This window comes from Heloderma suspectum, chromosome 2 (assembly GCF_057233095.1).
Source record: "Heloderma suspectum isolate Gila_16-S chromosome 2, 16-S_ref, whole genome shotgun sequence".
Lineage (NCBI taxonomy): Eukaryota > Metazoa > Chordata > Lepidosauria > Squamata > Helodermatidae > Heloderma > Heloderma suspectum.
The window spans coordinates 129,317,863-129,378,810 of NC_139459.1; the positions used below are offsets into that span (position 1 = coordinate 129,317,863).

Consider the following 60,948-nt stretch of genomic DNA (forward strand, 5'->3'; position numbering starts at 1 on the left):
GAGACAATTAACATACATCATTTTTAATTTCTTAATTAAAAACAATAATTCACATGTAATAATTTTACATGCATAACAAATTCACTTATCCCCAAAACAATAAAACAGAGCTCAGCCCTCCCAAAGTTCTGTCTTTTAGCTTGAGTCCACAACAAAAATATAAATAAAGCTTCTCTCTGAAGCTTGATTTTTCCACTGGCTGAAGAAAGAACAAACAGTCTCTACTTAGTTCACTCCAGCTCCACAGCAATCTTCTCAAAACAGACCAGGATCTAGCAACACAGGAACAACTTTGTAAACAGCCCTTTATACAATATAAAACAACATAAACATACAAGGAACTCAAAGTGTTTGTAAATATATATATATATATATATATATATATATATATATCTCAAGACTCCTGTAAAAAAAATTCAAAAGGAAACATCCCTGCTAACCTGTCTCAAGAGTTCAGGGCCTTACAGAGAGGAGAAAGCAAGCTTCTACCACACTGCATTCTGGCAACTGCCTAAAATGGTGGCCGCTCCCTATCTCACTCCTTTACTGAGCATGCGCAAGAATATTCCCACTCAGAATTCTTAAAGAAAAATATACCAGTGGGTTACATCAGCAGTATCAAGTTGGTTGCAGCTGAAGGAAGTGCTAATAGCAGCAACCCAGCCCAACCATAGTCAGATGTACACTATGGGGGCCTCAAGACAGGGCTGACAGGCACTAGCGTGGTCACAGAGACCTACTGGAGAGCCCTTCATTGGAGGGGCCCCCAAATGAACATTCTGTTCCTGGCCTCCCAGTGTCTACCTCTTCTCTTCTCTTTTCTGTATCCTCTTATTCAGATTGCAGACCTTTGGGTAGGGACGTGTCTGTTTTAATTTACTACAAAGCACTTGGTAAATGTTCAGTGCCATACAAATGGTCATAATGATGTGCAGGTGGTAGTGTGTGTGTATAATCTGACTTTTCTTCCAAGATCCTCATGGCTGCATAAATAATGTTCCCTACCCAACTATTATCCTCACATCAACCCTGTGAGGTAGGTTAGGCTGTGAGATGGTGCTTGACCCAAGGGCATCCAGGGAGCTTATGGCTAAGCAAAGAACTGAAGCCAGGTCTCCCTGGCCTAAGTCCAACACTGTCCAGTACATCACACTGGCTCTCAACACCTCTTCTTGCTGCCATAGAGCAGTGAGGATGTGAGATTCCACTCAGAAAGATTTGAAGCAAATCTTTCTGACTGAGCTGTACTATAACACTACTGTGACTTCAAGTCCACTATAGGGCTTCCAGAGGGCATGGCTAAAGCCAGCTCTTCTCAAATGGGGTGGGGTAGGGAGAAGCATATAAACAGTGATATGTCTTATTAGTAACAGGCCTCTAAACAACTAAAGCTCACCATTTCTGAAGGGTGGGCCATAAGGGTGGCCCATCATGAAGGTCATAAGTCACAATGTTCTGCATTCCCAGGAACTCAGGATTCTGGGGTGGGGGTGGTAGCAAAGTATTTCACTACAAGCTACAATAGCAGAACCATATCCTAGAACTGGGGCCCCAACGTGGCGCCCGTGGGGACCTCCAGTGTCACCCAAGGGGCTCTCCCCTCCCTGCCCCCTCTCAAAAAAATGTTTTAAGAAAAACCTTGGATAATGTTAAGGCGGCCTTCTTTCTCTCCTTTTCTAGCCTTCCTCTTTCTCTCCCCTCCACCCCTTTGCCTTGCTATTTCCTCATCCCTCACAGCCTCTAGCCATGCTATTTCTCTTCCCCACCACCACCTCTTTAGCTCACTTTTGAACAGCCAGCCCCCCACAGCAGCCATTATGTGACTAGCCATACCCACCATGGGAGCCATTTTGTGCTGGCACCCACAGCATCATCTCAAATTCCCAAATGTGCCCTGGGGTCCAAAAAAAGTTGGGGATCCCTGTCTTAAAATGTGGTCTATGCTTATGCCAAATGCTGTATAGCAAGCAAGGAGCAATTTCATCTCCTCCCTCAGCTGCTTTCCTCCTAGCCTGGCTTTGAGACCAGAAATAAGTGTGGCTGGGAGAAAAAGGGAGAAACAGTGGATGGGTTCAATACCCACCTCTCTGCTTGAAATCAATGCTGCCGCCACCACTTTGCAGCATTTCAGCATGACCCGAATTCTAAGATAGGAGTCTGCTGCCATAATGTATAATTGGGCCATGGCCAGTTCTACATGGAAACGCATGCAGAAGTGTTTTCAGCTTTTATCCAGATTATCATGGAACAGGCTTTGGTCCATCAGTGGCACACGATGCAAGAAAAGCAGAGTACACCTGCTAAAAAAACTGCTTTTGCAAGTCACACAAGAGCACTTTAAACCACCTTACTCTGGGGTTGGGTGGAGTCCCACCAGTTGAAGTGAACGTCATCAACTGAAGAGATACTGCTCAGCAAATGAGAGAGGCTTGTTTTCTGCCCTGTCCATGCTCCTGCTACTGGCCACCCCCTCTTCTTCCCCTCTGTGTATTCTTTAGTTTTCAGTGTATTGCAGTAACGATACTGCAAAATACCGCTGCTACTGCCTCCCGCTACTGGCCACCCCCTCTCCTTCCCCTCTGTGAATGAAACTGACATATTGTGAATACAGTCCATGCAGCAGTGTCCTTATCTGTGAGCCACTAAACGCAATTGTTTGCCTCCCACACATGGGGGTGAGTTTGGGAGAATCTAATTCCAATATATTTGACAACATTACCATAATAGTTCTATGTTTTGCTTTCCAGTGAGGCATTGTGGTTATGTGCTATTTACACGTTTTGTTCCCAAGGTTTTATTGCTTTTCTTTTATTGTTTTGGGTGAAGTCAGAGCCCTCACACTATATGTGCAATTGTCTCCTTCAATTTAAATGGAATAAAATTGCTATTCAAGAGACAGACATCTGGGAAAAAGCCCATGCATGCATAGCAATGAACCGTGTAGCATTGCTCCCTTCCACAAGCCCCATTAATTGCTGTACAGAAACTCCAACAAAATACAGGCACGTCCAGTCAATGTTTCCTGTACCCACCTTTTCTTAAAGAAGTTTGTAATCTGGGTTTTTTTTTAATAATTACAGGGAGAAGCAGGATTAGGTTTTCAACTGTCCTAAGATTTTTCTTTCTTTCTTTTTAATACAGAGAGCTCTGTGGGTTTTTTGTGTGTGGGTTTTTAAAACAAGCTCTGTTGTTTTAAAAGAAACATTGTGGATCTGTTTTGACTGGGAATGTGGAATACCAACCTATAGTTATCCAAAGGAATGAAACATGAAACTATGCAAGAAAGCTGGAAGAAAGTAGGCAATGTGAATGTTTTTATGAGGAGTGGTGTATGATGGAAACATTCATTCGCTTTAACAATCATTTTTATTATTGATGTAGGTGTAAACCTTTACCTGCTTGAAATACAGTACAGCGATTGGTCCATCAAACTGGCCATTACTCAATCCTATGGGGGATGTAGTAACGAGAGGGATGTTTGCTTAGAGCACAAAGGAAGATTGCCGTAATGCTGCAACAACACTATTTAAATCCCAAGAGAAGGCAAGACTTGAAGAAATGGACGGTAGAACCTGTTTAAGGAACTGGGTCACTATAAGGCAAGCAAGCATGAAGAGTGCCCAGGGTGCTCCAGTGACGATGTGATCCCTCACACCCTTGTGTGTTTGGAACACAAGGTGTCTTTCTTTTCTGCTCAAGCTTTTTATCAAATGGGGTTAGTGTTGATTTGCATAATATCAATATAGGCCACCTGCACTTTGCACAATTAGTTGTTGTGTTACACCCACTCAAAAGCCACATAGAAAATGACTGAACACTTTGTCCTGTCTCATGTTTGTGGATAGGCATTGCAACGCTTAGACACTGGCTGCTGCCTAGAGCAACAGAGCCCATCATGTCCTTATCACCTCCACAATTAGAGCTGTGCACCGCTTCAAGCCCGAATCCTGAAGCAGATCGGGGTGATTTTGACCAAAGCAGTCCAGTTCCGGAGCAGGTTAGGAATGGTCCAAAGCAGGCTGGACTGCTCTCAAAGCGCTTCAGGTTGCTTCAGCTCGATCCGGGCAGCCACCTGACCAGCCGCATGAGCCCCCTGCTCTTAACCTAGACCCATAAGGAGCACCCACAGCTGTCACTGTCTTGGAGGGAGTCGCCATGGCGACTCTTCTTCTTCCAGTACGTAAATGATGTGTAGATTACAGCCATAAAGGGGCCATCTATGAATGTGACAGTCATAAGTGGGCCATGTACGCCTGTAATATTGCATAGATGACCCCTTTACAGCTGCTATCTATGCACTATTTACTTACTGGAAGAAGAAGAGTCACCATTTTAAAAGAAAATGGCGATTTCCTCCAAGATGGCGGCAGCTGCGGGCACTCCCCATGGGTCCAGGTAAGGAGGAGCAGGGAGCTCGCATGGCTGGGTGGGGGGTGAGTGCAGGGCTCGCATGACTGGGAGAAGGTGCAGGCAGGAGGCTCATGCAGCTGGGGGGGGCTTCAGCTGTGTGGATGTGCTTCAGATCAGGCTGAAGTGGGTTGGTCGGGGCCAATTTGGAAGCTCCAAATTGGCCTCTGGAGCAGGTCGGGGGGTCCCTGCACAGCCCTAGCCACAATTTTCCTCCCATTTCCTTTTCCACTTCCCCATTTCAATAAGCAAGTGCCCAGCTCTCTTTTCCTTATTTAAACTCTGAATATTCACACAACCCCATAAATTAATTTGGTGAGTTCAGATATGCTCTATAATTAGAACGAACAAAAGCATGAGGAAAAGAGTTATTTAGGAGGTGTGAACTTGGTGTGGAGACCATGCATGATAAGAGAGACCTATAAAAGAATGAAAAGTGAAAGGAGCATAATGGAAGTTCACATATCTGTAAGATAGGCAATTTGCTCCCAGTGACCCAGAGCATACAGATGAGTGATACGTTTTATGGGGCCACACAAGTGGTGTCTGCAGGCATGGACCAGCCCTTTGTATCACTGGAAGTTGTTACCGGATCTGAATCCTGCAAAAGATTCCGTAATGTATGCATCTGACCCTAAGTCTTAATCCATATGGGCAGTGCCATATAAAAAGGCACTGCCCACAACAAAGAACCATCATTTATAGAACCAGCACTTTTATATCATCTAAGTGGGAGGTGAAGGCTATCACGTGGCGTGAACTGAGAACTGTTCTAAAACAGCAAACAATGCTGGAAAAAAATCAGGATCCAACAGGTCATTTCTTAGGGTCAATCCAGACAATGTGGTTCTCTTCAGAGAAGTTCAGAGCTAGGACTGAATCAGACAAATGTAAGCACTTCAGCAAAAGCTCACATCATAGGGCTATCCCTGTTTCCTGGCATTCCATTCTCCAGAGCGGGACCTTCATGACAACGGAATGAGAAGCACATTGGAGGATTACCCAGATTTTCATGGAATCGGCTTTGGTCCATCAAGGACACACAAAGCAAGAAAAGCCGAGTGTACCATATCTTTAAAATCCAGTTTTTAGGGGTCACACAGCACTTGAAAGGAACATACTTCCATGTGGGGTAGGGGGAGTAGAACTGAACAACATCAGACTGTGAGGGGCTGCTCAACCAATGAGAGAGGCAAGTTTGCCCCTGCCCTGTCCAGGCTCCCCCCTGTTACTACGTTATCTCTCTCCCTCCCTTTTCCCCAATGTGTGCACTTTTGCCTTGAGAAGCCAAAATTCCCGATTAGAGAGTACAGCATCTGAAGGCTTCCCATAAAAACAGCCCAGCCCCCAGCACCCATTTCAGCACTCTGCCATAGAATTATTGCTTCCAACCCCTCTTTCTACCCCCCTTCTCCTTCTCCCTGCTCGCAATGAGATGAGAAGCTCCTATGATCTGGAATTATTGCTACTGCAACTTTACATAACAACAGAGAAACTACAGAATATCAAAGAAGTGCAGCATTGAGATAGAGATTTCAGGGAGAAGTGAAAGAGTGCTTTAGGGCAAGTTACTAAAGTTAGCATTTAACCCTTTAAATGCTTTAATGCTTTAGTGATGTACTGTGGCACTGTACGCATTGAGATCTGTTAAAACCCACTGCAGAGGAGCGAGGTTTATTTCTTACTTCCAAGTAAACATGCACAGAAAGGGGGGATATGGGAAAAACTACTTCAATTGGGGAAACAAGAGGGAATGTGGCATCCCACCCCCTTGACCACATCACTGCCAGGTCACAGAGGCATGCCCAAGATATAATGCGCAGGGGACATGGCTGACTGGCAAAACCACCAGGGTGCCGCTTTAAGAAAAAAAGTCAGAGTAAAAGGAGTTTCAGACAATGCAGCTTTTCAAGAGGGAGGTGACTGGTTGGCAGTGGATTGGTGGTGACGTTATCTGTTGCAAATGCCCTCAGACTGCTATAACTTCACACCAAATCGCTCGTGAAGACAGCTCCCAGGAAACAGGACTATTGCACCTGTTTTCCTATGGCAGGGTTGCAGAAGGTCTTGCAGCCCAAGAGCCAAATTCCGTTTTGGAGAAGCTCTTGGGAGCCACATTCCCATGGCGATCAAGGCCTATGGCTAAAGGGGGAGGGGTGAAAAATACCAGCATACTGTAGCTTAAAGTTCTTCGTGGCAATAACTGAGCCTTAAGACAGGCATTTCAACCTTTTGGAATGGGGAAAAAACCTGTACAATGTAATGTTTTGATATTTTTACAATTTTAATATTGATGATTTAATTATATTTTAAACTTTTGTACACTTGTATTTATATTTCTATGTATAGGTTTTAACAGTATAAGTTTTAACATTGTAAAGCCGCCTTGAGTCCCAGTATTGGGAAAAAGGCGGGATATAAATATAATGATAATGATAATACAAAAGATGGGAAACCACTTCAGTTGTTGGGGGAAGGGCGTGGGATCTTTTGAGGTCCTCTTGGAGGGCAGGATGTCACACACACACACACACACACACACACCCCGAGGCCCAGATTTGGCCCCTGGGCATGTGGTTCTGCACCCCTGTTCTATGGGACTAGCCCATGTGTTAGCATCATGGACACCTATTCGGTGTGGTGCCTCTGACAACACTGCACAGCACTCCAATGTGGCACTCTCCACTCCCTTGATTTATGCCTCGTCTTTGCCTTTGTATTATCTGCACAAATATTCCAAGGGGAACTGATGCACGCTTTATATGATGAGTGCATTTAATAATAGTATCAAGATTAGTTAACAGATGCCTTAACAAATGGCTATTTTTTTTTTAATCTTATCAGTGAGATATTTATAGGCCTTTATTTCATATGTTGTTGAAACAAATTATGCTTTGGTGATTAGCTAATAAATAAAAGATGTTCTATAGAAGTAGTCCCAATCATATAAATCAAGCCTGTAATCATTTCATATTCCCTGTGGAACACGTCGTTAACCTCAGACTACCATTCCTTTTGGTTAACTGCATTTTCCCATAATACATGTAGAGAAATAGGCACAAAATTGTAGTAATTTTCATTATTCAGTTGACTAAAACAGTAATTCATAAACTGTGATCTTCAAAACACTAGTGGTGTCAAGTGCATTTCCAGACAGTCAATAAGGTAACAAAGACTATCACTGAGGAAAAATCATGCTTTTTCAGAGCAAACACTGACAAGAACTGATGAAATAGGCTATATGTTTATGCCAGTATAAATGTGTTAGCCTTTAAGGCGCTGTGAGAATATTTTGTCATTTTTGAAGCAACAGATTAATGTGACTATCCTCTGGAAAGAACTGACCTCAAAACTCAGCTGCTTCTGCATGTATACAGTGAAGGGAATAGGGAAGCTTTACTAGGTAGCAAATTAAGTTTATGTGAACCACTGAAGGGTTTTTATTATATTTAGTGGTATATAAATATCACAAATAAATGAATAAATTTATGCAGGCTTAATATCACTGCAGTGTTAGCCAATATCTTACCTCTTACCTAATAGCCACCATATCAAGAGCACTTGGATGGCTTCTATGAGGTGATTGCTTCATGTGAGAGCCACAGGGTCAAAACACCACTTAGTGCAGACAGCCTCCAATCCACTACCAGTGTCTGGCAGTGGCACGGGGATTCTCCATAAACTGGAGGTGTACATTGCATCTGGTAAAGAAAACATTGCCACGTAAGAGCCTTTCAAACAGCCTCCCACATGATGGACCTTGAGTAAGAAAATGTGGCTGTCTGAAAGAAGGAAACATAAGGAGCCCACCTTACAGCAAAGTGCAAGAACTGCTGCACTAACATTTTCTCTGAGGAAAAGTTTGAGAGTTCTGCCAACCTGTCCCTGTTCTTGAAACAGCACTTTTGTGTGAAGAATATTGAGGCTTTTCTAAATCATATTAAACTGTAATCCCACGCACGTTTCACTGGGAGTAAGTCCCTGTAAACATGCAGAGGATTGGGTTGTTAGAACACACATAGATGTGTTTTCATTGATGAGGTTTAAAGCATTCTTGTTTGTAATGTGAATGTAAAACCTACATTGGCCAGAATACTCATTTTTTCATTAACTATCAGATATTCACAGTGCAAGAGAAGTACAAAGGCAATTTGTCTCACTTATGAAAACACTCAAGATCTTTTGGAATCATAGTTGTTGCCTTAAATTTGTTTCCTCTTCCAGTGTCAGTTGGCTTTTTCTTTATGCAGGTTGTGTACAAGATGTTTTCAAAGAAACTAAGCGACTTTCAGTTTCAAAGAACACTGGCAACCATCTTGCTGTACTCAAAGCTACGAAAGAAAAACAGCATAGCTTTATCTTGGGAGTTAAGACACATTTATTTCGCATTCCCTGGATGGCACAGGTTATTATGAATTAGACTGGCCAAACCCTATTTTGAGGTTTTTACCTCACACAAAAACTCCCACCAAGTTCAGAAGGAGCATTGTGTGCGAAAACTCTACAGGAACAGGCTTGTATTATTTTGCCATATTTTCCTCATGTCTAAAATGACATGCTGTACCTGGCAGCTATTCAAGTTTTGACTTCAGCTCAGAGTCTCTTACAATGCCCAGCAGCAATGAGGTGACTTAAGGACAGAGGAGCAGGCTGTGCTCTTAACAGATACACACATCCTCACTCAGCTAAGCCTAATTATAAGCCAAGCACTATTAAACTAGTGGAGGAAATGGAGGTAAATGAAGCAATATGAAAAACTGTGTGTGCTTCCAGATTACAAAACAAAACCCAATTCTTCTTTTAATACTATACTAGGGATAGACAAATCTACCCATTTCAGTTTCTCATTTTTCCAATCTTAAATTCAGTTTGTCAGGAACTTTGAGAATTTCTCCATGAACTTTGAGAATTTTCCCAGTCTTAAGGTCGGTTCATCCCAAACTTCAAGAATATTTTTTTAAAGTTTTCCTGAAAACTGATATGTAGTTTTGTACGCATCTCTCCTAACACCTTGCCTAATATACAAGGGTTTTTTGCATGCAGTTTGCCTAATATAATGCATTTTTATATTGCATACAATGCATTTTAACTTTATTTTCACAAATATGTGCATTTTTCTGTGTACATTTCCCTAACATGTGCATTTGTGTACACATCTTTTGATAGTAGAACTCCACTGCAAAATTCGGGGATGTATGTAACTGAATTTTGAAGGGTAACTGAGTTTTAGTCTGCATATTAGTTCAAAAGGGCAAAAATAAGTGCTAGCACTGGGCCTTTTCTGTGACAACTGCATGTTGTCTAGTTCCCAAGTGCAACCGCCGCCCCCCAATGCTTCTTGGTGTTGCCCCTGAAGGAAAGCCTGAGGTAGGCCAAGACCAAGAGGCAAGAAGAAACACAACTCATTGTGGGGGCACTGGAAGGCAACTGCTGAGTTCCTTTTACTGTTCCTAAAGCCTCCTTCCTGATTCTTTCCTGTCTTTCCCTCCCTAGGGCTGATTTTACAGTGCTGGTTCAGACTTTTATGCTGGTCTAATGGGGGGTAGCTAGAGTGGGAGGGAAAGTAGATAGGCAGGAGGAGGCTCCAGAGACCAGGTGGTCATGACTGCACCTACCAATTTGGTACAGTCCCACTGCTGTGCTGGGGAGGAGGATAGGACACCCCTCTTTCTTTCTTTCTTTCTTTCTTTCACCCTCCAATTGCACCCATCCACTCCTTTCCTACTCCTGGCATCACTGTTGATGGTACAAGAAGATGGAGGACTTTTAAAGAAAATTCTCAGGGTCATGTATAATGAGCCAGAGAGGGCAGAATTCGTTTCCCCACCACTGCCTTATTAATTTATTTCACGAGAGAGCTGGAGTTGGGGGAGGGGGAGGGCATGTGGGAAGGACAGTGAAGGAAATGGCAGGAGGTGATGCAGGGTTACACAGTATCATCAGCCGCATCAGTGCCGAATTCTCCTTGCCAGCTGAGCGGTGGCCCACTAGTTAGATCACACTCACACTGGAAAGGGTTGCACTGAAATTGTGTTAGACCCTTAAAAAAATTCTTATTAAAAGGGGGGCAGGACTGACAGCAGAGTAAACATGGAAATGCAACAGTCTGGATGGCACATCATCTTAATTCTCTGTAATAAATGAGAGACCATGTAAATATAAATAATGTGGAAAGGGATAATATAAATTCTACATCAGCCTGGTGGTATCCAGATGTGTTGGACTACAATGCCCATAATCCCCCAGCCTACTATGCTATGGGAGTTGTAATACAACAAATCCAGAAGGTAGCAGGTTGGGAAAGGCTGGTGTTCACTGGAGAAGCATCCAGTGTTATATTTTTGCTTCTGTGGAAATAGTTCGCAAAACTTGATAGTATTGCAATTGAAAGTTTAACTAAACATTGTGTGGAGCCCCAATAACTAGACAGTGCTATCAGTTTCTTGTAGAAAAGTATCAGAATCTGAATGCAGCTACAGTCCCCTCCCTGTCCACAAATCTACTGCATTCCTAGAACCATTGTGGTGTAGTAGATAGGTCGAGCTAGGGTGAACTGGATTTATATCCCCATTCAGACACAAAGCTCACTGAGTGACAATGAACTGGTCACTATCTCACAGCCTTTCTTGCATCACAGGAAAAATGTGTACGGTGCCCTGAACTTCTTGGAGGAAAGGGAGGATACAAATGCATGTTTTTATATTGTTCTTACTGTGATCATTTCTTTAACAGGGGGCTTTACACCCACAACATGGATTTTGTTTTGCTTCTCCTGCCTTATAGCCACAAATTACTTTTCTACTATAGTTTATTCCTGGCCGCATTTGAGAATCCTCCACTGGACTACAAGCCACTGTTGAATCTCATCCTCATTTTTTTCAATTTACACATCTATTTTAGTTTGCCAGGAAAATTATATTGTTCTCTAATGCCTAATTAAAAATAAGAACTAAAGATCTTCCTGAGCAAAGGAAAATATTTTGTAATGTCAACCATATGTTAAAATGAAATGAAAACAAGCACTTATTTGCACTGGGCATAGGACTGGTAAGTCATTTTGGTAGGGAGGAATGTTAAGTTTTTAAAGATACAATAAACTCCCACCTCCTTGATAGACAACCATGCACCCTGTGGCTAATAAAATATGTAACACAAATGTGCATTAATTGTCAGCTCTGGCAGCAACCCATCAAGGAAATCGGGTGTCAGGAGAACATCAAGAATGCAGCTTTATCACTAGTTGTCTCTTAAAGTCATACATAGATACAGAATATTTCAAGGGCAGAATGAACAAAATATCATTTTTTCTTGACATATTATCACAGCTGATACCTATTCAAAAGGATGTTCTCAAGTGTGAGTTGGAACTCAGTCTTCTAAGTATGCACAGAGTAGCCACCCAGCAGAAGTGGCATTTGCCTTTTAACTTGATGAGGTGAAGGTTAACCTGCTCTTCCAACCTCACTCACTTAGAAGTTGTTGGTCCTTTTCTCATCCTTCGGAGGAGGACTAGCATTTCTAAGGGTGCAATTCTATGCATGTTTAGACAGAAAAAAAAACCCTAAAACTCCCAGCACTCTGATTGGAGAGAGAGAGAACACCCTGGTAAAGTTATTCCCTGGTTGGAAGTTAGAGCTGGAAGGAGGGGGGATTTATCAGTTTTCACAGACACGTTAGTTATGTCTTCAGCTGAATCTACAAAGCGGGTCTGAAGTTTTGGAAAGAATTGGTTCACGCTGGTGCAGAAAGCACCCACTTCTCTTTGAACAAATCCCAAATCTCTCCAAAGCAGCCCAGTTTTCTCTGCAGTGAGAAAAGCAGTGTAATCTAGTGAACAGGAAAAGGGGTCCCCACCTCTAATTCACCCACTTAGTTACCTTATTACTTTCATCAAGTTATTTCACTTTTACTATTTCCCACTAATTCATCTCAAACCTATAAATATCTACCAGAAGTCTGGCCCATCTGACTTCTACTTACAAGTAAGGGCACAATCCTATGCATGTGTTTTCTATCTAAACATGCATAGGACTGCGCCCTAAATGGCATAAGATTATAGCCTCTTTCTGTTTTATTTGCTAGCTACTAACATTCATATCAAGGTCCAACCATATTAAAGCAGTTCCAGGTTTAGCTAGACTGTCCATCTTTATAGGTGACCACAGAATATCCTAGAAATATTTCTATAGATTTTGAAACATAACCTCACAAACTGAGATCCAAAAACTCCGATCAATCTGAACGCTAGATCTGGGTGGGATCTGTGGGATATGCAAATACTGAAATGGAGTCTTCCTTACCCACTTCTACTGAGAAAGTTAAGGCTTATGTAGACCCAGACTGAGGTTGCCATTCACCAAATTCAATCTAGAATACTGCTTTTCTAAGATACCCCTATAAGGCAACAGAAAAATATTCCCTTGACACAGTATTGGACCAACCAGCCATTGAGAAAGTGGGGCGCATGTCTGAACTGGCCTATTGGTAGCATGCATGAATTATTTAAGAAAGCTGACAAACCTTGACATGGGAGTTCTAACTTTATTAACAACTAATCATGCAAGTGGGAAGTACTTAGATGGGACATTATTTAAAAGCTCCATTGGAAGAATGGCATTGATTTGCTGGATTTGGCAAGTTTTAATGATTTTCAGAGGGGTTTTTTAATCTGTTGCAATGTCACTCAGCTGTGTTCTTTTTCCATTTAATACTTGTTTCTGAACCATGAAAAATTGACAATCTGGCCTTGGTGTCTTAACTACATATCTTTAGGATTTCATCTGTTAAAAAGAAACTCAGCAAACTACCTGTGACAGTTATCGCTATGTCACAATTCCATGTAACCATCAGAAAAGGCCAACAGCCCAAACATCTCCATGGCACACAGGATTAATGTCAATGCACTACTATGCTTTAAGAAGACACAAGTTGTCAATAGCAATCACTTGGCAAAATTGGAGCAAGGGGGATTTGATATTCAGCATTTGTCATGGTCACACAGTAAATGTAAATATACCCCAAAGGCAGAAATTATCCAAGAAATGAGCTAGTTCTATGCCCTTGCTAAGCAATACCTAAATAGGGCTTCCTCACAACACAGTGAGTAAGCAGGTGCTATTATTTATTTGTCAGTATTTATGAATTGCTTACATTAAAAAGACATTTCTAAGTCTTATGCATACAATACAGTATAAAAACTTAATAAAATAATATATAAAACTCAGAAAAGACAATAGCATCACAGGAAGGAAAATGACAAGATCACTGGGAAAGCTTATTGGGAAAAGTACATTTTAGTACATCTTATGTACTTATCTGACATACTCCTTTATCTAACTCTAAGAACAAATAACATTTTTAATTAAACTTGGATCTAATTTAGCAATAAGAAATATTCTGTCCATAGAAACCAGCACCAGGCTGTCTTCTATTTCAGAATTTTATCAGATATTTGGCCTTTTTTCTGCAACCATAAGAAATTTTCTTCCAAAATCCAGGCAGATGCTGCTTTAATTATATTTCTGCTTTCTGACAAACTGCCAGTTATGTCCATCCATCATTTACAAAATCCAGTGTTTTGAAGTTTGTTCATCATTAAGCATTACCTTCCAGCACTGCTTTGTTTCCATCATTAAGCACTGCTTAATTTTAAATGCCAAGAGTCTATAACCTACATAGAGGAAGAGGTAGTAATATGTCTTTGGCAGGTGCCCAGTTAAAGGACTTGGGGTGGGGGGCATTTAGTAAAATGGGTCCCACATGTCTCTGACAAATAGAGCCAGTGTGGTGTAGTGGTTAGAGTGTTGGACTGGGACTCAGGAGACCTGGGTTCTAGTCCCCATTTTGCCATAAAGTTCACTGAGTGGCTTTGGGCCAGTCACTGACTCTCAGCCTAACCATCCTCACATGGTTGTCATGAAGATAAAATGGAGAGGAGGAGGATCATGTATACCACCTCGGGCTTCTTGAAGGAGAAGGTGGGATAGAAATGTAAATAAATAAATAATACAGAATGTTGTCTTCTCTGCCATTGTTCACACAGAGAGATAGAATCTGTTACACAAATACAGCTGAAAACCTATTGTGGATAGAATCTGTCCACTTTTATTTTTTCTCAAAAGATATTTCTCATATGGAGTAAAACAGAATAAGGTTATCACTTCTAAAGGCAGAACTGTTGGTTCGGAAAAGCTTAAGCAATATTTCCTTCAATTTCAAAAAAATATGTGTTGAGGGCAGCTAAAGGTTGCATCAAGTATTAAAGAAATAAGGATATGTTGTTTCATAGTAACATAGTGCATAGTAGAGTTTTGTTTGTGATATCTACTGTGAAAACTGAACCTGCTATGAAGGATAATTAAGGGCTGCCTGTGCATTCCAGACCCAATTCAGAGTGCTGATATTAACTGTAAAGCCCTAAACTGCTTGGGACTGGGTTACCTTAAAGTTTTCTTTCACATGTATGATCTTGTCCATATTCTAAGATCTGCATGAGAGGTCCTGCTCATGTGTGCACTGGTAAAATCAGTTAGGTTGGTGAGCACACAAGACAGGCCTTCTCGGTGGTGACTCCGCAGCTGTCTCCTGTAGTTGTAGTTGTTGTTGTTGTTGTTGTTGTTATTTACATTTATATATCTCCCCATAGCAGTAGCTCTCTGGACAGTTTACAGAGATTAGTTAATATTTACTTGGCCCCTTCAGTAGTGGTATTCAAGAAGACCTTAAAACTTATATTTTTACTACTGTATTTCCTTAAGTGAATTTTGTGATCTAAAGCAGTTTTTTTCATGCCTCTGTTTAGTTGTATCGACCTTATCCTCACATTTTCTGTCTAATTTTCTGCTATTTCGTTCATTTTATGTACATCACTTTGTGAGAACTTAGCCCTGAAAAGCAACTAATGAATAATTGGAATAAATGAATATAATGAACACTAAACATTGCTTACCTGTTTTCTAGGTAATTAAATATTGCTAAGTTAAATGATATGACTAGATAAGTTGGTTAAATTGTGGTCACAATAAGTGAATGCCTGGACTGGCCATAATTTTCCAGGTTAAAAGATGACAACCCCAATCCTGCCCCTAATCTTGCACCATACGGTATTCACTTCTGCAAGCTGGCCAGAGTCTTGGTATTCCTAGGGAATACCCAGCCACTAGTTTCCTATGCCTGGTCATTTCCCAGGACATACACACACACCACTCCCACAATACAACTCAAGGCATACATATTGCAAAATGCATATCTGCCATGTGGACCAGTGGCCGACCAGTGCAGGCTAAAGTTGCCTGCATGTCTTCACTGCAGGGACTGGAAATGCTGAAACACTGTTCCCACCACTGGAAGCTAAAGCTTTCTGAGTCTGTGCTACATTTTCCTGGAATAGGGACTGTTCCCTATTCCAGGAAATCCACTGTTCCCCAACCTTGTTATTATGGAACATCTATGCACTGTTTTTGTGAGATACAAAGAATGCTCAAGGATCCATGAGAAGGGGAAGGAGGAAGTACATTCTCCATTGTTGGAAAACATCTACATTAAGAGCTAAGACTATTTAAGACTGGTACTCCATTGTACCAGTAAATGTTCTCTACAGGTTGCAACCACCACTCTCTAGGTACAACACCATGCACCAGCATCACAAGCCTTTGGAATATCATACTACTATCATGTAGTATGTTATACAGGCACTGCTGCTTTGGGGACAGTCACCGTAAGGAGATGCATCATTGCGCAAAGGCATTATTGGAAACACACATGGAATGAAATGGGGGTATGTCACTGGGAGCCTGAAATACAGGCCATCTAAAAGCATGTTGATTACCACGGAGCTGACTACATTGATAAAAGCTTACACATCTGATACATTCGAGTCAAAGCTGTCTGTTTGCTGCAACTGCATGAAAAAATTGAAGGATACTACGATGATGATGATGATGATGATGCTCAGCCAAAAAAGGCTCCCAGAGCGGCTTACAATCAATGAACAAAGAAGATAGTCCCTGCCCGCAGGCTTACAATCTAAAAAAGACACAACGCACAAGGAAAAGGCAATGAGAAGGGAACAGGGAGAAGAAAGAATTAGGTAGACTGTCAGCAGGACTGGTGGGACGGCTCTGTTCTCCCCTCTCATCTCTCAAAGGAGGGGCAATCCAACTGGAGCAGGCCCTGATGTTCCCTTTGCCTGCTCCCTCACTCCTTCTTCTTCCCCACAGGGCCATGGATGTCAGTTAACCCTGTTTGGGGCGGGGGGGGGGGAGTCCAACTGGAGCAGGCCCTGATGTTCCCTTTGCCTGCTCCCTCGCGCCTTCTTCTTCCCCACAGGGCCATGGATGTCAGTTAGCCCTTTAGGGGGGTGGGGGGAGTCCAGCTGGAGTAGGCCCTGATGTTCCCTTTGCCTGCACCCTCGCTGCTGCTTCTTCCCCACAGGGCCATGGATGTCAGTTAGCCCTTTAGGGGGGTGGGGGGAGTCCAACTGGAGCAGGCCCTGATGTTCCCTTTGCCTGCTCCCTCACTCCTTCTTCTTCCCCACAGGGCCATGGATGTCAGTTAACCCTGTTTGGGGCGGGCGGGCGGGAGTCCAACTGGAGCAGGCCCTGATGTTCCCTTTGCCTTCTCCCTCTTTCTTCTTCCCCACAGGGCCATGGATGTCAGTTAGCCCTGTGAGGGTGGGGGGAGTCCAACTGGAGCAGGCCCTGATGTTCCCTTTGCCTGCTCCCTCGCTCCTTCTTCCCCACAGGGCCATTGATGTCATGGTGACCACAAGGAATCTCACCCTTCATATAATATTTGCCATACTGTGTAAGTGCCCTACCCTGAGCCATAGTGAGCCATGTGGCTCAGGTGGCCGATTGAGAGGTGGTGGATCTCCCCATCACTACTGCCACCACCACTTGACCACCACCAATGTGTTCCCCACACAGATGCAGCTGCTACTGCTGCCCGCCCGCCCACCCACCCACCTTTGAGCCATGCAGCACCAGCACTGCTCAATGGTGACTTTTTAAATTTTAAACAGTATTTGACACTACAGGAAAGCAGCTGGCAGCACTCCAGCAGAGTTATCCAGTGTGCTTAACTTACACTTAAAGTCTAATTTTAATTTTAAATTCAAGTTAAGTTTTTATGCGTTTGCTGCTGTCATGCAGCCCACAGTGCTATAAAACATTACATTAGGAATATCTTCCTCTCTGCAATATTAGTTGTGAAATTGTCCTGAGATTACATAGGTTAGATCTACACTAGTGCTTTTTATCAGCATTGAAGTGCCCTGATAATTGTTGGGGCACATGACGTATGCTGTATACCGCTTTTCTAGCGTTATTTCCCGCTTTTTATTCTGTATTATCCAAAATAATGCAACAGATGTCATTGTGTGTGCTACAAGGTATAAATGCGCAAGGGGAATATAGAGTCGGGGGGATGCGAGCAGGGGCTCTGCTTCGGCGAGTGCTTGGAGAACCCGAACTAGGGTGAGTTCTTACATCCCTAACCAAGCTGGGCGCTCACAACATCCCTATGTATTTGTAACATTTCAAATGCAAATTTTCATGCAGCTTTGTATTTTAAATTGCAGATTAATGTGGTAGCAGGACAGGACAGATGGGAACACATGTGAAAGTGTGAGGGGACATGTGTCAAAGTGATGCAGACCAGAAATAGATTGATTTGACCATCCATAGGAGATATAGATGATATAAGACTCATTCAAATATGTCGCAACAAACACCCACACAAGAAGCTCCACTTTTGCAGGCCTGGCATGTGGAACAGATAACACAACAGAGCATCCACTTGCTAAACAAATTAGACTGATCCTTCTTTGACTGAGAAGGAACCAAGGCAAACTTACCCCTTTCCCTTAGTGAAGCTGTTTCTTGTTACATTAGCATGAATGGCTGACAGGGAAACCAAACACAGGATAAATGGATTCAAAATGGCTCCTGTTGTGCTAATGCCTTGCTTGCTATTTAATTTGTCACCTGCTAGGGAGCATTCAGCTTCATGGGGAGCATTCTTAAACTACAGCTTGGAGGCAATAGTTAGGAAAAGCAAAGTCATTTCATTTGTTCAGGCTTTGGGGCTCTAATGTAAAGTTGCTTAGGTGCAGTCCCGGTGAAGGTTATAACATAAAAATGCTGTTTTATTTTATTTTAAGGCGTTGGGTATTTATGGCTGTTATATTATATTTGGATTATTATTTGGATTATTATATTTGGATTATCACCATGATGGGATTGTATCAATATGACACGAGGTATAGATCTGGCCCTGGAATCTCTTTTTTTTGTTAACTTGAGTTGCTAAACAAATAGTTGTCAACACTAACCTAAGTAATAATTTAAAGCAACCACAAAAGAAGAGCTTATGAGAAATGACTTTGTATAAAAAGCACATTAGTGTTTATATTCTAAAAAGTAAAAACTGACAATAATTATATGTATGATTTATATTAATATTGCAAAAAAGCTAACAGAAAAATAGCTATGCATGTTGCAATAAGGGGCTATTGCAAAACAGGTGAGAAGTTTTTCAAAGCCCCCAAATACTTGCAATTAGGACTAAGATCTTGAACCCAAAATCCTCTACAGCATTCAAGTTGATTGTAATTAAATGATGGAAGATTCCAATCCACTGCAAGCTGAAAAACAGCTTTGGTGGAAACAACAATGCAATTCAATGCCAATCCCAATGGAAGGCCGATCCAATAAACCATCCTAGATTCTCCCCATTCATGTGAAAACTTGCTTCCAATAAACAACTCACTTGCAAAAGTAATAAAAATATATAACAAACATAATTAAGCATAATTTATCCACATACATCAACTTTGGATAGCCATGGCCAACTGTTGACTAGTAGAAACAAGTTTTCCCTTCAATAAGGAGAATCTGAAAGTGGAAGAAAATAATTCAAGGAAAGGAAAGAATCTTTGATCCTTGAAATCCTTGAAACCTCCATCACTAAAGGCATGAAATGGGCAAGATACACATTATATATTTTATAGAAGCATGCATACACACACACATACACACACACACGTATCTGTGAGACATTGCATAAAATTAGGTGTGGTCATTGAGAGACTTAGGGTGCTTCCAGGCAGAGGGCCCCCAGCACTTCCAATCAAAAGGCAATGTGCTATTCTGTCTTTTTATTCTGCTAGAAAAGAGACAGAAGAATAGGTGGACAAATATGAGAAGGTTACAAATTCAAGACGTCGTCTGGACCCCCTGTAGAATTCTGTGAATGAGGCAGGAGGCTGCAAAATAAAAGACTCATCTAGAAACACACACACACCACATCTATCCCTAAGTGAAACATGTAAATAACCATTCTTAAAGGGACACAAAATGTTCACACCAGGTGCTTTGTGTCCAACAGATGAACATAACTTTTAATTAGAGAATAAAAGCTGCTGTTGCTGAGAGGCCTAAAGTAGCTCTTACTGCTGCAGTGACATTTTATAAAGCATTTGATAATCTCCCTTAAGGGGGTAGACTGTAAGAGAGAACTCAAAACAGCAACAAACACTGGATGAATACACATCCAATTTGAAATGTTAATGTCTATCTGCCATAGAACTGTTATCCCCAAAGCCACCTTTTACATAGTCCTTTTACATAGTCCACAGTGTACAAACAGGTGGTCTGCAAGACCATGACAAAAATAATAAAGGAAAACGCTGAAGTGACTGATGTTTCTTCCAAGAATCCAGTACACCCTCTTGCACTGAAAAAAAACATGTCTGTTTAGCAGTGCATGTAGCCATGGTAGAAGTTTCAAAAGACTCTCCCAGCTGTGTGCCAAAATGAACATGAGGGCCAAAGGGAAACTTTTATTTCTTAACTTTGTATCCCGCCTTTCCACCAAATGGTGCTCATTGCTCAGCACTTTCTTCACATGCTCCATGGCACTGAGAAAATAGCCTTATGGAGGCATTTGGCTGCTCACTTGCAGGTTAAAAGTGGGGAGGGAGACATGGGCATGCACATCAGCCCTGCCTCAACGTCCCCACGCACCCAGTTGCCAGCTGACCTTCATGTATTGAGCGCTAAAGTCTAGAAAGGGCTCTATGAGTATGAACCCTGCCTTAGGGTTTATGATCACAGGAGTTCTGTAAGCATGTTCAAAGAAAGAACTTTGAAAATCTGGTGTCAAGATGCACTGAATCCAAGATGCCCTTCTAATTAATTCTGGTATTTCTAAAATGTGTCATTCTTTCACAAGTGACCTTCCTATGACTTGAATGAACCCTAAACAAATTTTCTTAGCCCTTTATGAATGTGTGAATTTAAGCAAGGTTAGCCTACTATTCATCAGGGAGGAACAATTTAACTGTGAGCCATTTGGGGGGAGAACACTGGGAGGAAATGGTAAAGGAAGACAGGATGGTTCAGAAAAATACTAAGCATGGATCTTTGGTAGCTGGAAATCATCCAGTTCCTTGTTTAAATTCAAAGGAACCAAAATTGCTGTTTGTGCCTTTGTCAAGAGACCTCCAACAGTCAAATTGCATGCAATGATGTGAGGTGAAAGCAGCCAGATCGTATGTGATTTCATCAGAAGGAAGTATCCAACCTGTTCCTTTGTTTAAACACATCTAGTAAATTCACCTTGTAGTCTGAAACCTGAGGAAAGCAGAGGGAAGCACAGATATAAGGTCCATCTACAGACTTTCAGCTGAAGGTAACCTATACACAAGCAACTCACAGTACAATATATCCTTGAACTTATTGGAACTGTTCGCAGTGGGCTGCTTGATTGTGCGAACAGGCCCAGTAAGTTCAAGGATATATTATACTATGAGTATAATATATTTAAGCCACAGTGGGCTGTGGGGAATGCAGATGGCCATTTTGAATATTCAACCCTAAAACAGCCCATGGTTTTGAGGTAGTTTATTAACCATGCCAAGATCCCACCCTCACCAGGTTCGCACGACACAACAAGCTGCAGTTGTGGCTTGAATATTCAAAAGCTGCCTGGCACACACCACAACCCACTGTGGTTTCAATAAGCTATGCTAGGCTGTGATGATCATGTGAACCCGGTCAAAGAGTTAACATTTGACAATAGTCAAGAGGTGTAGCAGAAAGAAGTTGAAAGAAGAGACTTGCCCAAGGCCACAGGGTGAGACACATTAATGTTAATCCTGCTTCATGGTATATCATCACTATGGAGCATCTGCATGAGCATACATGTAAGTGATTCTTAAGCTTCTGATTAAATGACAGAATATCCATGGCCTTGCCGTGTTAAATGCCCTTTGAATCATCAATTTTTAAAGAATTACAAATTCATTTTCATATATTTGCATATCTTTGAGTAGGTACAGCCTTGTTGACCTTAATAGTAGAGGATTTCTAGACCATATTTTCAATATTCCGAACAAGCAGCTACAAGTCAGATTGATTCATGCAACTCTTGCATTGTGGATCAGATGCAAATACAGATATCCACATGAAAATGAACAGTAAGAAGTCCCACAGAAAGTGACTATTTTGCCATCTTTATTATAATGTGAATTTGCTATCTACCACATACTAATTGTTTTATTTGTTAATTTACAAATATTTATAAACCACTTACATCTAAAGATGTCAAAGTAGTGTGCACAAATCACACCATACAATAGAAATTGCAATAAAACATGCAATATCAATCCATACATAAAACCAATATAAAATATATACCTTATCTGTGAAAGTAAAAATATATGGTGGGCTAAACTACACAGGGAAGGCTTGCGTAAATAGGTATGTCTTTAACATGTGCCTAAAACTGGAAAAAGTCAGTGTATGTCTAATAACAGGGGGAAGAATATTTCACATAATGGGCACCACCATGCTAAAAGCCGGGCTCCAAACAGCTGCAGAGCAGACCTTAGGTGCATGTGGCACCACCAAGATGACCTCAGTGACTGAATGGGACTATAAGCGAGAAGGCAGTCTTTTGGGTAACCAGGTCCCAAGTTGTTTAGTGCTTTATACACTAACAAGAAAACCTCAGAACTGGCCCAGTAACATATAGGTAGCCAGTACAGCTCTTTCAGCAGAGGTGTTATATGCTGCCAGTAAGTTACCCTAATCAGCAGCCTAGCTGAAGCATTTTGCTCTAGCTGCAGTCTCTGGACCAGTCTTAAGGGCAGCCCCACATAGGACACATTACAGTAGTCCAAAATCGAGGTTACCACCAGTGCCTGGACCACTGTGGCCAAGCTATTCCAGTCTAAGAATGTCTGCAGCTGACATAACAGCCGAAGATGGTAAAAGGGACTTTGAGCCCCTGAGATCACCTGGGACTCCAGCAACAAAAATGGATCCAGGACTACCTCCAGACTGAGCACCTGATCCTTCACAGGGAATGCAGTGCTGTCCAGATCAGGGAGCCTATGTATGTCCTGGTCCTGGAAACCACGCACCCACAAGGCCACCATCTTGCCAGAATTCAGCCTCATGTTATCAGTCATCATCCAGCCCACTGCATGGCAGTACTTGATTCAAAGGTAACAAAGAAATGGAGGTTGGTATCATCAGCATATTGATGACACTTTGGACCAAATCTCCTAATGACCGCTCCCAACTGCATCCTGTAGATGTTGAACAGCATCAAGAATAAAGTAGTGCCCTAAGGTACCCTATAGCACAATTGCCATAGGGCTGAAAACAGACTCACAGTGCCACTGAAGGCAAGAATAGAACCACTGAAGGGCGGCACCCTCAGCCTCCAGCCCACTGAGCCAGTCCAGAAAGATGCCATGTGTGCAAAGTTGCTATTGAGCTAGAGCAACAGGCTGCCCGCCCCCCAACCCTCTCTTTATAAAGGCTACCAAGGCCAATCCATCAAGGTGACCAAGGCTGATTCAATCCCAAATCCAGGCCTGAACCCAGGCTGAAATTGGTCTAGACAATTGGTTTCATCCAAAAGTGCCTGCAGTTGCATAACTCTCTCCAGAGCCTTCTCCCAAAAAAAGTATTTATGACCAGGCAGGAGTTATAAAGAACCATTGGGCTCAAGGCAGCAGGTACCACTCCCTGACATAAGGAAGCATTCAGAACATCCTGGACCCACCCAGTCATATCCCTTCAGCTAGTTTTAATCAGCCATGAGGGGCAAGAATTGAGAAAGTTGTATGCAAGCACGTTGTCCATGTCCTCAGGCTCCATCAACTGAAACTGAGCCCAAAGAACCAGGCTAGACTCAGCATTGGACACCTTAGTTGGCCTGCCACAGTAACAGCATCAATGTTACTGTGGAGGTGAATGACTTTATCCTTGAAGTACTTAGCAAAAAGATCACAGAGGGCTTCTGATGTATCCAAGCTTCCATTCACCAGCATAGCTATTAATAATTATCAGACCACTCTAAAGAGCTCTGCTAGATGGCTGCTTGAGGAAGCAATGGAAGCAGTGAAATAATATCCCAGTTCATATTCCAAGTGGTCCTTCTCAAGTGAGCATAGCAGAACATTCATTTGGTACCTATGCATCTCACACAAACATTTCCTTGTATCCTTCCCATTGATGACATATAGAGTATCTCTACACCAGCCTAAAATCCTGCATTTAAAATGGGGCTTTCTGCTTCCGTTTTAAATGCAGGATCACAGTGACTCGCTTTTTCACCCGCTTCCTTTTCCCCCTCCCCTTTCCCCAGTATCTGAGTCTTCCATTATCTTTCATTGATCTCGCTCCTCTTCTTGCCACTTTTCCTCTTTTCACAGAGGGAACTCAAGCAGAACACAATGGGGTAATTTAATAGCTCATTATCTGTGATCTATTGAAAAACGGAACAAAGGGCATTTAGTGGAGGAGACGCCCTGGAGGGTCACGGCATCATGTAAAGAGCCTGCGAACTGCTGTGAGGGAGCAATCTCAATCACAGGATAAAATCTGTGTGTGAAGAAAGCCAGAATCTCTGGAACTATGACGGAAACTTACAGATCTTAGCTATGTAGTATGAACAAAATTTACCAGGCTGATGAACTTTATAACACTGACTTTGCACAATGGATGACATATTACGTTATGTTTATACAACACAAAGGAGCAATGTTGTAAAAGGGTGATAAATCATCACTCTAGATACTCTCTGTAAGTTGCTGCAAGTTTTTAATGGCATTCATGAGACATACTAATGGAAATCAGGAAGTTGCCCTTCGCTTTGAAAGGTGTCACTAACCTTCATTGACAATCCTCTAGTCAACTGCACAGTGCCCACTTGTATCAGTGTTCTTTGAAAGTAACGTTTAGGGTATAGTGATCCTCCAGGCATCTATACTTTAACAAACTGACAGCACTGATCCGTGGAAGTGTTGGCTTTTATTTTCAACCACTATAAATTTCAGTTAATTTGTTTTATTACCCAAAAAAGTTAGCTTTAAAGACTGATTATCATTATTTTCACTACTAACTGTGGAGTCAGGTAACCAATATCTTCAGCACCCAACAATTTTTCTGAGGACATTAAAAAAAAATTCCAGTGAAAAAATTGGAGACTTGGGCAAACACTGAGGGGAAAAACCTCCTATGAAATATTTTTACTTTTGGAATGAGTGAAATGCTTTTTAAGACAAGGTTTTACTTACTCAAAATGTATAGCATGGACATTTGTATGTTAAACCAATAACAGCATTTGAGAATGGTTTATGTGTATGCTGGTTGTAGAAATATACAATTCTCAAATCCAAGATGCATTTCTGCACCTAGAGGGTCTGCATCTTCATGAGAGGACCATACCAGGCCTTTGTTGCTTGCAAACTGCTGTTGGCCTTATTCTAGTAAACTCTGATCTAATCTGGAGATACTAGAAGCAAGTCTTTTGTTCTTTTGACTTGGTCCCTGTGGTCAGACTCCTTTTACCTCTTTCCTGAAATGACTGTGACACAGATACCCTCCTACAGAGTGGGAAATAAGCAGCTTATTGCCCTGCATTGCTGGAGAATAATACAGTGAGAAGGAGGTGGGGCTGAAGCTGAAAAAAGACCAAAGCCTTAGAGAAAATATCTGTAAATTTGGATGAGAACCAAGCTTTAACCAAAACAGACATAAAGAAGTGGACTACAAACAGCTGGATGTTCTGAGTAAACATGCATAGAGGATTGCTCTCTAAGCTTCATAAATATGGCAAGTAATACAATTCAATATGTTCACTAAGTTACAAATGATGCATTTTATGTTGTTAAAGCAGTAAGATAACTTTAGGTTTTATGAGAAAATAAGTATTGTATACATTTAAAATTTCCCCCACATTTCTATACCCCTACCACCAAAAACTTTAAAAATTTTCCCTCATGTCTTCAAAAATGTCCATAAATTGTACATCTCTACTCCAGAGTTAATTGGATCTCTTCATAAAAAAAAAAAAATCAACAGTATTCTACTATATAGTCAGTTTTGAATCTGTTCTACGATTGTTCCTAATCTAGAGCAAAACTTCCTCCAAAATTCAGGCCCAGTGTCCTTTTGCTGCAACAGTACTTTCTACTCAGAGCTCAGCAGCAATGCATACTATTTGTATCCATCTTAATATTGGCAGGCACATCCTTTCAGGAATTTAAGGTCTTTGGGCTCTTATGACCCCAGCATTGAGACTTTTCCCACACAAAACTACTGGATTACAGAGCCAGCATTAGAAAGCTCTTGGTTCATGTCTCTGGGACCACAGAAGCAACAAGGGCACATCTCAAAGTGACAGTGTTTAATTCTGGAGACAGAGAGCCTCTGTAGTTGAATAGCCATCTTCCCTTCCCTTCCCTTCCCTTCCCTTCCCACTTCTCAGGTGAGAGGTGCTCATCTCTACTCTTGCAGTTGGAAGGGTAAAACTGGAAGTCCCCCCAAACCTAGAGCCAGTCCTGCTGAGTTGCTTTACTTGCTTAAACAAATGTGCTTTGGTACATTAACAATTATAATTATAACCTTAAGCTTCTCCTATAATTAAAGAAACCTTTGATATGCTCAGCTTTTCGACTTTTATTTTTTCTTATTTTTGGTCAGCATAGATGGAAAATTGAGGTGGTGGAGCAGTTTTCCACATGTCCATCCATGGGCCCAACTGCCAATTTAGCACACCACTGCAAATAGAGGCTCTGTTCAGACATCACACTAAGCCATGATGGTTAGGAGTTTTGAGCTAACCATGTTGGGTTAGTGTGATGTCTGAACAAGTGTCTGTCCCAACCCTGGTGGTTTGCTAACGACATTCACTAACCATGTGCTGCAAGATGGTTAGCGAGCTCTACCATGGCTTAGCGTGATGTCTGAACAGCCTTCATGGTTAATTGACAGCTGCCATAGAGCTCCATGGCAAGGGCGGCTAAAGAAAGCCTCTGATTTTCTACTTATTTTGTGGCTTCAATAGCCAAGCTCCAACATCCATACCCTGCAGGAGGAATACTACCTATCAAGTACTCTTCAGACAATCATTTGCACAGATTGTTGTTTAAATGAGCATATCTGGGTAGGTGGATTTTTAATACTGATTGCAGGCCTAAAGAAACTTTAAACCCACAGGCACAATCCACCCAAAATTAAGCATATTTCAGGATTCATTTGACTGAAAAAATTAAGTATGTGTTTAACTCTTCCATTAAATCAATAAAACTTAAAAGTGCTTAGATTTGGATGGATCATGGTCATGGTGTTCTTCTTGATTATTGAGTTACATTCTTTCAAAAGAAAAGAAAAAGATAGTGGTCAGTTATATGCATGCGCTTAACATAACATGTAATTTGGCCCAAAGAGATCTGAAGCTATGTGAACTGGCTGTGTAACAATATTATTTTAAAACACTGCTTTAAAAACAACACTCATTCTGAAAAAGAAAATATTCCATAAGAGAGTGTTTTTTCCTATTTTCCCAGAAGTTTCCATTTCAAGCCAGTGGGGCTGAGGGGAAGAAAACAAAGTGTTCCCATTTTTCCCGCAGACCATTAGTTATTTGTTTGTTCGTTTATTATATTTTTAATCTTCCCAATAACCAGCATTCTCTACCCATAGGAGAACTGCTAGCTGTGCTTTAAAATCTGTCAAATGATAATATAATTTTTAACATGGTATGTAATATAGATATATTTTTCTTTACTTGGTGTTAATAGCATGAACACCAATTCAGAAACTATATGGGCAGCCTGATCCTATGGTCCATTTAAGATGGCCACATCTACATCTTTGCTGGAACCAGTACAAATTAGTAAACACTGTATGCTCAGCCAGCAGCAGAAAATCTAACATTAGGAATGCAGTCTCATGCACACTTACCTAATGATCAGTCCCACTGTTGAGTAAACATGCATAGCATCATGATATGCAGAAAATTCCAAAGAAAACAAATGATTTAGAAAGAATCAATCTTACACAAATCCTACTGGAGCAAGTTCAGTATGGTATTATTTTGTTTGCTAATTAGCTTGGTATTAGCTTGTTTAATGGTTTAATATGTTTTTAGCTGTTTAAATAATTTATTGTTTTATACTGTTTAAATTGAATTTATCTGTACACCACCCTGAGATATTAATGATATAGGACGGGATACAAATGTTTTAAATAAATAAATAACTCCATGGCAAAGCGGTCTTCATTACATTGTGATAATTATTGAGCATTGACAGTACCCACCAAACACTGTTTGCATGTACCAGCATGGTGTACTCGTTAGGCTGTTGAACTAGGACTGGAGAAACCCAGGTACAAATGTCCACTCAGCCATCAAGTTGAGGACATGATTTTTGTTTGGCCAGTCAATATCTCTCCTCCTAATCTAACTTGGGTTGGGGTGAGGAGGGGGAGGGAGTCTGGAGAGGAAGAACCACATGTGCCATCTCAAACTCCTTGGATGAAAGGCTGGATATATAAATGAAATACATTCGTGTAAACCTAATTAATTTCAGTGGACTAGGGGGAAGAGTAGTATTCCACAGGTTGCATTCCATAAGACTATTATATGCAAATAACTACTTCAGGGTATGAAATACTATGGAAGATCTCCTCAGCATAAGTGTACAACTGAAATAACTTCATCTCCAATCAGTGATGACTGAGGATAGACGTCTATCCTCTTCTTTTGATATTCTGTGTGTGTGTGCGCACGCGTGTGCATGTGTGCATGCGTGCATGTGTGTAAATAAATAAATAACCCTATCCAATAGGAAATTTGTTACATTGCACAAAAGTCTCCTAGAAAACATGACAGAAACTCTATACTGATCCAGTTCAGGTACAATGGCAGCAAATTGTGGGTGAATTAACCCATGATTTGTTGGATCATGTGCTGTGCATGAGCCACTGCCGCTTTGCATCATGAACCTCCAATTGACCCAGTCATAGGTTGTTGCATGATGTGCACACTTGGACACTATGGTTGTACATGGGTTAAACAACCAAGAGTTAAGCTATGATTAGTTCTTAAGGGAGCAATCCTATGGCTGCTAGACAGTGGCTAGGAGGCCATAGAATTTTTCAGTTTTCCGGAAATGACCTCGGAGCCCACGCTCCAAGCTCAGTTCACAGAAAACTACCTCTCCGCCCCTCCCCTCATAGGCAGCACGGATCTTCCCAGGCTCCACGCTTGGAAGAGCAGAGCAGGAAGAAAGGGGGTGTTCCCTGGGGCGGGGACAGCAGAAGCATTGTTAAGACGTTTCCTATGCATAATCCCCCCCCAACCGCTCTGGATAGGCAGCGATATTCGGCCATCTTGCCGGTAATTCAGGGCGGCCAGAGTGCAGAGGAAAAGATCCTGCATTGGATAGGTGGTCGCTTCTGAGTTCAGAGGCAGCTGACTATCCCCATAGGATTGCTCCCTCCATTAACTTTGGGTTGTTTAACCCATGAATAATCCATAGTGTCCAGGTTCACAAGTCATGCACAACCTCTGATTGGAGGTTGCTTATGCAAAGTGGAAGCAGCACACAACCCAACTACTGTTACAAGAAAACAGAGTAATTGAGTTTAATTTCAAACAAAGCTGGGGAAACTACAGGAAAATGCACTAATTGCTGCAAATTGACAACCAACTGACTGATTTCACCATTTTCAATGTCCAACGCTTAAAAAAAAAAAAAAGCCAATCCATCAATTCAGGTGCAGTGCACATTGGTGATGCCACTGGACAACAAGAATTAAGGGTATTCTTTTTAAATTAATGTGATACCTACTGCTTGCTAAAGTCACCTAAGACTCATCTGGATTTTCCTTCAATTCAACCTTGTCTTTGCCACAGCAGTACTATTTTTGTGCTATAATGGCATAAAGTTTCCTTCTATTTAATCTTTCCATTGATAGCTTCACTTCTGTACTTTATGAAGTCATTTCATAGCAAAAAATAAAAATAAAAAATAGGCCAAAATCACAGTTTTTCTGGGGAAAATAATTTTAAAAGAAAATAATTAGAGAAAAGGAAGAAAAGACAATGAGTGAACCACAGAAGAGGGAAACTGAAATAATATTACTAAGTAGGAAGGAATAATGAACATAATAACTTTCTTAGGCTTCAGTGTTTAAAACAGATGTAAAAGTGATATTATACAGATGAGCAAGTAATGTACAATAAAGCTTCAGTCCTTTACACAGCGATCTGGGCGTATCTCTTTTGTATCTTACAAATACAAGATATCAAATATAGTTCAACTGAGAACTTTATTAAGAAACAACTCCATCCGGTCTTTTCTTTCTTTCTTCCTTTCCCACTCCATTCTCTCTAGAACCAGGACCAGCCCTCCAATGAAGCAGGGTAAATCCCCCCTCCCTCAAGCAGCGGAGCAGGGGAGGTGGTGAATTGTGCAGTCCTCACTACTACAGGGAGGGCTCCCTGCTACCATGAAGCAGTGCCACTACAGCAGGTGCTCCAGAGCCCCGCCAACCCTGCTGACACCTGTGCCAAATGCCACAGCAGGAGAGCAGCTGGTGGGGCTTTTCAGAGCAGCCAGCTGCCCTCTGTTTCGCTCTGATGTGATCCTCAGAGTGAAGCAGAGGATGGGCCGCAGCTCTGGTGGAGCTGCCTGCCCTTTGGCTGGCTCGAAGCACCCTCTCAGAGCGAACCAAAGGGTGGGAAGACTCTCTGGAAAGCTGCACTGGTGGGTGAAATCAGCCATTGTGGCTCTTCAAAGAGCCGCCCAGACTCAAATACCTGGCTCTGAGGGGGTCCTTCCACAGAGCCAGGCATTGCTTTCAGAGGTGTCCCCGGACACCCTCTGGCTTGCTCTGAGGGGGTCCTCAGAGTGAGCTAGAGGGCAAGTGAATAAAATGTGAATACATTTTTATTCTTACAACCAGTGATTACAACAACCCCACAGAAAAAAAATTAAACAAAGAATACAATAAAAATACAATATGATAAAAAAACACACATTTAAAAACAGATTATAATCAGTAAAAATTTACCAGATAGGTGGTGGCTAGAGGGGGTTGCAGCCATGGTGGGGGTGGCACAGTGGTGGCTGGTCTCTCACCTCAGTGGCAGGAAAGCTTGCACTGCCATAGTCTATAACACATACACTCCTCCCCTTTACTACTTTTCTTCTGGACACATTTCTAGATTACTGAACTAATTAACTGGCAGGATTCAAGAATGTCCCACTGAACTGAATAGGTCATATTTCAGAGTAGATATGCATAGGATTGTACTCCAGTAAACATTTAAAAAGATGCCAAGTAGAAAATGAAGGGTTCTTTCCTTATTATCTGTTATAATCAGCCTGGAAGTCGGTTCATACCACATGGCCACAAGGGCCTAATAATCACTTTTCTATAATGATTCTCCAAGTTGTCTCTAACCAAATCCATCTCATATTATCTAACATGAACAATGTTCAAGATCGGTTTAAAGCTAACTCAGAAATGATCCCTCAGAATGCTGTATAGGCTGAGCTTTCACAGAAATGAATGGGTTTGCACTAGGCAAGAGAGTTTCAAGTATGACATTAAATCATATTCAATGAATATCCAGTTGGATTCTTTTTAGGGTAGTTTATATCAAGATTGGCAGGCAGTAATATCCTTAGCAGTTCTGATAATGAGGAGACCAAAAAAAAATGTTTCCCATTCTACCAGATCAGCATGGGATTAGTTCTTGTCACTAAATGACAGCAGATAACACTTGGAATAAAGCACAGAAAAAATATTTGTGGACATACTAAAGTTGGCATATTGGGTTGATGGATTTACTTTGAAGTTTTCTTTCTTTGCAAACCTGACTCCTTTAGACAATCCTCCTGCTCAAAATACCAGTCTTGACAATTTTGTGACATATTGACAAGATGACATATTTTGTAACACAATCAAAGGTGATTGTCAAATAAAGTGGAAGTATTTACATGTGGCTGGCAGGATTCTTTGGCAATCAAGATTCAATTTGAGTGAAAAGTCACAGATCCAGCGACATAACATTTCGTTGCTTACAGGAGCCCCTCATTTCATTCCTGTAATTATTCACCAAGGTGAATGTTCATATTTCTATTCATCCTTTCCTTGTTACCCTTTTAGCATGTGCCTGATTTATCTTTTTATGCCGAGGTGCAAGACTATTTATCACGAGTAAGTTGAAACTAACATAGTAATAGCACACCAACTTTCTACAGCAGTATGTACAGGAGCATACAAATTGAAAACATTTTTTCCCACTGTCCCTCTAAAATAATAAACTAAATTATTATTTAGTTTATTAGACATATTCATAGGAGATAATTTACCCTGGCAGCCTTGGACTGAAATCCTAAGTGTACTTAACAGGAAGTAAGCACACTGAAACTAGCTGGACTTACTTCTGAGTAAACAAGCATATGGTTAGGCTGTTAAGGGAGCAATCCCATCTGGATCTATGGTCGCCTCTGAGCCTGGGAGCCTATCCAGTGCAGGGCAGGAGGAGTGGTGAGGAGCGGATCTCCTCCTCACTCCCACCACCTGGCTCATCCGATTTCAGCTGTCTAGCCGCAGGACCTCGGAGCACGGGAAGCAGCAGCTGGACGACACATAGGATGTGTTGTACTGGCATTTCTGACCTCCCTGCCCCGCACCGTCCCCAGGAATGCCCCATTTTCGCTGCTCTTACCAGTGTGGTTCGCGCTGCCTGTGAGGCAGTGCGGGAGGGGGTGGGGGTCAGTTCTCCAGGAACCAACCTATCCTGTGGCTGTCTAGCTGCTGACTAGCAGCCATAGGATTGCGCCCCAAATGTCCCTCTTGGACTTATACAGAATTTATGGCCCCTATAACCACAAATCCTAAACTAAGGTAGGGAACCCTTTTCAGTCCAAGGGCCAAATTCCAGTCTGGGAAAGGTATATATATTCCATCTGTGGGCAGGGCCAAAATGTGATTCTTATTGATTTTAAGCCTATTCAGAAGTAAACAGAACAAAATCATTCAGCTGCACTTTCAAATAGCATCCCAAATACCAAGCCTCTATATGTCTACTCAGAAGCAAGCAGGTTACGCCTCTGCATATCTACGCATAAGTAAGCAGAACAATTACTCAGCAGCACTTTCAAATAGCATTCCAAATACCAAGCCCCTAGATGTCTCCTCACAAGTAAGCATGAGCAGCATGCTTACTTCCAAGTAAGCAGGACAAAATTCTGCATGGCTACTAAGAGCTAAGCAGGTGTAAATCACTCAGCAGCACTGGGGAACATGCTGGTCAGCTGGATTGGGAACGCTGCCCTAAGCTCCAGTAGAAGGACAAGCACCAGCTAAGGGGAGATGACTCATCTGTAGAGTATCCTGGAAGCACTGCCAGCTTCAGGAGTTTGGGGGGGGGGCCTCTAAAGTACCTCCACTGGATCTCCTAAAACTGGAAAAAGCAGGGAATGCAAACTGAGAACTCTCATGCATTGTATTTGACCTTTCTGGGTTCTCAAAGAAAAGTGACAATGGCAGTGCTGTTGGCACATTCTGCCCTTTGCTATTCTTAGGGCCCTGGCAAATGCCTTACCTTGCTACCCTGTGTAGCTGCCCCTTCCTGGAAGACTGCCATTCCAGTGGAGGAGAATTTTACATTCCCAAATATTTGTCCTACTGTACCTTACGATGCCAAAAATCTGTCTTTAGTTATAGTATCAATGACTCACTATGCAGTGCCTATGTCACAGATACTAAAGTTGTTTCCATATTGCTCTAATTAAACTATCATGTCTGTGCAAGAGAATGTTATCGTAGGATAATGGTCTCCTGCTGCTACATAAATGCCAAAGCAAAGCTGGAGACATTTAAGGCAAACTCTTGAAGCAAAATATTTATTTTCAGAACAGGAAACATCCATTCACTCCTCCATCTTTTATTATAGAGACCAAGCCCCCACTCGCAAACATACTTACAAGCAAGAATATCCCATTAAAAACAGTGGGACATGCTTGTATTTAAATATAACTTGGCCTGGATTCTTTGTTCCCATTCAATTTATCAATAAATACAGTAAAATATGTGCATGTATCTTGCTCCCTTTCAGCTGAATGTAGATATAATATTGTAATAAATATACACCAACAATTCCATTTTTACTGGCTAACTTCTGATGAGTCCACAAAAATAGTGCCAATAGCAGCTGAGGTGGGGGGACAATGTTGCAGTGTGAAAGAGTTAAACCCCCACTCTCCATGTGGTGTGGTCCAAATTCTGATCAGAGGGGCCCCATCGCTGCTATTTTAAAGAAAATATAGAGAAGTTAAGCTGAATCACACATGCATAGAGTTTGTCCCTAAGAGTACACAAAATGTATCTTTTACTGCCCTAAGTTTGCAGTCATCTTTGACCGTCCTCTTCCATGTCCCATCCACAATCTGAAGTTAGGACAGGAGTGGTGGCGAAAAGGGCCTTCTCAGTCATTGCACCGATCTATGAAATGCCCTCCCCAGGGACACTTGTCTCGTGCCAACTTCAATGGCATTTTATCGCTCAACCGTTTATCATCTACCGTAAGCTCACTGTTTTTATCTATTTTGCTAAAATTTATTATGGCTTTTCAGCTGTTACTCTCTGTTGTTTTATCTTTTTGATTATTGTGAGTTTTATATTTATCACTATGATGTTCCTATTATTTTGCTCTTTTATGTTCCTGTTATTTTTCTGTCAGCAGCCTGTGCGGTTTTACTGAAAGGCAGTATATTTTAGATTGTAAGCCTGGGGCCAGGGACTATCTTATTATTAATCTTTGTAAGCTGTTCTGGGAGCCTTTTTTGGCTGAAGAGCAGGGTAAAAATGCTGTAAATAAATAATAAATAGATTTTAAATTAATAAATTGATTCCATCTTGTCTTGAGACCAGAAGATAATGTTAGATGTCCATCACAAAGCATAAAGTCCTACAGACCTATCCTAGCAATGCAACTCTCATGAATCCCTTGATTTCAATGGAACCTGCTTTTAAGTAGGAAGGCAGCCTTACATCCCAGCTCTACTGACATTTACTCAGAAGTGAGTCCCACTGAGTTTGATGAGACTGTCTTAGCATGCCTAAGACTACAGCCCCTCAAACACAAGAACAGCAGGATTGAGCCTCCAACAATTTCTCATTCTCATCATTACTGAAATATTTATTTATTTATTTATTTCATTTATAAATTTATTTATTATAAATTTATTTATAAATTTATTTATTTCAATTATATCCCACCTTTCAAGATAGAAACCCATCCAAGGTGTTTTACAAGTACAATAAAGTTACATTAATAAAATCACTATACGCAATATTTATATATTTAAAAAAACCTCGTAAGAATCCACAGTTGATGGGGGAAGGCTACACAGACTGAGAACTGAGTCAGCTTCTATGACTCCCATTGAGTTCTGTAGGACAATGTAAGCACACTGCACTTTTAGATACTCACACTGACCGGGTTCAGACCATATAAATTGAATTCTGGTGCGTGTTTAAATATATCCTTAAAGATGGCTTGTGGTGGCCATTTGTGTTTCTGCAAGTTTGTACCATACCATGACTAGGGCAGACAAATGCAGAAGAAGACAAGGCTCCTAATCATTGAATTCTTGCGTAAAACAGAGAATTTCAGTGGTTGCAGATCTACTCATTCCCGTATGACAAATTGCACTAGTCAAAATTACATCTTCTGTACAACTGTGAAAAGCACAAGAACCCTGTCAGCCCCTGGTCACCTTTGCTGCCAGTGCCAGGTTTCAGAGGACCCTTGGGCAAGCTGCTTCCAGTGGGCCTGTCTCCCTGAGTATATCCACCTCCTCACCACTATTGCCACTGCCATTTGCTTGCCTAGCCACCACCCAGAGGGAGACAAGAAGGCATGCAGAATTTGTTATTCCTTCTCCTCATTCCTTTTACTGCTTGCTCAGACTGAGAGGGCAGATAAATAGGCAGTGACAGGAAGGAGGAGGAGAAGCAGGACCAATAAGTTTCAGGGATTGGGAGTGGGTCCTTTCTGGGGTGTGGGCTCAGCAGGTACCCAACAATGCCAATCCCAGAAATCAGCCCTCGTCTATCTGAACATGACACCAAATTTGCCATCCATTGCTACACCAGCTCCTAATCAGCCAGCCTCTCCCAAAGCTCTTTCATCCTCTTTGAACTGAAGAAACCATTCAAAAATCACTTATTTCTTTGTCAAAAAGGTGACTACGTGGCTTTCATGATGCTCTCAAAGGATTTCACCTACGTATTACACAACCTCGAAAGAGATCATAAGCAATTTCTGTGATGATTGTGATATAAATTATATTTTACCTGGTTTACAGTGACCCAGGCAACTTGTTGTTGAGTCACAGGTGCATGACATGCTCTGACTGGAGAGGATGAGTGAATGTTATAGGGCAAGGTTAGGATGGTCCAGTGAGCACATTCATATAAGGACTGGAGTACAGGACTCCAACTTAAATCATGCTGTAATTTGAAAAATCTCATATATATATATATATACACACACACACACACACACTTACTATATATATACATACGCACACACGTGTGTGTGTGTGTGTGTGTATATATATATATATATATATACACACACACATGTATTGTTGTTGTTCAGTCATTGTGTCCGACTCTTTGTGACCCTATGGACCATAGCACGCCAGGCCTTCCTGTCCTCCGCTCTCTCCCAGAGTGTGCTCAAGTTCATATATACATATATATATATACATACGTGTGTGTGTGTGTGTATATATATATATATATGTGTGTGTGTGTGTGTGTGTGTGTGTGTGTGACATAGATAGGGGGTTGGACTCAATGGTCTTATAGGCTCCTTCCAACCCTACTATTCTATGATTCTATGACTTACATTGCAATCCTATGCACATCTACTCAAACGTAAATACCACTGAATTCAATGGTACTTACTCCAGGTAAGTGTGTATAGGATTACAGCCTGAAATTATTTAGTGTAAATGTTACACAGATACTTTACACTATAATTCTACAGTAGTTCTTTGGAGGTAAACTCCACAGAAATCAATGAGATGTATCCCCAAGGAAGTGTGCATAGAATAGTAGCCTTTGTATCTAACACTAATATTTTTTCATTAATGCAAAAGGAAACATGTTCAAGTAATTAACAGAAGTTACACACAAAAGAAATATGAAAAAGTCTATAGCTCTTCCCTGAAGAAATCTGTCATGCTCAACGTTACAGTATGCTCTGTGTCCTAATAAAAGTCTCCTCCCCCAAAGAACTGCATCTATTTAACTAGTGTTACATGCAGCAGACACTGTGAAATTTTAAAAACACAAATCGGTGCGGAGGGGATGAATTCCAACCTCATTTTCACTTGTCTATAGAGCCAGCTTCATTTTTCCCCACATTTGAATAGACTAATATTTAATGCATAAGAATTTTACGGACCAAAAGGGTTGGCACCTGCCTAATTTGTAGTGGTAGGGAGTTCCAGAGAGTGGGTATTATGATGCTAAAGGCCCTATTCCAAGCCATGATGGACTGAATCTTCAAAATCTTGGGTACCACCAGGAGGGTATCTCATGATTTCATTTCATTTATTATTTTTCTATACTGCCCTTTAGCTAAAACTCTCTGATGAGCACAACAACTGAGCAGGTCAGTAGGGAAACAGGTGATCTTCTAAGTATCCTAGTCCTGAGTTGTTTAGGGCTTTGTGAACAAGTACCAAAATCTTAGACCATATATGCAGCCAGTGCAGTTCCCTCTGCATAGGTGTGATGCCGACAATAAGCCACTCCCATTACCAAGCTGGCTGAGGCATTCTGCAATCAACTGAAGCTTCTGGACCAACCTTAAGGGCAGCCCCGCATAAATCAAATTTCAGTAATCCAATTTTGCAATGCATGGACCACAGTGGTCAAGTAAATTCTTACTCTTACACAAACAAAATGGTGGCAACATGTCCAGAGCCCCCTCAAAAAATACTTTCCCTTCTAAAGGGCCAAAACTATCCATAAACCACTGAAAGTGGATCAGGGTGTGTAATTCCAATCTGGACCAAATTACATATATTTGGAAAGCAGTCCCATTAATTTCAATAGCAGCTACTTTTTAAGTTACTTAAGATCACAGTTTATCTCAAATCCTGCAAATCTAAGTACATCAAGTCAAAATTATTTCCCACTGAGTTCAATGAGACTTACTCTAAAGTAAGTGTGAACAGAATTGCAGCCTGCCTTCCCTTCTTATGGATAATAGTTTAAGAGGATGTTCTGACCAGCAGTTTTATTTTAATGTACTTTTCTCATTCACTGTCTTTACTTGCTTCCCACATATACACTTTTACTTCCCCAAATTGTGGAGTCTGTTTCTTTCTAACAAATGCTTAATTTGTACAATTTTGCCTCAATAATTTTTTTGTTTGTTTGTAACAAATAAAAAACCAAACCAAACTAAGAGAGAGTGAACAAAGAATTATGAAGTCTGTTCCAGATCAGGAAGTGGCCAGTTTTAACTTCTACTAAGAAATTAGCAAATGAAATGTGAATAGTGAATGGATTTGATGGTGCAAATTTACTTTAAAAAAAAAAAGGTTTTGTAATGAAGTACAAGGAGTGGTGGTATAATAGTCAGAAAGGGAAATAGTGCAAGATCTCTGCCTAGACAAAACATGCAAAAGTTTGTACCTCTTTAATACAGTACAAGCTTTTCCACAGGGGATGGAGGACAGGAAGTGGAGTATAAAAAGAGGTATATCATGGGATACATTATGATCTCTGTCAGTTCCTTGAAAAATGTTCAGTAGCAGCTCATAAAATGTTACTAGCTGGGATCACCCATAAACAAGTATTGGAAGCAGAAAATGGTATGCACCTCAGGCATGAAGGCAAATCCTTGATAAAAGGAGAAAAATCTCATCTTTGTTTTTATTTCTCATATTTCTTCATTAATCATTTTACATTAAAGGTTCTCAACACATCTTCTGTCAAAAAATAGTCTTTGTACAGAAAAATCTCCATTTGCAAGGGCCAGATACAGTAAAACTTGAAATACCAGATTGTTGGAAGAAAGCTGAGCATTTTATTATTTCATGATTTAATTTAGTCATCAAAGGTTACTCACTCTCTTGTTTATAAATTATATAGAGCAGAACTTAACTCCCCCAGATTAACCTGTTTGGAAATAACAGATTATAAGAAGGGAGGTTCATAACCTTTAAATATCTGACCAACCTCAAAGATAATTTATGAGGCAAACCCTCATTCTTTCCAGAATTTGTAGCTGACAATAACATTTAATTTCACATCATGAAAAGCAAAAAAGTTGGTACATTTTTTATAAAAGCTATATGTTTATCACAGTTATTTCTGTTATCAAATGTCCTCATTCTCATGTGTACACAAATTTGCATGTATACACATATACTCAATGAACCTGAAAATGTAAGGATCTTTTACAGAGGTGTGGTATGCACACAGTAGATGTACATTGTATCTCAGCAAAATGGGGAAAATTAGCTCACTGACAAAAGTCAAGAGTGAACAACAGTTTTGTTTTATCAGACAGTTTTATTGTTCTTGGTTAGAATACCAACCCCATAGCACTGGACAGGCAGACTATTCCTAATAATAATGATAGAAAAAGGAGAAATGGAGGCAGGGATTTATGGTCTGCCAAATAAGGAACAGGGTGCTAGAGAAATGGTGAGGCAGAGCTTGGAGGCTTAAGGGCAACGGGGGATCCTTTGCATTTCAGGAGCAAAGGATGGGCTATGTGAGGAGCAGAATGGATGCATTTTTAAAGCAATTTCAATAGGAGAGGAAGAAAGAGAGCCAAAGTGGATATATTTACCTTGTTTCAGAATACAGGGAAACCAGAGGACCTCACATCCTGGTTGATCAAGGATACGGTATACCTGAAAACGCACAACAGGCACAGGCTGCCCTCTGGCTACAGGATTTGGGGCATGAATTCAAAATGGTGCCTTATTATCCCAGCTGTCTTGTCTAGAAACAGCCAAAAAGGCTTATATCCAATACTGGTTGAAAAAGGTGATCCTAGAGAAACTGAATGGCTGGCTAAGCCATTATTATGGACCTTGGAGCTCTGCAAAAAGGTGCAGAATACAGTTCAAAAATGGCATTTGAAATGTAGAGTCCTAGAGTAAGATATCTCCTTGGATCCTGAGGAAAATGGAGAGAAGCAAGGGAATGTGAGAGAGGAAGCAAAGAAGGGAAGCTAGCTCTGTGTGCATGTATGTGTGTGTGATTTTGCTTGGCTCAAAACCCTGAAAGACTTCAGCATAATGCACTAGCCCATCCACCGAAAATCCCAATGAGCTTAAATTCCACAGCCCCAACTGCCACATCACCCCACTACAAGGCACAGTGGCCCCACAGGTCCAGAAGGTAGGCCACCAAGATCCACAGCCAGATAAATACAGCTATGCATGTCCCTGCTGTGAACAGGGATTCCAGTATGGGTGGGCAAGCCTTGCTGAACTGGCTGTGGGGAAAAATGCAGCACTGGGGCTTCACTGGGAGGGAAGATTTAACTGGGTATATGAGGCAATGGATCAATCCAAGAATACAAGGCAGTGAAGTGGTTCAAACACAATGGGGAGAGAGAAACTCTGACCTTGAAAATGTGAATTAAGAACCAGAGTAGGAGAGGGAGAGTGCTAGGAAGGATCAAAAGGAGTGGACTGTGAACCAAGCAAACCCTTGGACCTGTGCAAGAGGGAGTCTGTGCATGCTGGTTTCCATGATTAAGAAAGCCCTACATTCCTAAACTCAAGGGCAATTATAGACTTCAAGTTGGGAGCATAAAAGGGCAATGAATTTGGGTGGACTCAGAATGCAGTAGAAAAAAACAGGTCAAGAGCGTGACTCTGTAGAATGAAAGGGAACCTCAAGGAGGTTTCTGGCTATTTCACTGAATTAAAACAAGCTAAGTATTACAAAAAGGTGGCTAAGTATTAAAAAATGGCAGTTAAGGAGAAATATACAGAACAAAAGGGTACCGTGAGGGGTGCCCAGTTCGCACTTTAACTTGCTGATCTATTTGAGGCTTCAGGATTGGACCATGTTTCCTGCAAGCCTATAGATTGGCTAAAGTAAATGAACCCACTTGGGTTGCCTGATTAGGCTGGCAACTTGGTAGTTAGGTAGGCATCTGCTTATATCCAGACTTGGCATACTGCAGAGTTTACATACTGCAGAAGGACAAATCCTTTGATTAAGCAACAGTAGAGGACACACAAGTCAATAAACCAATTACAATAAAGGCAGATAGCCTAGCATGGTAACATCAGGATCCTCTTGCTCCTAGCTACCATGAGCCTCTTGCTTTAGAACACAGGTGAACAACTTGTGGCCCTCCAGATGTTTTGGCCTACAACTGCTATCTGCCCTAGTCATCACAGTCAAAGATTAAAGGAGCTGTAGGCCAAAACATCTGAAGGGCCACAAGTTGCTCACTCCTGCTTTAGGGCAACCTTTCTGAAACAAACATGAGTGCTTTGAACAATTTGGTAAGGTAATAAAAACAGAATAGAAACTACAAATTCACCAGTACAAATGCATGTGTAACCCAACATGGCTGAGCTTCTCAGTAACATTCCATACTTCTAAAACAGGGAAGGCAACCTCTGTATTTTTGAAGACTGCCCTATTCTCCATAAAGTTGGCTGGGGATAGAAGTGTATTTTGATGCACAAACTGACCCCCTCATGTACATATTGTCAAGACTCATAATCATCATAAAGTTGATACCATCCAGAAGTAAGGGACTTAGCAGTTATGAAGCACATGCACTCAGGCATAAAACCAAAGAGAGGGGTATGACATTCAAATGTGGGATATCTATATTCCTTACTTAGAATCATAGAATAGTAGGGTTTGAAGGGGCCTACAAGGCCGAGTCCAACCCCATGCTCTCTGCAGGAATCCAAGTCAGAGCATCCCTGACAGATAGCTGTCCAGCCTCATCTAGAATGCCTCCAGTGTGGGAGAGCTCACTACCTCCGTAGGTAATTGGTTCCATTGTCGTATTGCTCTAACAATCAGGAAGTTCCTTCTGATGTTCAGCCGCAATCCGGCTTCCTGTAACTTGAGCCAATTATTCCGTGTCCTGCACTCTGGGATGATCGAGAAGAGATCCTGGCCTTCCTGTCTGTGACAACCTTTCAAGTACTTGAAAAGCGCTATCATATCTCCCCTCAGTCTTCTCTTCTCAAGGCTAAACATGCCCAGTTCTTTCAGTCTCTCTTCATAGGGCTTTGTTTCCAGTCCCCTGATCATCTTTGTTGCTCTCCTCTGAACCCTCTCCAGTTTGCCTGCATCCTTCTTAAAATGTGGTGCCTAAAACTGGACACAGTACTCCAGATGAGGCCTAACCAGTGCTGAGTAGAGGGGAACTAGTACTTCATGGGATTTGGAAGCTATGCTTCTATGAATGCAGCCCAAAAGAGCATTTGCCTTTTTTGCAGCCATTGTTGGCTCATATTCAGCTTGTGATCAATGACAATTCCAAGATCCTTCTCGCTTGTAGTGTTGTTGAGCCACATATCCCCCATCTTGTAACTGTGCATTTGGTTTCTTTTTCCTAGGTGCAGAACTTGGCATTTATCCCTATTACATTTCATTCTATTGTTTTCTGCCCAGTGCTCTAGTCTATCAAGATCACTTTGAATTTTGTTTCTGTCTTCCAAAGTATTAGCTATCCCGCCCAATTTTGTGTCAACTGCAAATTTGATCAGCATTCCCTGCACCTCCTCCTCCAAGTCATTAATAAAAAAGTTGAAGAGCCAGGACTGAGCCATGTGGTACCCCACTCATTTCCTCTCCCCAGTTTGAGAAGATCCCATTGATAAGCACTCTTTGAGTCCGATTCTGTACCAACTGTGGATCCACTGGATTGTTGTTTCATCTAGCCCACTTTGAGCTAGTTTGCTCATCAGGATATCATGGGGCACTTTGTCGAAAGCTTTGCTGAAGTCGAGGTATATTATGTCTACAGCAATCCCACAGTCCACAAGGGAGGTGACTTGATCAAAAAATGAGATCAAATTAATCTGGCAGGATTTGTTCTTGACAAATCCATCTTGGCTTCGAGTCATCAATGCATTATTTTCAAGGTGCTTACAGATGGATTGCTTTATCATCTGCTCCAGAATTTTCCCAGGGATTGACGTCAGACTCACTGTTCTTTTGTTTCCAGCTTCCTCCTTTTTACCCTTTTTGAAGATAGGGACAACATTAGCCCTCCTCCAGTCATCGGGCACTTCACCCGTCCTCCATGATTTCTCAAAGAGAATAGACAGTGGTTCTGAGAATAGTTTTTAATGAGTGATTTTACCAGACGTGATTAAAAGGATCTAAAGAAAATTGCGGGGGGGGGGGGTAATACCAGTTAGCCATTCCTAGTTATAAAAAATATGAATTATAACTATAATTAATAGTTTACTTAGTTCCATTGAATTCAGTGAAATTTACTTTTGAGTAAACTTTTTGAGGTTCATGCAGTGAAGTAGCTTTACATAATGACATATTGTATTAAAAGGGATTAAATTGAAACTGTTCACCATGGTCATGGTGCAAGAAATTCTGGGCGAAAGTGCTTGTGGAAAATACCCATCTCCTATGCAAAATGCCTATCAGCTATCATATATGTGTTCCTCCAGTTCTAGATGACTTATTTTACCTTTCCAATATGGTGTTACTAATCATATATATTAAAGCAGCAAGGTTTTGGTTTGACTTTTAAAACGTTTCTTATAGTGCAATCCTTTGCATGTCGACTCAGAAGGAAATTCCACTGAGTTAAATGGGGCTTACTCTCAGGTAGGTACATATAGGATTGCAGCCTTAAGATTAAAAAAAAATAGTTACTGGCATTTTATGCTAACAAAAGAATTAAGTCCTGTCATTTTGATTTTGTTGTTATTGTTCTTATATGTGGAGCTGCATGGACAGATTGCAGCTGGGTTGGGGGTTTTCTTACTGCATTTTTACACAAATAAAGTATCTATAGTATTATAGCTGACAGCCAAACCAAAGGCAGATTGAAAACATTCTACCTGATGTATGGCTTTATGGACTCAGTTTTGCATTATTTTCCTAGATCTCTCAAAATAATTCCAGTATATATTTATATGGAAAGGCAGCAGAATTTTACATAGAAAGGGAACTTCAGTGCCATTTCCATAAACAGAGATTCAGAGAGAAGCACTAATTCAGCATCTTGATTTACAGTTATGATCTCAAATATTTAGAGGGCACCCATGCCACAACTCAGTTTTGTAATTAATAATTCAAAATTATGACATCCCTCAGGCACTCCAAAATGTAACTCATGAAAAGAATCAGTGCAATCAGGAACAACAAAAAATATTAATACAGCTATATGTCAATATAATTTTCTGAGGTACTTGTTCAGGGCAGGGAACCATTATTTACTTACACATGATGCAAATTGTTGTATTTAATTATGAAGAATCTATACCATCAGTTCCTGCATTCTATAAAGTTACATTATCCAAACAACTTTTCCAGATTTTAATATCGTCCAACCTAACAGGCTTCAACTTAACTTGCAGAGTAATCCTATGCCTGTCTGTTCAGAAGCAAGTTCAATTGGGTTATTCCCAGGTGTGTGTGTGTGTGTGTGTGTGTGTGTAGGATCGCAGCTTAGTTGCATGCTTTGAAACATAAGCATGCTTTGAAGCATGCACACAAGCTATATAAAGAAATGTAATAATTCCAGTACAGTAAGTGAACTTACTAGTTCTGGAAGTTGTGATGTTCTAGTTAGCGCAACCAGATCCCAGTAAGCAATTGTAAATTATAATCGAACCATGTCAATCCAAGCTCTCAAGGGCAAAAAAAGCAGCATACTCCAGCCAAACATATTATTGGAAGAACGCACACTAATCCTGCCAGTTTAGCAAAGAAGAGTAAAGACTCTCCTCATGAAATAACAAAGTGTCTGTCAGCTAGAGAAGAGACAAGATGTTCCTTCTCCCTTTCAACAGTTAAAGCAAGGGCAGGACAATTAGTTGCAATTAAGTGACACATCTGAACTTGTGACACAGATGAATGATCTGAACTATTGTAACTTCACCACAAGAGAAAATTCTCTTATTTCATCCCTTTAACATGGTTTCAGTTTTTCTTCCTTCATTTTACCACTCTTACTTTCCTGCTGTTCCTTCCATCTTTCTCTCACTTCATCACTACCAAAAATCTAGCCTGGATTGATCCTTGCACAGAACTTTAGCTCTACTAGACTGTTGTTACCACAGCAAAATGTGCACACATTAGACAGACTCTTGCCAATGTACAAACGGGACCACTAAAACAGGGATATCTTTTTCCAGTGTTCCTAGTATAGCACAATGCAAGAACAGGTTTTTGTCAAGCCATCTTAAATTGTCTAAGCTGTGCAAAACTATTTAAGTACTGCTAAGGTATCTGAACATGATGGACAATGCATACAGAGCAGAACCACAGTTCTGCCAACTGTCAATTGGTCCAAACACTAACTTTAGCCTGTGGGGTGCCACAAGATTCTATCTTGTCCTCTATGCTTTTTAACATCTACATGAAACCACTGGGGGAAGTCATCAGGAGGTTTGGGCTGAAATGTCATCAGTATGCGGATGATACTCAACTCTACCTCTTGTTTCCATCTGCACTTCCCAGGGAGGCTGTGGAACTCTTGAACCAGTGCCTAGAGGCTGTTTTGGGATGGATGAGGGTGAACAAACTGAAACTTAATCCAGACAAGACAGAGGTACTGTGGGTTGGGAAACCAACTACTTCGGATGGAGGCTTACAACTGGTCTTAGATGGGGTTGCACTCCCCCTAAAAGACCAAGTGCGCAGTCTGGAAGTCCTCCTGGTCTCTGAGCTAACTGGGGAAGCCCAGGTGGCTGCGGTGTCCAGGAGTGTTTTTACCAGCTTAGGCTGGTATGCCAGCTGTGGCCCTATCTGGAAAGGACAGACCTTGCCTCAGTTATCCACGCACTAGTCACATCCAGACTGGACTACTGTAATGCGCTGTACATGGGACTGCCTTTGAAGCTGGTTCAGAAACTTCAGCTGGTGCAGAATGTGGCCGCCCGAGTATTAGTGGAGGTGAGGTGATTTGATCACATAATGCCTACACCGCACCAGCTGCACAGGTTACCAGTGTGTTTCTGAGCTCGATTTAAAGTGCTGGTTTTGACCTTTAAAGGCTTAAATGGTATGGGACCAAGTTACTTGAAGGACTGTCTTCACTCATATCAGCCTGCCTACACTTTAAGATCAGAAAGAGAGGCCCTTCTTATTTGCCCACCCATGAGAGCAGTTAGGTGGGTGACCACACATGAGAGGGCCTTCTCTGCAGTAGCCCCTCATCTTTGGAACATTCAAGGTCTGCCATGCTCCGTCATTGCAGGCTTTTAAGAAGACCTTAAAAATCTATTATTTTACCGTGGCCTTCTTTTGATATGACTGCTGTTGTTGGTGGTTTTGGTGGTGGTTTTATTGTTGGCTTTTATTGTTACTTTTATTTGCTATTTTATTGTGTTTATGTTTTATCGCTTTTAATATTTTAATTTTTAATGTATTTTATTGCTGTGAGCCACCCTGGGAGGGCTTCTGCCCTGAAAGGTGGGCAAGAATTTTTTAAAATAAAATAAACTGCCCCTTATTATTGGAATTGTCCAAGGTTGCTGCCAACACCCTGTTCGCACTATACCAAAGGAGACTGGTTAGCCTGGAAAACTATATTGTGGGTTCCCATACATTTTTTAGAAACTTAAGACTAATATGGTTCCAAACCCTATCCTCGCGGTTCTGTCTGACCACATCATGCATGGATTGCTTTCACCCAAGTGAGAAATACATATAGAAGAGTAAAAGGATGACACTTTATACTGTACTTGTGGGGCAGGTCTAACGATGAAAAAATCCTGAACTAACTGTGGTGGTGGTGGCAGCAGATAGAATGTTTGATCCGGACTAGAGGAACCTGAAGTGAAATCCTCCCTCATTCATCTATGAACTGCTCTGGGTAACCTGGGCAAATGCCTCAGCTGAACATCTTCAGTGTTCTGCTTGGGAGGGTAAAATGGGATAGCCACACATGTGCCACTCTGAACTTTTTGGAGGAATGATGCCAATGTGATCAATAATAAGACACCTACCCTAGTCATTAGCCTTGGGGAATGGGCCGGGGGGGGGGGGCGGTGTCAAGGCTTCTCTGGAAACAATGCCCTTTTGCTATTAGCCATTCCTTCTAATCCCAGATGTGTGGTGTGTAGACTGGGTGGGTCAGTCAGGGCCAAACTAGACTAACTAACGTGCACGCTTTTATTATGTAAATAGCAGCTCAGGGAAAGCCTGAGCAGCCGGGGGGGGGGGCGGGGGGGGAGGTTTCAGTCTCGCTCTCCCTGCGGCGGTCCTGACAAAAAGATGCCTCTCCGAAGGTGCGATTTGCATTTCTGGGGAAGCGCTCATTGCCGTAAACAATAATTATAACAACAACAACAACAACACGACTACAATGAACACGAACGTTAATAGCACGCACGCAATTAACGTCACGTCTATCCAGCTCGGCCCTCAGCGGCGAGGGAAACACATTCTGCGCTTTTCTTGTATCGGTCGCCCTTCCCTGAGCCCCGGTACTGAACGCAGAGGCTCCAGAGCGGAGCCAGCGGGCGAGGGCGCGAAGGAACGCCCCGGGCCGGCGCCCTCCCGTCGTGGCGACTTTCCCCGCAGCTTCTCCAACCGACCGCCCCTCCCCCGTCACCCCACTCGCCCCCCCCTTCTTCACGCGCGGCCTCAACGCTCCCCACCCCTCAGGTGCGCGAGACGGCAGGGCGCTGCCCAGTGGCGCGCAAAGCCCGGAGGGAGAAAAGAGCGGGGGGGGGGAGGAGGGAGCGAGAGAAACGACGACGGCTCGCGGCTGCCTCGCGGGCTCCTCCTCGCTGGCGTCAGCGCAGGGCGCGAGCTGCCAGCCAGCTGCTCTGCTAACGTCACGGCCCATCCCTGCTTGCTTGCTCGCTCTCTCTCTCTCTCTCTCTCTCTCCACCTTCTTCCTCCTCCCCCATCCACCCACCCCCACGTGTTGGAGGGAGAGTGAAGTTTGTTGTTTTCCCGTCGCCACGGCGACGGCATCGCAAGCCCCCGCGAGTGGGCGTGGCTCGCGGGGAGGTGGGGCGGGGCGGGGCGCGATGAAGTTTATAAGTAAGGAGGCGGCGGGCGCGCGGCTTGACAGTTCGGAAACGCTAGGCGCCTCGTCGGAGAGCGCGGGTGAGCGCGCGGGAGAGGCCGAGCGAGCGAGCGAGCGACAGCCCCGCCCGCCCGCCCGCCCGCCAGTCGGCCGGCCGGCCAGCCAGGGACGCGCGGCGGCTGTGGGAGAATCCCGAACTCCCCTCATGGCAGCGGCGCGCGCAGGGAATCCCCAGGAATTGTCTCGCGCCTTCCAGCTGCTGTTGGTGCTGCTGCGGACGCCGCTGCCGACTCGCGAAGCGGCTCTCGCCGCCGCTGCCGCCGCCGCCGCCGCTGCTCCGTGGCGGGGCTGCTCCTCCTAGTAGGAGTAGCTCCAAGCCACCCTCGCGATTCTGCACCCAAAGGACACTTTAACAGCCAGCCGCCCCAAAGTCGATACTCCGCTGCAATATATCTCTGTGTCTCATCTGTATGTTTTCATTGTTATCATTGCCGCCACTGTCGTCGCGATTGCCGTTCCCTCTTCTGCGCCCTCCGACCACGCACCGGCCCTTGACACATTAATGAGGTGGGTGGCGTCCTCCCCCCCCTTTCCCCCCTTCCCGTCCCTCCTCCCCCTCCCCCTCCTCCGCTTCTCCGCTTCGTCCTCGAGGATGCTGGGATCTCACGTTTAAACTCGGACGGATGGGTCATCTGCGGATGATGGACCGGGGGCTTCGTTCCCGCGCCGGGCGTCTCACTCTCCTCCTCTGACACTTTTGCAGGCAGCCGCCCCCCGGCGAGTTCGACATGGCTCTCAGCGGCACGCTGCTCCCCTCCATCTCCACCTTCGCGGCGGCGGGCGCGGCCGGCAGGGAGAAGGTCCTGAGGCCAGCAGGTGCTAGCAACGTGAGTGGCCGTGCGGCGGCGGCGGGCGCGCGGGGGGTGTTGCGGCGAGCGAAGCGCGGGTTGCGGGACTTCGGGCCCTCGAGTCGTGCCGGGGTCCGGCCCCGCCGCGTGCTTTTGAGGGAGCGCAGGAGATAGGAAAGTGTCCCCGAGCAGGTGGCCTTGAGCAGGTACCTTTCACCGATAAGGAACTACGGGGAATCTCTCTCTCTCTCCCCCCCCCCCCAACTTGGGAAAAGGGGGTTTTCGATTACAGGGAGAAGTTTCCAGGCAGACCTGAGTCTCAGTGACACTGTTTGGTGTGTTGTTGTTGTTGTTGTTGTTGTTTTTAGAAATTTAAGGTTTGGTGATACTCAAGGGTGTGGGGAGAGGGAGGGGAGGGTTGAGTGGGGGGGGATGGTTCTCCAGCCCCCGGTGATGGAGGCAGGAGATGCAAGGGAAGGTGGACAGCCCACAATACCATGGAATGTGGGGAAGCGATCAGGTCTGAACAGAGTTCCAGTGAGACATCTCCAAAAAATTATTCTTCTCCCGTTCAGGTATTCGTGTTATAAAATAGGGAGGGGGACTTTAAAAAAATAAAGGGAGCTGTTTCACCACTTGTGATTTGTATATACATTAGCACAGAGGTTTTTTTGTAAGGTAGGTCTTGAATGCAACTGCTGAGGTGTAATCCCCACACTAAAAAAAACAAAAAACCAACCATCTCTCTCTTACTTAAACACCCCCCCCCCACACACACACACACACACACACCCTTACCTTCTCCCTCTTGCTTCTTGGACCCTCAGATTGGGTGGATTATAGATCAAAAACCAGGGAACCCCTCTATTTTCCGCATGGGTATAGCCATTGCCTGAGGTTCAGACAACAATCTTATATGGAATGGGGGGTTGGGGAGAAGCAGAGACAGAAAGATCTGCCAGAAGTGAAGACGATGAAGTAAATAAGCAGCTGAAATATGTGGCATATCACAAACCAAAATCATGGGTGTGGATGCATATGCTTAATACATCGGCAGCCTTTGGAAATACACACACCTACTCATGTGCCTAGGTTAGCTTTTTGCTCTATTATCTCAAGCTGATGGCTTGCACCTTCAACGCTATTGTATAATGCATGCTGCTTTAGAAACACCTATGTGAATCTGCTATCAAATGCACGCAATCTAACGCGTTAATATTGCATGTGCAGTTATTTCAAAACCCATTCATTTGTATTAATCTTCCTGTTGTCTGTGACTACATCAGACAGCCACATGATTTCTTATATTTTTCTATCATGTATATTCATCATGTGTCAGAGGTATCTAGAATATAGCTCTAATAAGTAGGTTAATGTAACTCAGCTATATATATATATATATATATATATATGTGATTATATATATAACGTGTGTAGAAAGGCTACAGAATAACTGGATCTATAACCCAATAGCAGTGTTGTAAACTGACGCCTTCAATTTTATCAAATTTTGCTATTAGTCATGGAGAGGTTTTCGTATCAGACATGAATAATTATGGTTTAACATGAGTTATTTAACGCCCCCAAAGTTAAATTTAAACCACAAAGTTAAAGCTTTGTGGTTTAAATCCTCACAGTCCTTTAAACCTATAAACTAATACTGCAGCACATCCCCCTAAAAATCATATAACACAAAATGGAGGTGGGGGGGATGTACAGTTCACTGTAACATGTCATGGCTTGAAAATTGCTTATTGTTTGCCCTAGAAGCTTGAACACCAAAAGTCAAAGAGATTCCTAATGTATTTTTTTTCTAATCATGCTATTTAATATGTCTTTTAACAACAACAACAACAACCAAACAAAAAAGACTCCTCTCACAATCTTGGGAGTGTATCTTTGTAGTCCTGAAATCCAGCAGCTGATTTTATTGGGCCATGCGATCACTGAATAGATCCAGACATTCATTTCAATTAGTACAATAATGTCCCTATTTGGGGCTGGGGAGGGGGGTATATTGAAATATACCAGTTCAACTATATGTCCCGAAGGGTGGCTACTAAGGACACCTGACTCTGTTTTGGGTGTATGCCTCTTTAACTGTTGCTGAGGTTTCGTTGTGCTTTTCTTGCCTGAGAAAGTGCTTTGTGAAACTTGAAAGCTTGGTACACTTTCTCCAGCCAGCTAATGTTCATCCAGTAAAAGGAACTTTCGTTTTACCAGTGCTGTTCAATCTTTTTACCCACAGAAGTGGCGGGAGGAGCTGTCTCACCTCAGGCGGTTCCCCCCTGTGTTAGCAGGACGGCCTTACGATCTCTCTCCTGAGCTGGAAAACACCACCACAAGTGGCAGTGGTGGAGCGATGACAAGGCGGGAGACGGAGGAGCTGAACGAGCTTCTGGACTTTGATTTCATCTTATCCAACTCCCTGATGCCCCAGGAGCAGCCCACGGCTGCTGCAGCAGTTGTGAGCTCTGCTCCTGGCTCCTCACCTGCTGTCACGAGTAGCAGCTGCCCATCTGTGACCACCTGCGACTTCACCTACCAACTGCAAAGGGAGGATCACACTGCAGGAGGAGCAGGGGGTTTACTGTACAACAGAGAACCGGCCCCAACTGCCCCTTTCAACCTGGCTGACATCAATGATGTGTCCCCTTCTGGTGGATTTGTGGCTGAGCTGATGAGGCCAGATCTGGACCCTGTTTATATGCAGCAACAACAACAGCAGCAGCAGCAGCCACCCCCACTGGGCAGCCTGCATGGGAAATATGTGGTGAAAGCCACAGTGAACATGGGGGAATACAATAACCACATCAGTGTTAGCAGCAAGAACAGCGCAGCTGCTGCAGCTTCCCCTTGCACGGATGGACCCGTGCCAGCTCCTGTTTATAACCACGTGCCCAGGATGTGCCAAAAAATCAAGCAAGAGGCAGCCCCTTCGTGCACCATTGGCCAGTCCCATGGGAATACTCCAAGGGCACAGCAACATGATTTCCCCTTGGGGCGGCCGCTGCCTAGCAGGACTAACCCTCCTTTGACTCCAGAGGAAATGATAAATAGCAGAGACTGCCACCCTTCTCCACAGGGCTTAAGTCATTCAGCCCTGCCGCTTCCTCCGGGCTACCACCCAGGCCCAGGATACCCTCCTTTTCTTCCAGAGCAGCTGCCACCCAACGCACTCCAATATCAAGGTCAGTCTTACTATCTAAATGTTTTTGGAGAGCCTTTAAGTGTGCCTCGCTTGGTACAAGGGATGATGCTGACTCCGCCCTCTTCACCTCTAGAGCTGATGCCTTCTGGGAGCTGCCTTTCTGAAGAGACCAAACCGAAGAGGGGACGGAGGTCATGGCCCAGGAAAAGGACCGCAACACACACGTGTGACTACGCAGGCTGTGGTAAAACATACACAAAGAGCTCACACCTCAAAGCGCATCTTCGGACCCATACAGGTAAGGCCACTTCAGTAATACTACCAGGGTCCCAGGCAGCCGGAACTGCCCTTACCTGAAAGCAAATCTGTATAGTCTCATTTCTGTGTAAAACAAGAGTTGTGCACATCTTTCACCCCCCGTGAGTCAAGTCCTATATGACTGAAGATAGTTTTTCAGAGAGCTGAAAATGGTATAATAGAGGCATCATTGCCTGTAGTGTGTGCATTCATCCCACTGTCAACCCTATGCACCAGTTTTGCAAGCTTGTGTAGTCTTTCAAAAGCATGCAAAACCTGTTTAATGAGAGATGATAGTGAGACAAAAGAAATAGGTCTGTACACCACAGACAGCGATGCCTCTTTCATACCTCTTTTAACTCTGTGCAGGTTTTACTCAGAAATATCCCACTGTGTTTAGTTAGTGAGCTTAGAATTGCAGCCTTAAGCTATTTTACCTCCAGAAAGTGTGTGAGAGAAGCATTCTTTCCTCTGGTGTGTGTATGCACACGCCCCTTTTATCCCATCTGGCTAAATAGGTTTTTGAAATAAACCTACCAAACTTGTTTACCAAAGGCAAGAGTAGAACAAAAGTACACAACCAAAGCAGCCACCTCTCTCTCAGATCATGCCCAATTCCATGAAAAAACAATTGCCAGTGTTCAGCTTGTGTGTATCGTTGTGGTATGGAGTTTAAACACAACTGTATTAGCACTAATCAAAAAGGATAAGAGATAGCTCCATCCCGCCAGTGTGTTAAATAGTGAGTTGTGGCTCTATCCAAGATCAGAGTTTAAATATTACAAGCCCATTAAAATTTGACTTTGCTTACAGATTGGAGGAGTTGGTTAAAATGGCTCTAAGTGACTCAGCCATGGCAGAGGAATTGTTTTGCAGACGTGTGAGCATTGCTTACCTGGCTATAGCCATGTGGCTAGTTAATTACAAGGTAGCTAGAAGTCCAGAGTGAATTAAGTATGTTTATCCTGATAACACCACCAACACGTTTCTGCTGGGGGAATAGATGTTGCAAGTAGTCATAATTCATTTATTTCGTTGTTGCCCTTATCTTTGGTTTAAGATCTTGGTTTCATCTTGATTTTCTCCAAATCAACAAATGTTAGCTAATAATTGGCTACAATCTTGGAAACCAGCTTCTAATTTGGGGCTGTTTTGACTTTGGTGAAAGCAGGACAGCCCTCCCACTAACTGTTGAATTTAATTTCTTCTGAATTCTGCTGTATAAAAGCAGCTGCCAGTCAGCAATAGACTTCGTTAATTACCTTCAGAAAACATCCAGTTCTGGATTTTCCAGCCATCCGTATAAAGTGATAAAAATAACCAGCTGACTTGGTTCTTGCTGCTGAGGTTTATATATTCATCTTGCTATGAAGTAATCATTGGTTTACCCTGACATCAACCCTGTTTACTTGGAAGAAAGTCTGTTTGTTTTCAGTGGGATTTAATTTCAAGTAAATATATTTGGAAGGGCAGTGTTCATATGTTTTCCAATTAACAGTGCGATAAACTTGGTAAAACTGGAACTCCCCCGCTCGGCAAAAAAAATCTAAATAAAACGATAGGGTGCTATAAATAAAAGTATAGTAAGGTGTATATATATGACTAAGTTCCATTGAAGACAGGCTAACCTCTGAGAAACTACAGTTGGGATTGCCTTGTAAAAGTGTCAAAGGGCTAACATCCTAGTTTTAAATGCTGTAAATGATTTTAGTTGCACTTCTACCTATATGCAAGTCTGCCAGCACATCTAAAATAAAGCTGATACTGGTCTTTGAATAGCCTGTCTTGGTACAATTGCACAGTTAAAGGCTAAATGCTTTGGAAAATGAACTCTCAGGGAAACATCTTAATGAGGTTAATCAGCAGAAGTTCTGGCATTGATAAAAAACAGTAAGGAAGATGTCCATTACCTTTGACAAGGAAGGACAGCAATTATCTGTCAATAGCTTTGTTTAGTTCCCTGGAAAGTGCAGCTATAACAATAGCTTGATTACTAAGTTAGCCTGCTAGCTTTCCCTCTAACTGAAAGGAGACGGATTACTTTGTAGTCTGAAATATTTACATGCAGCATAAATTCTGGAAGCAGCAAAGGAACAAATCAGGAAAATGAATGTATAATAATACCTTGCAATCAGTAAAAATGTCTGCTCGGCCTTTACGCTTCTAGGTGTGTTCTGATTTCTGAGTTCATATAGGTGATAGATGACACTTTATGAGAATTAATGGTATAACAGAGGCCTTGTTGCTTAAATCTATGAATAGTACTATAGCCAACAAAGATTTTTCCTAGCATAGTCATTTGTGGCCTGAAAGAGAAAAAAAATCAATTTTTGTAAAGCTTCTTTGCCTGGTCACCCAGAAGCAATTCTTAGTAGTCACAGGTGGCTAGATGAGCGCCTGTAGTATTTACAAGCCTAGTATACAAACTAATTTTCTTTTATCCCACTGTCTCTGGTCAAACAAGTTTAACAAGTTTTTGAAAAAGCCTGCAAAACCAGTGAACAGAGATGATTGTGGGATAGGTGTATGTACACCACGGGTAATTTTGTCTCTTATCATACCACCTTCAGCACTCTAAGAACAATTATCTCAAGTCAAAGAAATCAATGTGAGATATTTTTCTTAACTTTTTCAACTTGTGTGCATCCAAATCTCCTAAAATGTGTACCTATAGCGACAGAAGTGTAATCACTGAAGAAATCTGTCCTTAGTACTGGAATAGAATTTAGCTTACTGGGCATGTGATGCTTGCCCCAATATCTGTCCAAAATACAGAAGTAATTGTAATTGTATAAATGTTAAAATTAAAAAAGTAATTGATGGGGTGCTTTATTTTTGAAGGTGAGAAGCCCTATCACTGTGATTGGGAAGGCTGTGGCTGGAAATTTGCCCGCTCCGATGAACTCACACGTCACTACAGAAAGCATACAGGTCATCGCCCATTCCAGTGCCAGAGATGTGACAGAGCATTTTCCAGGTCTGACCACCTCGCCTTACATATGAAGAGACACTTTTAAATGGGACACAGTGAACTTTTTCTTTTACTGCCATGAGAGATTCAGTATTTGACAGCACAAAAGACTGTCTTCCACAACAGGGGAGAACTCCACTTAAAGCACTACAAAGGATCCCAGTGAAGTCTTCCAAAAAGAAGTGTGGAAATAAATGGACAATGAAAAAAAAAATTGTGGAACTTAAAAAAAAAAAATAGGGGAACAATGACTGGATCTTGTATCATCATTCCATTTTTTAAATCTGACTTGAATCTTTCTGGACTACAGAATGCCAAGGATTGACTGGAAGTCAAGGATATCAGGGTTAAAACAAACTGTTGAGGGTGGGGAGAATGGTAGATTACGTAGGGAGGCTATGGGTGAAGACAGATGCAACAATTGTAGAGCAGTGGGGCTGCTTTGGAAGCTCCTTCGCCACATTCAGTTCAAATGGCTTTTTTCCCTCCAGTGCTAAGGGCTGAAAAACGTGAGTGTGCAAGGTTGCAGCAGCAATGGCTAGTGCTTATTTGGTCTCTACTTCACGTCTTCAAAGACATCTTCTCTCTCCCCTATACCAATTCCCAGAGCAGTTTTGCAACAATTTTAAAACTTTTGTTTTTTTGAGGGAAGAGTGAACAAGCAAATGTAAACGTGCTTTAAAAAAATTAAGGACAAGCAGCACCTTAAGAAATAGGGGAGGGACAAAAGCGATGCTGAACCCACCAGCTTGATGGAAGGCATCTCTGTCATACAAATTCCAAAGCTAGGGGGAAACCTCACTCACACCATGGCTGAAGAATCCACTGTAACTTCTCTTTAAATGCTATATCTGTCTTCACCCTAAATTCCCTTAAGATTTCTTTTCAATGCAATATTTTAAACATGTAGCCTTGCAATTTCTTTTTCCTTTCAAAAAAGCCATTACTAAACTATGTCAAACAAGGAAGAAGAAATGCAGGTACAGAGTTGTGGTTAAAAGTCTATGTTCATGGTGCTGAATGACTTTTGGTTCTTAAGGTACCAAAAAAAAAGGAAGCCAAAGTTCTCAAACTGCTGCATATTTGACAAGGAAAAACGTTTGTCTTCCGATCTACAGTTAATGATGACCTAAGTCAGGTTAATAAACCTGGTTTATTTGTGTTTGTCTCTCTCTTAATCTTCTATGCAGACAGTCTGTAATGCACTGTGGTTTCAATGTGCAATAATTTGTACAATGGTTTATTCCCAAATATGCCTTAAGCAGAACAAATTTTTTCTATATAGTTCTTTACTTAATAAATATGTAATATAAATTTTAAGGAGACTTCTATTTTGTATATTTGTAAACTATGAAGTGAAAAATGAACATTTTGTCAGAGTTTGTATTTTGCATATTCATTTTGCTGAAAATAACTTTTAAATAAACCTATTTTATCTGTGGCTACTTTCCAAATCTTCTTCCTGTACCGTGTAACGTGCACGTACATATATAGTTGGCCTTAGCACTATTAGCATTTAAAAAGCTTCTGTAAGCTTGTGTTTTAAAAGCTCTGTACTGCTTACAGTCCAGTCATATGCATGTTTACTCCCACTGAGTGCATGAAGCTTGCCCCTAAAGTAAATTACTCTAGCCCTGCAGTCCTAAGCATACTTAACAGGAAGTACACACCGTAGAACTGAGTGAGCCTTGCTTCCAAGTTATCAAGCACAAGCACAAGCTATAAAGCTGTTTAAACACTGTTACCTAATCTTACGGAGGGAGTTATATCAAATCCTTTCCCTCTTAAGTTCGGTGTGTTTTTCAGATGAGTCAATAGCGAGGAGGAATTTGGGCAGCCAAAAGATTACAGAACTGTCTTGCTGGGCTAAGCGAAGGGTCCACACAGTTCAGCATGCTGCTTCTAACAGCGACAAGCCAGATGTGCCTGTGAATCTCACAGGCAGGGCATGATAGCAACATGGCCTTCTGTTACGTACTTATAGGAATGAAACTGACTTAACTATCTTAGGAAGTCTTTTTGTGTGTGTGTGCGTGTATATGTATATATATGTGTGTATATATATATATATATATATATTTAAAATGGTGAGTCTATATGTTTTCCAATACAGCTTAAAAATTTACAAATACCTATTGTATTATATAACAATATGGTTCCTTTTTTTCCGTTTTGCAGTTCCTTTAGAAAAACCCCAATGTAATTCTTGTGTGGGGGTTGGGGATAGTGAGCCATTTTCCAGTGGATATTTTGATGCTGATTGTCTAATCACATTGTCATAATACTGTATACATAAAATGAGGTCAATTGGCCAAAGGTGGTTGATAGTCCAGTTAACGATATTGCTTAGCATTTTGAGTATTCAAAGTGATTGACACATCAACCCTTAAAACAAATATGTAAGGTAAGCCAAGTAGGGGGGTCTGTTGAGAAAATAGTCGCTTGCCTAAGGCCACCTGGAGTACTTGTCAGAGGGGAGATTAATCAAGGGTTTCCCTGGTTCTCATAGCTCAGTCTTTTGGCTACTATGTCAGCCTTCCCCAACCTGGTGCTCTCCAGATATTTTGGATTACAACTCCCATGAGCCCCAGCCAGCATGGCTAGTGGTCTGGAATATGGGAGATGTAGTCCAAAACATCAGGAGGACACCATGTTGGGGAAGGTTACACTATATATTACTAGGTCCCAAGTGAGATCTTGCCAAATTAAAGACTGCTTTCAGCGTCCTTGATACGATTAGGCCCATAAAGGCTGTTGCCTTTCTATCTTGCACCTACACATATATACAAGTGGAGGGATCTGTGTTGTTGAGAAGTTCAGATCATATCTCCCAGTTGCTGATAAAGCCAGACTCAGTAGAAACTTCATTTCATGTGTACCTTAGGAATGCTGTACTGTTTGACATTTATGTTTTATTTGAATATGATTTGCTTGGCCAGATTTCACAGCAGCCCTCAAAAGTGTATTTGGATTTGAAAATATTCTTACTTTTTAATAGTGTAGTTCTCCTGGTTTGAAAACATAATTAAAAAAAAACCCTTTGGATTTTTATTTTATTTTTTTTTAGAAATGATCAGCGTAGAAATAAACAGTGCATTTAAAGTCAGCCTATTCAAGAAGAAAATTATGTCATCTTGAATGGCGTTCATTGTTCTTGTTTCTGTAGCCTCTTCCTCCTCCAGAAATTCAGGGTTATCTCATTTTATCCAAGACACTACCTTGTGGAGTAGGTTGGCATAAGAGAGAATCATGGGCCAAACTTTGCTTCATAGCTGCGAGGAGCTCTGAAACAGTCAAGAGATGCTATTTTTAGAATAGGCCAATCTGGAAGCATTGCCCAGTGTTCCATCCCAATACACCTTTCCCCTCCAGTGTAGGGGAAAAGGGTAGCACTAATTGGTGCCCATGATGCCACTGAGCAATTAGTAACAGCGCAATCCTATTCAGCATATTTAGGACTGCAGCCTAAGTGGCAGTTTAAAAAATAAAAAAGCAGGCAGCCCACTTGAAGCATTCAAAGTGAAGGTGGAAAACCGATGACTGAACCAGTGTTTGAGTGGGTGTTGCGTAGTCAGTCGGGAGGGATCTGGGATTTACACTGCAGTCGAGGGAACCCAATGTGAATTCTTTGTATGTTGGATCTGTCTCCTTCCTGTCTCCCTCTGATCCAAGTCCAGTATGTCTGCTTCATCACAGTGCTTCTCACAGCCATTAGATGCTCTTCGGGAGGCTGCTGGAAGATCAGCTCTAGCTGCCTCCCAGGGCTACGCCCTCTTCCTAGAATCATTTAGCCCCTGCCTTCTGCCATGCCAGTCCATGTGTACCTGCAGCGCCTTGCACCTTTCTGAAGCTCACTGATCCCCTTTTAGCCTCACAAGAGCCTTGTGAAGTAGGTTAGGCACAGAGAGACTGACCCAAAGACGCTTACTGCGTGGTCCTATACATGTCTGCTCAGAATTAAACCCCATTGCATTCAGTGGAGCTTACTCCTAGGTAAGTGTTTATAGGATTTCAGCCTTAGTGAGCAGGGCATTGAAGTCTGAATCCGCTTCTCCCTGGTCCAAATCTATTACATCAAACAGTGCTTTTGTTGGGTATGTTGCCTCTTCAAAACCTCAGGTGTAAAGCTAACCATCTGCAGAAGCTCTTCATTTGCTTAAAGATAACATGCTGGTAAAAAATGCAGCAAATATTTAAAGAATTTCATAAAACAATGTTAGATGGTAGTCTATTAAAATCCAACTGGGTGAAAGAACTACCTCAACTGCATTGTTGGATAAGACTCTGATATCTCTTTGTTGTTGTCGTTGTTGTAAACTACAAATGGATTCTTGCTTATGACATAACAGCACATATCTTCAAATCTTTCTTTTTTTTAAATTCAGTGACAGCTGGTTGTTAGTGTAAATGATATGTGCATTATGTTGAGTTATGTCCCTAGCTTTATATTTGCACAAAAGGGGGGGGGGATAATTGCATTTTCCCCAAATTTAAAATAACCCTTTGCTCTATTTTTGTTTTGCTTTTGTTTTTTTCCTTCGTGCCAAAGGCTACTTCCTAGTTAAGAGTGTGACTTTGTAAAAAATGAAACTCAGATCCAAAAGGTTCAATATGTTAAGTACTTCACTGTGCCTTTAAACTTTTTTTTAAACTACCGCACATTGTTCTGGGTGAGTGCCAGCTAACACTCCTTAATGCATGTAAGTCAGCCCTTCAGAGGGAGGCCTTGTTCTTTAGGAGGTCTCTAGGCATGGGAGAAAAATATCGACACAAGCAATTTGAATCTGAAAGGCAGGTGTAGCTAAAAATAACATACTGTGTTCACCACCTGTTCCTTTATACGCTATGACTCCTGGAGCTAAAAGATCATCAATAGAATTAGAGAGTAACAATACATCAGCAGCAAATGCATCATTTTACAGCTTGCTGGGGGGGGGGGCTGAGATGGGGATAATTTGGTGCTCAATAACATTTTTTTAAAGCTGGCATTCAAGTCCCGGATACAATAGAGCTCCCTTAGTTAAACAGGATTCTTCAGTAAGGGCTGGTTCACACATGTACGTCCATTGCTGGATGTGTGGACAGACTCAATTTAAGAAACATTGAGTTGGATCCAGATTTCATCATGCCTGGAGTACATCACTTGAAATAAATGGGAATTAGGTTAGCTGCCATTCATTACAATGGGATTTCTTGAGGTATGACTAAATCTAGATCCCGCCCACTGTGTTTGAGGTTGATATGAAAATTCTGTCTGCAGTGTTTGATCTGCTAAGACTGATTCACACAGCCATCAAGATTTGAATGCTTGGAAGACAGTTTAGAGCCCAAGACATTTTGGAAAATCCTAATTTCAACCAATGTAGAGGGAAAGGCAGATAAGCAGCATCTGGTCTCTGCCAAATAGTAAAAAGGGCATAACTAGTTCCCATTAGGGAGTCGAAAGCTCTCTCAGCTCTTGCCATACACCATTTTAAGAAATAGATCTGGGAGGCTATACACTGTCACCCAATCATAGCTACAGCCCTGTGTACATGGCATGGATGAATCTCATGTAAAAACATACTGGGGGGCTCAGCTGCTTTTCCACCAACAGAAGCATTCCCTGCACAGAGTTCTCCTCAAAACCCCACCCCACCCCACCCCCACATACACTGGTGGAAGGGAGGGAAGCAAATCTGGGCAATTCCTTC

General features: G+C 42.1%; 1 protein-coding gene across 2 annotated transcripts; it reads left to right on the forward strand.

Moving 5' to 3' along the window:
- Positions 1-47,963: 47,963 nt before the first annotated feature.
- KLF4 (KLF transcription factor 4) lies at positions 47,964-56,706 on the forward strand. 2 transcript variants are annotated; one of them, XM_084834738.1, is made up of 5 exons: positions 47,964-48,555; positions 48,752-48,875; positions 51,085-52,027; positions 52,121-52,285; positions 55,126-56,706. In XM_084834738.1, exons 1-5 carry the CDS (start codon positions 48,551-48,553, stop codon positions 55,299-55,301), a joined length of 1,413 nt encoding a protein of 470 aa, XP_084690864.1. In that variant the 5' UTR covers positions 47,964-48,550; the 3' UTR covers positions 55,302-56,706. The 2 variants fall into 2 exon arrangements, with proteins under 2 accessions (XP_084690864.1, XP_084690863.1); XM_084834737.1 differs by having other exon boundaries at positions 48,032-48,555; positions 51,085-52,285; positions 55,126-56,696.
- The last annotated feature ends 4,242 nt before the right edge of the window (positions 56,707-60,948 follow it).

What these genes read in the sequence shown, in the direction of transcription:
- KLF4 (XM_084834737.1), top strand. An exon ending in GGCCAGCAGGTGCTAGCAAC is followed by an intron (nt 48,876 to 51,084) that starts GTGAGTGGCCGT and finishes TTTTACCCACAG; the next exon opens with AAGTGGCGGGAGGAGCTGTC. An exon ending in GCATCTTCGGACCCATACAG is followed by an intron (nt 52,286 to 55,125) that starts GTAAGGCCACTT and finishes TTATTTTTGAAG; the next exon opens with GTGAGAAGCCCTATCACTGT.